This window comes from Aegilops tauschii, chromosome 1, assembly GCF_002575655.3.
Source record: "Aegilops tauschii subsp. strangulata cultivar AL8/78 chromosome 1, Aet v6.0, whole genome shotgun sequence".
Taxonomy (NCBI): domain Eukaryota; kingdom Viridiplantae; phylum Streptophyta; class Magnoliopsida; order Poales; family Poaceae; genus Aegilops; species Aegilops tauschii.
Window position 1 is genome coordinate 478,654,034 of NC_053035.3, and position 72,089 is coordinate 478,726,122.

The 72,089-nt window shown below is 44.2% G+C and overlaps 4 protein-coding genes, 1 long non-coding RNA gene and 1 other non-coding gene across 6 annotated transcripts; 5 read left to right on the plus strand and 1 right to left on the minus strand.

Moving 5' to 3' along the window:
• Window positions 1-18,087: 18,087 nt before the first annotated feature.
• TRNAS-CGA (transfer RNA serine (anticodon CGA)) lies at window positions 18,088-18,169 on the plus strand. Its single transcript has one exon. It is a non-coding gene; the product is annotated as a tRNA-Ser (tRNA).
• Window positions 18,170-18,627: 458 nt separating this feature from the next.
• LOC120965451 (uncharacterized) lies at window positions 18,628-43,848 on the minus strand. The gene is made up of 7 exons (XR_006664822.2): window positions 43,452-43,848; window positions 42,435-42,579; window positions 36,341-36,406; window positions 34,362-34,506; window positions 26,797-26,951; window positions 19,361-19,454; window positions 18,628-19,280 (listed from the first exon to the last, which is right to left on the minus strand). It is a non-coding gene; the product is annotated as an uncharacterized lncRNA (long non-coding RNA).
• On the plus strand, window positions 21,536-25,071 carry LOC123494247 (uncharacterized). Its single transcript, XM_045229431.2, has one exon. The coding sequence runs from the start codon at window positions 21,694-21,696 to the stop codon at window positions 24,784-24,786; it is 3,093 nt and encodes a 1,030-aa protein (XP_045085366.1). The 5' UTR covers window positions 21,536-21,693; the 3' UTR covers window positions 24,787-25,071.
• On the plus strand, window positions 30,509-33,357 carry LOC109763898 (uncharacterized). The gene has a single exon (XM_020322768.3). It carries the CDS (start codon window positions 30,582-30,584, stop codon window positions 33,180-33,182), a length of 2,601 nt encoding a protein of 866 aa, XP_020178357.1. The 5' UTR covers window positions 30,509-30,581; the 3' UTR covers window positions 33,183-33,357.
• Window positions 38,807-41,690, plus strand: LOC109763918 (uncharacterized). The gene has a single exon (XM_040391241.3). The coding sequence runs from the start codon at window positions 38,969-38,971 to the stop codon at window positions 41,381-41,383; it is 2,415 nt and encodes an 804-aa protein (XP_040247175.3). The 5' UTR covers window positions 38,807-38,968; the 3' UTR covers window positions 41,384-41,690.
• A 10,317-nt stretch (window positions 43,849-54,165) lies between the features above and the next one.
• Window positions 54,166-55,589, plus strand: LOC109763919 (mitogen-activated protein kinase kinase 9-like). Its single transcript, XM_020322800.4, has one exon. The coding sequence runs from the start codon at window positions 54,292-54,294 to the stop codon at window positions 55,342-55,344; it is 1,053 nt and encodes a 350-aa protein (XP_020178389.1). The 5' UTR covers window positions 54,166-54,291; the 3' UTR covers window positions 55,345-55,589.
• Window positions 55,590-72,089: the final 16,500 nt, after the last annotated feature.

A 72,089-nucleotide genomic window follows, 5' to 3' on the forward strand; every position in this document is an offset into this window, starting at 1 on the left:
GATTGACATCGTTCGTCATCTCGGAAACCACATCCCACTTGTAAGCCCAAGTGGGGCGCCGTAATTCGTCATCTTCATCCCAAGGATTAAACTTGACGCTCTTTGGGCGTCCAATAGGCACACGCTCCTAGCTCCATACAGAAAGTAGAAGCAGAATACCACCAATGTCTGCCCTATCCGTGATCCTGCAACACGCATCGTCCAGCTACATATGAAAGAAAACAATGTTAACTTGACAGCAAGGTTGCATTGCTAATGAAGAAATGAGTTGATAACAAAACAAACCAACTACCTATCGGTACAAGTATGAAAGAGTCGCCGAACCCCAGCTCCATCTGCTATCGAAGACGGCCAATGCCTTCAGTCACATCCATGGAGCGTTCTTGCCCGTGGAGTCAGGAAACAAAATCCTCGAGACAACGTACCACATGTAGACACGAGCATGTGCCTGTATCACATCATCAGTGGCATCCGCAGGGCAATGGGCAAAGTGTTGGGGAACGTAGCATGCAATTTCAAAAAAATTCCTACGATCACGCAAGATCTATCTAGGAGATGCATAGCAACGAGACAGGGAGAGTGTGTCCACGTACCCTCGTAGACCGAAAGTGGAAGTGTTAGATTAACGCGGTTGATGTAGTCGAACATCTTCACGATCCAACCGATCCAAGTACCGAACGTACGGCACCTTCGTGTTCAGCACACGTTCAGCTCGATGACGTCCCTCGAATTCTTAATCTAATAGAGGGTCGAGGGAGAGTTCCATTGGCACGACAGTGTGGCGACGGTGATGGTGATGTGATCCGCGCAGGGCTTCGCCTAAGCACTACGATACTATGACCGGGGGAGTAAACTGTGGAGGGGGGCACCGCACACGGCTAAGAGATTTCTTGGTGTGCCTTTGGGGTGCCACCCACCCACGTATATAAAGGAGGGGGAGAGAGGCCGGCGGCCAGGAGGGGCGCGCCATGGGGGGAGTCCTACTTGGACTCCTAGTCCAAGTAGGATTCGGCCCCCCTTTTCCTTTCTTCCACCGGATGGAATAGGAAGGAGAAGGAGAGGGAAAGGGAAGGGGGGAGCCGCCCCCTCCTCCTTGTCCTTTTTGGACTCCCTAGGAGGGGGGCGCGCAGCCAACCCCCGCGGACTTCCCTCTCTCTCCCTTAGGCCCATGTTGGCCCAACACTTCCCCGGGGGGTTCCGGTAACCCCTCGGTACTCCGGTAAAATACCCGAATTACTCGGAACCATTCTGATGACCGAATACTACCTTCCAATATATGAACCTTTACTTCTCGACCATTTTGAGACTCCTCGTCATGTCAGTGATCTCATCTAGGACTCCGAACAAACTTCGGTCACCAAAACACATAACTCATAATACAAATCGTCATCGAACGTTAAGCGTGCGGACCCTACGGGTTCGAGAACTATGTAGACATGACCGAGACACATCTCCGGTCAATAACCAATAGCGGAACCTGGATGCTCATATTGGTTCCTACATATTCTACGAAGATCTTTATCGGTCAAACCCCATAACAACATACATCATTCCCTTTGTCATCGGTATGTTACTTGCCCGAGATTCGATCCTCGGTATCCTCATACCTAGTTCAATCTTGTTACCGGCAAGTCTCTTTACTCGTTCAGTAATGCATCATCCCATAGCTAACTCATTAGTGATATTGCTTGCAAGGCTTATAGTGATATGCATTACCGAGAGGGCCCAGAGATACCTCTCCGATACACGGAATGACAAATCCTAATCTTGATCTATGCCAACTCAACAAACACCTTCGGACATGCCTGTAGAGCATCTTTATAATCACCCAGTTACGTTGTGAAGTTTGATAGCACACAAAGTGTTCCTCCGGTATTCGGGAGTTGCATAATCCCATAGTCAGAGGGATATGTATAAGTCATGAAGAAAGCAATAGCAATAAAACTAAACGATCATTATGCTAGGCTAACGGATGGGTCTTGTCCATCACATCATTATCTAATGATGTGATCCCGTTCATCAAATGACAACACATGTCTATGGTTTAGGAAACTTAACCATCTTTAATTAATGAGCTAGTCAAGTAGAGGCATACTACGGACACTCTATTTTGTCTATGTATTCACACATGTACTAAGGTTCCGGTTAATACAGTTCTAGCATGAATAATAAACATTTATCATGATATAAGGAAATATAAATAACAACTTCATTATTGCCTCTAGGGCATATTTCATTCAGTGTCCCACTTGCACTAGAGTCAATAATCTAGATTACATAGTAATGATTCTAACACCCATGGAGTCTTGGTGCTGATCATGTTTTTCTCGTGGAAGAGGCTTAGTCAACGGGTCTGCAACATTCAGATCCGTATGTATTTTTCAAATCTCTATGTCTCCCTCCTTGACTTGATCGCGGATGGAATTGAAGCGTCTTTTGATGTGTTTGGTTCTCTTGTGAAATCTGGATTCCTTCGCCAAGGCAATTGCTCCAGTATTGTCACAAAAGATTTTCATTGGACCCGATGCACTAGGTATAACACCTAGATCAGATATGAACTCCTTCATCCAGACTCCTTCATTTGCTGCTTCCGAAGCAACTATGTACTCCGCTTCACACGTAGATCCCGCCACGATGCTCTGCTTGGAGCTGCACCAACTTACAGCTCCACCATTCAATATAAATACGTATCCGGTTTGTGACTTAGAGTCATCCGGATCAGTGCCAAATCTTGCATCGACGTAACCATTTACGACAAGCTCTTTGTCACCTCCATAAACGAGAAACATATCCTTAGTCCTTTTTAGGTATTTCAGGATGTTCTTGACCGATGTCCAGTGATCCACTCCTGGATTACTTTGGTACCTCCCTGCTAAACTTATAGCAAGGCACACATCAGGTCTGGTACACAATATTGCATACATGATAGAACCTATGGCTGAGGCATAGGGAATGACTTTTATTTTCTCTCTATCTTCTGCAGTGGTCGGGCATTGAGTCTGACTCAACTTCACACCTTGTAACACAGGTAAGAACCCTTTCTTTGACTGATCCATTTTGAACTTCTTCAAAACTTTATCAAGGTATGTGCTTCGTGAAAGTCCAATTAAGCGTCTTGATCTATCTCTATAGATCTTGATGCCCAATATATAAGCAGCTTCACCGAGGTCTTTTATTGAAAAATTCTTATTCAAGTATCCTTTTATGCTATCCAGAAATTCTGTATTATTTCCAATCAACAATATGTCATCCACATATAATATTAGAAATGCTACAGAGCTCCTACTCACTTTCTTGTAAATACAGGCTTCTCCAAAAGTCTGTATAAAACCATATGCTTTGATCACAATATCAAAGCGTATATTCCAACTCCGAGAGGCTTGCACCAGTCCATAAATGGATCGCTGGAGCTTGCACACTCTGTTAGCACCTTTAGGATCGACAAAACCTTCTGGTTGCATCATATACAACTCTTCTTTGAGATATCCATTAAGGAATGCAATTTTGACATCCATTTGCCAAATTTCATAATCATAAAATGCAGCAATTGCTAACATGATTCAGACAGACTTAAGCATCGCTACGGGTGAGAAGGTCTCATCATAGTCAACTCATTGAACTTGTCGAAAACCTTTCGCAACAAGTCGAGCTTTGTAGACAATAACATTACCGTCAGCGTCAGTCTTCTTCTTGAAGATCCATTTATTCTCTATGGCTTGCCGATCATCGGGCAAGTCAACCAAAGTCCACACTTTGTTCTCATACATGGAACCCATCTCAGATTTCATGGCCTCAAGCCATTTCGCGGAATCTGGGCTCATCATCGCTTCCTCATAGTTCGTAGGTTCGTCATGGTCAAGTAACATGACCTCCAGAACAGGATTACCGTACCAATCTGGTGCGGACCGTACTCTGGTTGACCTACGAGGTTCAGTAGTAATTTGATCTGAAGTTTCACGATCATCATCATTAGCTTCCTCACTAATTGGTGTAGGAATCACTAGAACTGATTTCTGTGATGAACTACTTTCCAATTCGGGAGAAGGTACAATTACCTCATCAAGTTCTACTTTCCTCCCACTCACTTCTTTCGAGAGAAACTCCTTCTCTAGAAAGGATCCATTCTTAGCAACGAATATCTTGCCTTCGGATCTGTGATAGAAGGTGTACCCAACAGCTTCCTTTGGGTATCCTATGAAGACACATTTCTCCGATTTAGGTTCGAGCTTATCAGGTTGAAGTTTTTTCACATAAGCATCGCAGCCCCAAACTTTAAGAAACGACAGCTTAGGTTTCTTGCTAAAGCACAGTTCATATGGTGTCGTCTCAACGGATTTAGATGGTGCCCTATTTAACGTGAATACAGCCGTCTCTAAAGCGTAACCCCAAAACGATAGCAGTAAGAGACATCATAGATCGCACCATATCTAATAAAGTACGGTTACGATGTTAAGACACACCATTACGCTGTGGTGTTCCAGGTGGCGTGAGTTGCGAAACTATTCCACATTGTTTCAAATGAAGACCAAACTCATAACTCAAATATTCACCTCCATGATCAGATCGTAGAAACTTTATTTTCTTGTTACGATGATTTTCCACTTCACTCTGAATTTTTTTGAACTTTTCAAATGTTTCAGACTTATGTTTCATTAGGTAGATATATCCATATCTGCTCAAATCATCTGTGAAGGTCAGAAAATAACGATACCCGCCGCGAGCCTCAACACTCATCGGACCGCATACATCAATATGTATTATTTCCAATAAGTCAGTTGTTCGCTCCATTGTTCCGGAGAACGGAGTCTTAGTCATCTTGCCCATGAGGCATGGTTCGCAAGCATCAAGTGATTCATAATCAAGTGATTCCAAAAGCCCATCAACATGGAGTTTCTTCATGCGCTTTACACCAATATGACCTAAACGACAGTGCCACGAATAAGTTGCACTATCATTATTAACTTTGCATCTTTTGGCTTCAATATTATGAATATGTGTATCACTTCAATCGAGATTCAACAAAAATAGACCACTCATCAAGGGTGCATGGCCACAAAAGATATTACTCATATAAATAGATCAACCATTATTCTTTGATTTAAATGAATAAGCGTCTCACATCAAACAAGATCCAGATATAATGTTCATGCTCAACGCTGGCACCAAATAACAATTATTCAGGTCTAAAACTAATCCCGAAGGTAGATGCAGAGGTAGCGTGCCGACGGCGATCACATCGACTTTGGAACCATTTCCCACACGCATCGTCACCTCGTCCTTTGCCAATCTTCGTTTAATCCGTAGCCCCTGTTTCGAGTTGCAAATATGAGCAACAGAACCAGTATCAAATACCCAGGCGCTACTACGAGCATTAGTAAGGTACACATCAATAACATGTATATCAAATATACCTTTCACTTTGCCATCCTTATTATCCGCCAAATACTTGGGGCAGTTCTGCTTCCAGTGACCAGTCCCTTTGTAGTAGAAGCACTCAGTCTCAGGCCTAGGTCCAGACTTGGGCTTCTTCCCTTGAGCAGCAACTTGCTTGCTGTTCTTCTTGAAGTTCCCCTTCTTCCCTTTGCCCTTTTTCTTGAAACTAGTGGTCTTGTTAACCATCAACACTTGATGCTCCTTCTTGATTTCTACCTCCGCAGCCTTTAGCATCGCGAAGAGCTCGGGAATTGTGTTTTCCATCCCTTGCATATTATAGTTCATCACGAAGCCTTTATAGCTTGGTGGCAGTGATTCAAGAACTCTGCCGATGACACTATTATCAAGGAGATTAACTCCCAGCTGAGTCAAGTGGTTGTGGTTACCCAGACATTCTGAGTATGTGTTCACTGACAGAACTATTCTCCTCCATTTTACAGCTATAGAACTTGTTGGAGACTTCATATCTCTCAACTCGGCCATTTGCTTGAAATATTAACTTCAAATCCTGGAACATCTCATATGCTCCATGACGTTCAAAACATCTTTGAAGTCCCGATTCTAAGCCGTAAAGGATGGCACACTAAACTATCGAGTAGTCATCAGCTTTGCTCTGCCAGATGTTCCTAACGTCCGGAGTTGCTCCTGTAGCGGGTCTTGCACCTAGCGGTGCTTCCAGGACGTAATTCTTCTGTGCAGCAATGAGGATAATCCTCAAGTTACGGACCCAGTCCGTGTAGTTGCTACCATCATCTTTCAACTTAGCTTTCTCTAGGAATGCATTAAAATTCAAGGGAACGGTAGCATGGGCCATTGATCTACAATAACATAGATATGCAAAAAACTATCAGGTACTAAGTTCATGATAAATTAAAGTTCAATTAATCATATTACTTAAGAACTCCCACTTAGATAGACATCCCTCCAGTCATCTAAATGATCACGTGATCCATATCAACTAAACCATGTCCCATCATCACGTGAGATGGAGTAGTTTTCAATGGTGAACATCACTATATTGATCATATCTACTATATGATTCACGTTCGACCTTTCGGTCTCAGTGTTCCGAGGCCATATCTGCATATGCTAGGCTCGTCAAGTTTAACCCGAGTATTCTGCACGTGCAAAACTAGCTTGCACCCGTTGTATGTGAACGTAGAGCTTATCACACCCGATCATCACGTGGTGTCTCGGCACGACGAACTGTAGCAACGGTGCATACTCAGGGAGAACACTTGTACCTTGAAATTTAGTGAGGGATCATCTTATAATGCTACCGCCCTACTAAGCAAAATAAGATGCATAAAGGATAAACATCACATGCAATCAAAATTTGTGACATGATATGGCCATCATCATCTTGTGCCTTTGATCTCCACCTCCAAAGCACCGTCATGATCTCCATCGTCACCGTCTTGGCATCTTGATCTCCATCGTAGCGTCGTTGTTGTCTCGCCAACTATTGCTTCCACGACTATCGCTACCGCTTAGTGATAAAGTAAAGCAATTACATGGCGATTGCATTTCATACAATAAAGCGACAACCATAAGGCTCCTGCCAGTTGCCGATGACGTCCCTCGAACTCTTGATCCAGTAGAGGGTCGAGGGAGAGTTCCGTCAACACGACGGCGTGGCGACGGTAATGATGATGTGATCCGCGCAGGGCTTCGCCTAAGCACTACGACGCTATGACTGAAGGAGTAAACTGTGGAGGGGGGCACCGCACACGGCTAAGAGATTTCTTGGTGTGCCTTTGTGGTGCCCCACACCCACGTATATAAAGGAGGGGGGAGAGAGGCCGGCAGCCAGGAGGGGCGCACCATGGGGGGTCCTACTTGGACTCCTAGTACAAGTAGGATTCGGCCCCCCCTTTTCCTTTCTTCCACCGGAGGGAATAGGAAGGAGAGGGAGAGGGAAAGGGAAGGGTGGAGTCGCCCCCTCCTCCTTGTCCTATTAGGACTCCCTAGGAGGGGGGCGCGCGGCCAACCCCCGCGGGCTTCCCTCTCTCTCCCTTAGGCCCATGTTGGCCCAACACTTCCCCGGGGGGTTCCGGTAACCCCTCGGTACTCCGGTAAAATACCCGAATTACTCGGAACCATTCCGATGACCGAATACTACCTTCCAATAGATGAATCTTTACCTCTCGACCATTTTGAGACTCCTCGTCATGTCCGTTATCTCATCCGGGACTCCGAACAAACTTTGGTCACCAAAACACATAACTCATAATACAAATCGTCATCGAACGTTAAGCGTGTGGACCCTACGGGTTCGAGAACTATGTAGACATGATCGAGACACATCTCCGGTCAATAACCAATAGCGGAACCTGGATGCTCATATTGGTTCATACATATTCTATGAAGATCTTTATCGGTCAAACCGCATAACAACATATGTCATCCTTTGTCATCGGTATGTTACTTGCCCGAGATTCGATCGTCGGTATCCTCATACCTAGTTCAATCTTGTTACCGGCAAGTCTCGTTACTCGTTCTGTAATGCATCATCCCGTAACTAACTCATTAGTTATATTGCATGCAAGGCTTATAGTGATGTGCATTACCGAGAGGGCCCAGAGATACCTCTCCAATACACGGAGTGACAAATCCTAATCTTGATCTATGCCAACTCAACAAACACCTTCGGAGACACCTGTAGAGCATATTTATAATCACCCAGTTACGTTGTGACGTTTGATAGCACACAAAGTGTTCCTCCGGTATTCGGGAGTTGCATAATCTCATAGTCAGAGGAATATGTATAAGTCATGAAGAAAGCAATAGCAATAAAACTAAACGATCATTATGCTAAGCTAGCAGATGGGTCTTGTCCATCACATCATTCTCTAATGATGTGATCCCATTCATCAAATGACAACACATGTCTATGGTTTAGGAAACTTAACCATCTTTGATTAACGAGCTAGTCAAGTAGAGGCATACTAGGGACACTATGTTTTGTCTATGTATTCACACATGTACTAAGTTTCCGGTTAATACAATTCTAGCATGAATAATAAACATTTATCATGATATAAGGAAATATAAGTAACAACTTTATTATTGCCTCTAGGGCATATTTCCTTCACAAAGTTCCTTTGAATCCACGTGAAAGCAGCTCCGGCTGCTTTCCTTTCCTTCTTCTTCTTCTCCCCTCCCTCCTCTACATCAGCCTCAGCCTCGGTAGGAGCCATATCGATAAGAGCAGTCATCTGTTGGCACCACCCATCAAAATCGGTGCTCATACAGAGGGGCCTCCCGTTGATAGCAAGACCGGTGATTAAGGAGACATCCTCGAGCGTCACGGTCATCTCCCCAGTCCGAAGATGGAAACTGTGCATCTCTGGCCTCCACCGATCAGCAAGAGCGGACACCAGTGGAGCGTTGAGGTTCGGTGTGGACCGGCTGACCAACTGAATCCACGGGAGGAGTCCTGCCTGCTGGATGTACGGTGTGTACCGCTCATCGTATGTCATGGCAGGACCAGAGACCCCGTGATATCGAATCTTCAGAGGTTCAAGCTTCTGCAAAAAACAAGTAATGACAAATCTTAGGGCACGTCAATTTCAACTAAAGGCAAATTTGCTAAATATTTAGATTAATCATTATTACCAGCCCCTTCTCGCGCATCATGTAGGCCCGGTGTTGTGTGTCATATGCATCGTCGAGAAGCCAAACCATCCTTACAAAGTTTAAACAATAAACATATATGAGTTCATCTCAAATATCGGTATACACTAAACATCTCATATGTGTTCATCTAAACATGTCATATGTATTCATCGATAAGAATCTCAACATCTCCTTCTCACACAATGAATAAATGATTGTAAGTTCTCATATATATCTCGTATGTCATATGTGTTCAAATAAACTCAACATCTCATATTTCAAATAAAATCAACATCTAAGATATATATATATATATATATATATATATATATCTAAAAAAACTCAACATCTCATATATAGCTACAAAACTCAACATCTCATAATTATCTACAAGACTAGGCATCTCATATATATCTAAAAAAATAAACAATCTAGGTTTCACTAACAAGAATCATATAGTACCACTATGACTACACATCCTCCATCACAACACCCAATCTTGGACAAATAAAGATCCAAACCAAGCAAATCAAGGGTTCCACCCAATCTTGGACAAATCTCTAAAATGACAACAGATTTACGGAGGAAAAAAAGGAATGGAGGAGTTTACCTAGTAGGAGGGATTGGAGATCGAATCCATGGCTTAAATCTTTAGATCTGAGAGGGGTGGGGGGATCCGAAGGGGGCGCCGCCGCTGCTCTCTGTTCCAGAGAACAACTCCCTGGAGAGAGGGAAGAACTGCCTGGGAGGGCTAGCCGGATGCGGCTTAAGTCAGAGTGCAGCGCCCAAGCGATAGGCGCTGCACATTACACTGTGTGGCGCCCAGCGGTTAGGCGCTGCACTACTGGCTGTGGGGCCGCATCTGGCCCCGGGCTGCCACGCTGGCCGGGAGTGCGACGCCTAAGGCAAGGGCGCTGCACAGTAGGGTGCGGCGCCTGGCCGTCGGCCGTCACTCGAAAGGGTCAGCAGCGTGAATTTTTTTTTAAGCAGTTCAAATTTTGAATTGTTTTCGTCCACAGATCAAATATGTGTTTTTTTGCCAATGATCTGGTACCTGCTGAAGATTGCCTACTGAACTTCTCTCACGCATGATTATCAACTAGATCGGAAGCACGCCTTGGCGTGCGTTGCCCGTCCAAGCGTCGTGACCCGGTGTGTATAAATCTTGTTTGTACATCCAAAGAAAATTACAACACTCGTGTATAAATCTTGTACACCCAACGAAAATTACAACACTCTTTTAGGACTAATGAGATTAGTATAGATCACAAACAGTAGAGATATACTAAAAACATGGTAAGATGAGGATACTTGGTCAATAGGATAATTAATTTTGCAAGCACATGACAAAATTTGTTCCAAAAAGCCAGATTGGCAGTGCCAGATAAGACATCTGGTTTGCATCAAGTTCAGTACAAACCAAAAAGATTCAGGAACCATGCATCATCTATAACATAATATAATTAAAATAGGAATTCTTTTACCTATAGTCCATATCATTATTTGTAAGAGATACACAAAACAAATAGTCCCATATCAGAACACTAAGTTGCGCGACAAAATAAAAGAAGATTCATGTACATATCAGAGCTAAGATTCTCCAAATTACATCAGATTTGAAGCACCACAATGGGCTAATAATCACTGTCAATGTAAGGTACTGCATGCCTTTCTTTTGCTTCATGTGAAATGAATTTCTCTATTAAATACTCACGGTTCATATCAATGTCCAACTTTGAAAGTGAAAGGTTTCAGTTCCCATCGAAACCACTCCATTAGTAATTCGGTGCATATATTTTCTCTTCACTTTGTCATAGTAGAGAAATTTATTGCCCCGTTCTGATTTTAATACTCCGCTGCATAAGTTAATGACAATATAAGTGCCGAAGATAATGAAAATGTTTGCTTCCTATAAGCTTATAGGAGTGACAACTTAAACATGCGGTGCCCTATCTTGAGTGTATTATATCAGTAGGCTTGCAAAGATAGGATGACTTGCATGAGAAAATAGAAGTTAGCTCCATAAAAGGCTGGTGGATGTACATATAACTATGATTTTGTAGCTGTCACTCTGCATTTGACAACATAGAAGTTAGCTCCATAAACATTTTCTTGTCGTGCATATAGGGAACCTTGAAACCAGACAATTCTTCCCACCTAAAGGATGATAAAAAAACTGAATGCAGGCAATTATTCCTTCCTAAAGGATGATAAAATAAATAAATGATGGCATGCTGCATTGTACCACTTTGAAATATACATACGAAGAAAGGGACACACTTGTACCAAACTTTATCACGCGTCATTAATCATAATCAGTACTTATTATTTTCCCAAACCAAGACTAATTGGCCATAACTTGAAACACCACGTATCCATTTGTGTGGTGGCAGCCTGAGCTCCTCCTGCCGAGCGCCAAGGAGGAAGGGATCAAGCAGAATTGGTGAGTGAGTGACTCTCATAATGCAAAATCGGTGAAACTAAAAACACATGCTATAGTTTGAAGTAAAGAAGTAGCATATGCATTGGAGATGTCATTGTTTAATTTACTGAAGTGGCTTCAAATTAAAAAAAACATAGAAGTGGCACACTCCAAACCAATAAGACTGAAATAATCTAAGAATATTATCATTACAGAGGAACAGTTTCTAAACTTGCTGCCTTTAGCTGGTCGCACAGGGCAAAGATAATCCCAGTTCTTTACCACCACCACTTAACAAAAATAGCATAAAAGGGCAAAGTTATCAGGGTACCGAGACTTTCTATAATATGTATCTGAAGCTAACCATGCTGACCATTGAGGGCATCCTAAAGATTTTAGTAACACCACGAAGCACAGAACATGTCAATGATTGTCAGGTGAACGGCAATACCACAGGTAACATATATGATAGTAAAAATGTAGATGTACAAACCCTAGCTGACCATATAAAAAAAGCAGAGGAGATGTACGACAGACCTATTAGGTCCACCAATCCATCGATACCCAGCAAAGATACTTGGGCTCGTGACGACGACAGTCGTGGAGGAGAGAACGATGGCACCAACGAAAGGGCACGCTCCAACTTCAGAACACGGCTCCACCGTCGACCTTGATGAGCACCATGACATCACAAACAAAATCATACAAACAGAAAGGCAACCAAGGAAGCAAGCACACAAGCTTATAAATCAGGGCAACCAAAAATGCTACAACTACAGGTGCAAAAGCAGATCTCATGAGAGATTATTAGGCAACATCAAAGTTATATAGCATACTGTGATTACAATCAATAAAGTTATATAGCATATTCTCTTTCAACATCGAAATTGTATTTTTCATCCACCTAATAGAATATCATAACAGAAATAAGGGAACTTAAGTGGAAGGAGCATATAGTTCAAAGTTCAATAGCAAGGCGTTGTTTATTATCGCTTTCATTCATCAAATAATGAAAAGAGCATCAGTTAGATGATACTCCCTCCGTTCCATAATGTAGTGCCTATAGATTTTTGTAAAATTCAAACATTACCAATGTTTAATACAATACTTATTTTGCTATTTCTCGCAATGTAAGATGTAGCAAAGTTTGGTGAGGTTAGGCCTGAATATCAACAACAGAAAAGTAAGCAAGAACAAATACGTCTTAGCTCGAGCTCAAGCTATTTGGGTAAGATAATAAGAACCAGTTCATCGACATATTTTGGATAGCTATAAAACACATTAAACTTCACATTAAGATTGTGAGATATACCTCAGGTGAGTAGATCCATTGATCGGCCCCCTTGGAAACATCACCAAACTTTTGCAGAAGTGGAGGAGTTTCAAAATAATTGGATCTTTCTCACTACCTCCTCCATTGATAAAAGAGAAGAAGAAATTACATGGTAAAATTATACAGTCATCTGCCACAAAATGGAAAAATACAAACCATTAGCAAGTCTGGATTACACGATTGTGGAAATTCATGTGCCTGTGTGAGGAAAAGTTACTTCCTTCTTGGAAAAACTGTACTAAAAATAGGAAAAGTGTACAAAATAAGTAAGAGCTTGTGTTTGCCTCTGTTTTTCTACTACTGAGGTAAAAGAAGTGATGCATGTGCACCAAGTAATACATCAATACCAGCATCTAATTCCTCTTGTTTAACTGCGAGTCCTGAAAAAACAGTAGAAGCATCACATTGATTTAATTGTTGGTGGTTTTAGCTAGGAGGGCTAATTGAAAAATACGACTGTGTTCATTAATACAACTATCTAAAACTAATCATATAGATCTATAATGGAACACAACTTCATAGTCTTTGTGGCTTCATATAAAGTGGGTGTTCACATGGTCATATTACAGAATGAGTAAAAATTATAGGTTGGTATAATCATAACTTGTGACTGAGTGCCTTAAGAAGTTATTTTCATTACTGTAAAACAAGATAATGTTTAGGGATACTTTTAGATGTGGTCCCAAAATATCAGTAAAAGTAGCGAATATTTTGTATTGCCTTTTAACCATGGCCTACCGGGAAAAAGTGACAATAGTCACGCAGTCACATGGAGATAACTCTAAATTCCACAACATATAATTAGCATGCTGATAGTGTTATTATCATGTGAAAAAGATCATAAATTGACATATACATTTGCTGCTAACCATGGCATGTCTACTTCTATGTGAGTATTAATACATTCGAGTGTGGATTATTAGTAAGCAAGTTAAATACTTTCAGCGCATTAATCTGAATCACATACTTACACAAGGACTCTGTAGGTTCCTTTCCTAACATTTAGAATGTCGACAATTTGCCCTTTTAAACTATAATAAAAACTCAGAGAAGCAAGTTTCCTTCCCCTTCTATTATTAATTACTTCGAATTTGTTCCTTCAGATTAGTGTTAAAGTATGTCAAGATTTAACTGACGCGAAGTAAAATTGTCAATGAAGGTAAAAGTGGCTGAATGAATGAAAGTAGCTAGGTTTTGCAAGCATAAAGTTCCTTGCCAGGAAATTAAACCCACAATACTTGGGCATTTGTTGGCACTTATCGAATATTAACAGAAGTTCCTCACAGAGATACTACAGTAGTAATCCTAAAACAGTTTCTGCCAAATAAATTCTAAACCTCAGCTAGCAACATATTTGTGAAGTGCAACTGAAAGCTTGTTTAGAAAAATAAATCCCTAGAAGAATCAACTCGTAGGTGTGCAATTCAAATTTACTACACGTCCCCTTTATAATCCAACCACAGAAAAAATCAAAGCATGGTAATAAATGAAAGGAAGTACTATCTCACAGACTGCATTTTTACAAACCTATAATTTCATTTGTGTTTTACAAACTGAAACCCCGGTACAAAAATATTTTAAGGGAACATTATGTTAATTTCATTGCAGTGAGAAGGGACATAACATAAGCATATATCAAATCTATCTCTTTGTGTTTTAGCAGTCACACGCATATGTAACAAACACAACAGAAAATTAACACCAGAAGAAGAATCAATCTACCTTGAAGATACATCATCATTGGTTAATAAGAGCCGACTGGTGAGGAAGACGAAGCAGGTGAGCATCCTCTTGCTGGCCAAGATGGCGATCAACATAGTCCGAGCCCAACATAACAAATTCTTCTCCTGCAGTTCCAAGATGATGGATGGAGCAGCGGTCAGAGAGAGGAGAGAACCTGCAGTAGACCATGGAGGAGAAGGGGGGTGATGGGGGAGCACCTGCAGAGGACGTAGGAGGAGTGACGGGGGAGTGGGGCTGGACCTGGACGGTGGGGCAGCGGAGGCGTCGGCTGGCAAGGCGCGCCGCGGCGGCAGGCTGGCGGTGGTGTAGGCAGGCCGCGGCCCCGTCCAGATCGAGGGGGGCGAGGCCTCCCTCCCTTGCCCGCGGCCCCGTCCCGGTCGGCTGCGCGTCGTGGCCCCGGAAGACGGCACGGGCGTGCGGTGCAGCGGCGGCCGGCTGGGCGACGGAGATGATGGCGGCGTGTGGCTGGACCTGGACAGCGGCGGAGCAGGGAGGCGCGGGCGGCTCTAGGGTTTGGAGGGAGGGAGAGAGGCAAGGCGGGAGGAAGAGGAGACGGTGCGGCGCGAGTGGGGGAGGAGCGACGACCCCGCGGCGGCGCGGTCTGAGGGGCGTCGGCGGCGGGGTTTGGGGGGGAGAGAGGGAGCGGCTCGACTGAGGAAGAGGAAGGGGGCGGCGCGAGTGCGGCTGTGCGGGAGGAGAGACGGCGGCTAGGTTTCCTCGCCACATGAGCGGCCCCCTTTTATACCACATGACGCGAAATGACGAAAATGCCCTTGTGGGGGCGCTGGAATTACGCGCGGTGGCACGAAACGGGAGTAACTGTTCATTGTAGCAGTAGCTCCGGGTCGATCCGACGGCGCAGGTGATCCGGGAGCTCGATCTGACGGTTCAAAACGCATCAAGTAAACGATCCGACGGCCGAAAGTCGCTCAGCTCTGAGAGAGCCCATGTTCTCCCAAGTAACATATATCTGGATGTTATGTTGGCCTGCGTGCCACCAATGCTTAGGTTACACCTTTTGCTGCTCTAGCAGTGTTGCTGTAATGCGGAACCTTATAACTTTTGTTCTGTGTTTCATGTTCGAAGAAAAGTATTGGGGTTTATAAATATATTTTGAATCTGTTGGCTTCTGGCGAAATGCATGGAGTAGCACAATTTAACAGCTTTGTGTGAGATTTGCACCAGACTTTGACCTCAAGTTATTCCCCAAATAGAAGTGCACTCATTTTTTTAATACATGTTTAACATTTTTCAAATATATGTTTTGATGTCTATTTTTTTCATACACATTGTACATTTTTGGTATACATATAAAATATTTTTACACACATTTAATAATTTTCAAATACATGATTAACACCTTTTCAAGTACATGTTTCTAAGCATTTTTTCGTATATGTGTTAAACATTTTTCAAACACACATTGAAATATATTTTCAAACTATTCACACATTTCTTAATATTGTATAGACATTTTTTAAATGTCAAAAACATGGTTTAGAAAAACATGTTAAAATGTAACATACATTATTTTTGAGTTACAGGAACTTCTTTTTGCATTTTAAAATGTCAAGTATATTTTTCTGAAACGTGTGAACGTTTTTAAAATGTTATGAACATTTTTTGAATACATTTTTAACATTACACTAACAACATTTTTACACTGTTGTCAACATTTTTCTAATTTGTGGTGAATATTTTTTGAATACTTAAGTACATTAAGTTTTTTTGGAATATATGTATTTATAATATTTTTTGAAAATGATTTTTTTGAAAATTTGAACAATAATTGGTGTACCCGCGTGATTATGGGTTGGCCCATTCAGGGCATCCATGTAAAACCTCAATTGAACCTTTCCCGACACCCTCTAGGATTGATTCTTCGCCAGTGTGGACATTGTCATCAATGTCGTTGTCCGAACACCCATAGGCAAGCACTCGAACAACCGTGACACACTTCATCAGTGGGCTTGCACTTATCTCTTCCGATGCTCTCATCCTCAGTTTAAACCATTGAAGATGCTCCTCAACAACTTTTGCAATGGTGAGTAAGAGAATTCGGTACATCCAAAAAAATTGGTGAAAATACTTCTCATAATAGGTTGAATTGGGTGCAAAGTAATCCTTCGTAAGCTTGTCATGACCTACTGTTCTATACCGAATGATGCACAAACGGGCGAACTATGATCCTAGTCTTGGTCGCCAGAAGTCCTCGTGAACGATTATGTCGATGGCTATTTCAAAATCATAATCGTCTTCTCAAGATTCATCAAAGAATATTTTCCATAACCTATTCGTCTACACTATGGAATATTCGATATTAAAATTTGATTGCAAAAACAGTAAAATGAAATGAAAAGGCCAAGAAAATGCACCTAGGCCATTCATCGAACACTTTTGCAAGCGGAAAAGGTGACAGCCACCGCCGGTGGCGTTGAGGCGACAACGAGGTTGTGGGTGGATGATGGGGTGCTGGGGATGGCCTGCGGGCTCAGAGGAAGAGGACTCTCCTCCAAGCCATGCTCGCCCGTCGCCGACCAAGCTCGTCCCAACTGATCTCTGATTTTTTGGAATTTCCCAGCGTGGTTGCGATTCCGGCGCCGCCTAGCTCATCCACAGGTGTTGTACACCATATCATGGTCCGTCGGTTCCGATTTGGACGAAACAAAGCTTGGCGGTGGCCTTTTCATCCTCGAGAGCACGGCCGCAAAGATATGGACCGATTCTGGTAGCGGTGTCGTAGCGGAGCTAATCTAACTTGGCCCGAGAGGTCCGCGAGTGTGCACGATGGCTGCTAGGAGGAAGGAAATCGGCGTAGACAACACCGGGATGGAGGGCGTCAAGCGATATGGAGGCGCCGCACAAGAGGGTATTTTCCTGAGAAGTTGCTTTGACCGCTCAAATTTAAAGTACCGACGACAAATCACCTTTTTTTTAGGAGTTAAACCGGCCGAGGGTTGAGCTAGGTGCGGCTTAACTCATCAAAAGGGAATATTCTAAGGAGTTAAGCACTTTTGAGGGTTGGGCTGGAGATGCTCTAACACCGCATCACAAACTTATTCTCTACATGACAACTTACTGGCATCACATCTTTAGACCCATGGATTTAACCAAAAGTAACAGGTCAGGTAACCTGGAACCAGCCGACGGAAAACAACCATTTCCTTTACCAACTATACAATCGAACCCCACAATTGCTGCTCTAATATGTCATTGCCTCATGGTACGCGGATGACACAAATCAAGGTACGCATAGCCATGACAGTAATAGGACGAGGAACAATGTCTAGGAGTATGGCAACATCAAGTTGAGGTGATGGGTGCGATTAATTAAGAAAATTCTAGCCGAGCGTAATGTAGACTTGTGGCACAGTGTAGATTGAAGGGTGAAATTCATTTTATGCAATGAATAGTTCGAGCTTTTGTTTGCCTTGCTCACGGCAAAATTAGAGCTTTTCATTGAAGTGCCACTACACAATGCAATGACAGGGTACATAGTTTCTAACATTTACATACTTATAAAACTTTTGTCAGAGCAGTCGATATGTCCGAGTGGTTAAGGAGACAGACTCGAAATCTGTTGGGCTTTGCCTGCGCAGGTTCGAATCCTGCTGTCGACGAATTTTTCCTTTTTTTTCTTTGTGGGGACATTTGTTGTCAACTGCCCCATTCGTTTGAGATTTGAGGGAATATTTTTGTATGCTGCGATAATATTTTGTTGACGCAATCATTGCAAAATTGCAACAATGTTCATGAACAGGGCATCGGCTCCCTGAACTGACTGCCATTGCCCCTCAACTTTTTTTTTTGAAATTTTGCCCCTCAACTATTTGCTACTAAGTTGCAGTTTCCCAAGTTTCTTGGTTTCTGAAGCTGCCCGAAACGATTGACTTCTGGCGAAAGGCGATATGCATGGAGTATCACAGTTTAACAGTTTTGTGTGATTTGTAGCAGACTTTGAACTGAAAGTTGTCCCCCAAACAGAAGCTCAGTACATGCATGTGTGGCTGTGTTGGTGCTAGTGTTTGATACAGTTGATCGTTACTTTCTTCTTTTACACACTTCTTTTGGGGTATGAACAGGCAAATTTGAGGCATATATAACACTTCGTCGCAAACTTATTCTCTATATGACGACTCAAACCTGACATCACCGAAGATAACAGGTCGGGTAAACCGGAACTATACAATCATATTCATATCCCGTAATCGCCACCATAATATGTCGCCTCATGGTACATTAGTCAGACGCGCCACCGCCTCGAAAACCCTAATTCGGTAGCTTCTTGTGAAGGTCTGGTCAGCTTGTGCTATTCAGTGTTTCTGTTATGCACCGCTGCACAAAAATTCTTCTGCCTTGTCAACAAAAATTCCTCTACCATCCTTTTGGTTCCCATTTCTGTTCAAAATCTGATGGCCCCTGAACCGCCTTTTCCTGATACTGTCGGCTTTACAGCATTGAGATGTCGGACAGTGAGCTTCTGGTATCCGGTGAGACCTGTGTGCTGTCACTGGAATTATTGGCTCCAGAGCCATCCGCGGCAATGGAATCCAAAAGTAGCCAGTGCTGACCTCTGCAGGATCTAAGCAAAGAACGGAGCATATCTGAACTTATTTCTTCAAATACCACACTACTGTTCCGATCACTGCCATAACAAACGGCAATGGGAGCAGCAGCCAAGATGAGCATCAACTCAGGGTCGCTGAAGAAAGCAAAAGGCAGGTCGCGCACCTGTTTCTTAACTCGTCAGAATTGCCCAACAATGCCCAGCAATTTAAGAAAAGACATGGCTACACAAAACAAATGTTTACCATGTGAAGCATTGTGGGGCTCCTAACCCATTGAATAACTGCTTGATTCCCCGGTATGGAACAAAGAAAAGTAGCCGATAAGCAGTAATCTGACCTGAAAAAAGGAGCACACTCTTACAACATGAATTATATGAAAATGCTTGACTAAAATTTGACTAAAACTACGCCATTAGTACTGCTCCCTTTCACTGGGCAACCTGAAGAGAAAAGAAAAGGAGCCACTGCAGTAAACATCATAGCCGACCATCGAATAGAACACACACTATGCCAGCGCCAGAAATTTGCTTCATGCACATATCGGTTTTTGTAGAATGGGTTGATACAATGCAAAGTGTTCTGGTTAGAAATGACTTAAAAAGAGTGCACAAATATCAGTACCCACTTTATTTTTCTACTCACTAGGAATATCAGTCTGAACTTCGTTATTTATGCCTCCAATGATAAAAAAAAAACCACAGCCTAATCAGTGCAAGACTACAGGTAATATGAGCTCCAGATGTTAGTTGCTGCCAGCAGCCAAGGAAGAAGTGATTTACGCACGGGAAAATCTTGAAACCTGAAAGTAACTACCACAATACTTGAGTGAAACAATCTACTTCAACAAAAAATCACCACTTCAAAAGCACCATGGATAGGGCCCTTCAGGGACGGACATCCGAGAAAGAACCATACATATATCACGCTAACTACTGAGAATACATGGAAAATATGCTTGTAAATGCAATAGCCTACACACTACCTGATCGTTTGGTACTCTCCATTTATTCGTGCAATGACTTAGAATAAAACTGATCAAATGAAAGAATCCATGACCTAGCCTGAAAAGAGTTCATAACCAGTAAGAATACAAACTAGCATAGGTGGAAAAATGGATTGCTAAGATCCTCGATACTCCCATATTAGAATGTTATCAGAAGATTTTTATGGATGATTAATTGTCTACTGACACTAAATAGTTAAAGATCCTTTTTTGTGTCTTCCAAGGCTACAGTTTGCAGTTAATTAGGAAATTCATCTACTCAGAGTCAAACAATGCATGCAAAACAACAAATAAGAAGCCAATGACAACCATACCCAGCCTTGGACACATCTTCTTACATGTCCTACGGTCCTGCCCGCTTCTCCTATGGCTGTAAATAGTCAAAGATCCTTTTTTGTGTGTTCCTAGGCTACATTTTGCAGTTCGGAAATTCATCTACTCAAGAGTCAAACGATGCATGCAAAAAAAAAAAAACAATAAGGCAATAACAATAATACCCCTGCTCACTTCTCCTATGGACATGATTGACCCCCTACAAGAGTTGTGTTCCAGCATTGTTGTAACTTTAAGTTTGGCATGTTCGACTATTTTTTGCCGAAAGGCATCTTGAACATTACGCGGTTCCACTGTCCAATCAGCATTGGGGCAACAGTGTGACTTTGGAAGAAGGCCTAGCTTTTGCACCGACGAGAAGACGCAAGGATTGGCATTGGAATGAGAATCAAGGAGAGTTGTTTTGCCTGGGATGCTGACACGGCAACCGAGCTGATCTGGTGCAGGAGCAGTTCCCAATTGTTTAACTTGAGATACACCTGCGAATCTAGCTACCATAGCTGGAAACGTCAGATCAACTAGATCTTAATTCTACCTACAGATATGAGCAGCTGGAGGCTTCACACGGAGAGATGCTGCTTGATCGGCCGGCCTTCCTGGGTTTTTGAGCTGCCCATGAAAGCTCACAGCTAGATAGATCTTCCATCCATCTGATGTGTACTGCTACGGATCTGACACTGCTAGCTAACCATCTCTGAGGTCAACTTGATCGTGTGCAGCAGTGCTGTGCTGTGCTGTTAATCAACTCAACTAGGACACACCTGGCATTTTTGACAGCTCCATTGGAATCTGCCGACGCCACCCAAGGTCTGCTTCTCCTGGTCAACAGGTTACCACCCGTGTGGCATTAACTTTCAGTTACATGCATGGCCCTGTGATCTAGGCGAAGATGCTGTGCACGGAGAACAATGGAACCTGCAAAATGTCAATGAAATCAGCAGAGAAACGCAGTGGATTGTACTGCCTTTTTTTTCACTTATGTGATTACTTCTCCCTCTTTCGTCTGTCAGAACACAGCTGGTGAGGAGCTGACTTGAGAATTAACAAATGTCAGAACACAGTGGACGGTGCGTGACAGTGTCAGAAGCTTCTGCAACTCGGATCTAGCAAAACGTAGCCAGTACCAAGGTTACCACACACTATAAATGGCCAGCATTGCTTCCCATTCTGCACAAAACCCGCAAGCCAACACAAACAGCTCTCTCTGGTCGGTATTTAGGTCCAGCGTTCTCATCCTACGATGAGATCGCTGCTCGTTGTAGTTCTTCCCCTCCTGATTCTTGTGCTTGCTGCCCACGTATCCCAAGCTGATGACAAGGGCTCTGCGGGCGGAAATGGGAAGGGCTCCCATGGCGGTGGTGACCATAAATCAAATGGTGTAGGGCCAGTGAAAAATCCACATTGCCCCAAGCCAGGACGTGGTCCGAATCCCCACGACAAAGATGGTCCAAGCAATCAAGGTCGAGGACCACCAAACGAGGACTGCGACGATGCAGAGACAACACCGTCATCGCCTGATGGAGCTGGGCCTTCCCCAGACCAAGGTAATGGTACCCCATCGCCACCGGCATCCCCGTCTTATTCTCCACCCATGGCTCCAACCGACCAGAGTAATACTCAGCCACCTCCATCCCCATTAGATTCTAGTCCTACTACACCACCTCCCTACGAACCTAGCGCTCAATCACCTCCACCGTCATCATCATCTAGTCCTCCACCACAAGCTCCAGCCACCCCACAAACACCTCCTTCTAGCCCCGCTGTTACACCTCCAACCTACGAACCTAACGATCAGCCGCCACCACCTTCATTCAATCCTCCATCCAGTCCACCTGCAGCACCTTCGGCGGACCCGACTAATGAGCAGCCCCCACCATCACCCTCATCTAGCCCTTCACCAGTAGCTCCTGCTACACCACCTCCCTACCAGCCTAGCCCTCAATCCCCTCCACCGCTATTATCATCTAGCCCCCCACCACAAGCTCCGCAAACACCTCCATCTAGTCCCCCTGTTACACCTCCAACATACGGACCTAACGACCAACCGCCACCACCTCTGTTGAATCCTCCATCCATTAACCAACCACCTCCATCTAGCCCACCCACAACACCTCCGGTGGACCCGACTAATGAGCAGCCTCCACCGTCGCCGTCATCTAGCCCCCCACCAATAGATCCCAGTACACCTCCACCATACCAACCTAGTGACCAATCCCCTCCACCACCATCATCATCTAGCCCCTCACCGTTGCCTCCAGCCACCCCACAAACACCTCCATTTAGTCCTGCTATTGCACCCCCTAGCTACGAACCAAACGATCAACCGCCACCACCACAATTGAATCCTCCATCCATTCCCCCACCACCACCATCTAGCCCACCCGCAACACCTCCAATGGCCCCGACTGATGAGCAGCCTCCTCCACCGTCTCCACCATTTAGTCCCCCACCAATAGATCATACCACACCTCCACCCTACCAACCTAGCGATCAATCTCCTCCACCGCCATCATCATTTAGCCCCCCACCGCTACCTCCAGCCACCCCACAAACACCTCCATCCAGTCCTTCTATTGCACCTCCAAGCTACGAACCAACCGATCAACCGCCACCGCCGCCATTCAATCCTCCATCCATTCCCCCACCACCACCATCTAGCCCACCCGCAACACCTCCAATGGCCCCGATTGATGAGCAGCCTCCTCCACCATCACCATCATTTAGTTCCCCACCAATAGATCCTACTACACCTCCACATTACCAACCTAGCGATCAATCCCCTCCACCGCCATCATCATCTAGCCCTCCACCGCTAGCTCCAGCCACCCCACAAACACCTTCATCTAGCCCCCCTAACAATCAACCACCACCACCTCCATTGAATCCTCCATGTTCTCCCCCACCACCTCCAACTAGCCCACTTGCAGCACCTCCGGTAGACCCAACTAATGAGGTGCCTCCTCCACCCTTGTCGTCATCTAGCCCCCCACCGGTAGCTCCTACTACACCTCCATCCTACCAGCCTAGCGATCAATCCCCTCCACCGCCATCATCATCTAGCCCCCCACCACTAGCACCAGCCACCCCACAAGCACCTCCATCCAATCCCCCTGTTACACCTCCAACCTATGAACCTAATGATCAACCGCTACCGTCACCACCGAACCCTCCATCCATTCCCTCACCGCCTCCATCTAGCCCACCCACAACACCTCCAATGGCCCCAACTAATGAGCAGCCTCCACCATCACCGCCATTTAGCCCCCCACCAATAGCTCCAGCTACACCACAAACACCTCCATCTAGTCCCCCTCATGCACCTCCAACCAATGAACCTAACAATCAACCGCCGCCGCCACCATTGAATCCTCCATCCATTCCCCCACCGCCTGCATCTAACCCACCGGCGACACCTCCAAACGCCCCGACTAATGAGCAGCCTCCTCCACAATCACCGTTATTTAGCCCCCCACCAATAGCTCCAGCCACCCCACAATCACCTCCAACTAGTCCCCTTGTTCCACCTCCAACATACGAACCTAACCATCAGTCGCCACCGCCATCCTTGAACCCCCCATCCATTCCTCCACCACCTCCATCTAGCCCACCCGCAACACCTCCAATGGCCCCGACTAATGAGCAACCTCCTCCACCATCACCATCATTTAGCCCCTCACCAATAGCTCCTACCACTCCTCCATCCTACCAACCTAGCGATCAATCTCCTCCACCGCCGCCATCATCTAGCCCTCCACCACTAGCTCCATCCACCCCACAAACACCTCCATTTAGCCCCCCTATTACACCTCCAACATACGAACCTAACAATCAACCACCACCGCCTCCATTGAATCCTCCATCCATTTCCCCACCACCTCCATCTAGCCCACCTGCAACACCTCCAATGCCCCCTACTACTGAGCAACCTCCGCCACCATCGCCAGCATCACCATTAAGTCCACCTGCCACACCTCCAACGTACCAAGTTAACCAACCACCACCACCTAGTCCCTCGGCAACAATGTCACCACCTGGCCCCCCTACTGGTACTAATGGATGGGTGCAAGTTCACAACTTCCGTGACACCTTATATTGGCAAATCGCGCGCTTTGCGGTGTTAATTTACAAGTTGGCACACAAGACGGAGATGACCCTTGTCGATGTGTTGTATGTGAGCATGCAACCTTCTGGAAAAGGCAACAACTACTTTCTTGAGATAAAAGTTGCAGATAAAAATAACAAGGTTGGCAAGTATCAAGTCCTCGTATGGGGTGTACCTGGGTCAACAGCTCAACCATGGCAACTACTGTCGTTTAAATTAATAGGATACTAAGCACATGGTAAAAAGAACAATCTAGCTAGTGGCAATGTGTGGTGTTTCTAGGGAAGAGATATAGAGATTTTTGTGGTCAAGGTGTGCCTGCATCTCTGTAGATTAGTTAATCTTTGTAGCACTTAGGGGCTTGATATACCAATATATGATTCTGATTTCAATGATAAATTTTTGTTGTGTTCTTATTCAAAATTGCCTCAAATTTATGAAATATGGTTGGAGATATAATCACATAAGTAGAAGCGTAAGCACGCTTCGCTGCGCCGTTTGTTTGATGGTTGCCCTCTAGTTCCTGTTAAAGTTGTTTGTTTAGTTCACTATTCACCTGGACGTCTGGACGTCCAGATCCTTGCCCCTCCTCACCATTTTCAATACCAGAAGAAAATTGCACAAGCTCAACTATTAACAGATCGTAGCATAGAAGCAAATCGTTACAACCACTAAAAGGGAAGCTTCCCCTGCTTCTCCAGCTAGGGTGGTATGAGATGCAACAGAGGAAAAAGTTGGCACAATGCCAGCCAAGAGCGACCAAAAGCATAAGAGATGTTGAGTCAACTGCCAGAACATGAACCATGCATGTGCAAGTGTGCAAAGAGGTTGCATTGCCACGATCTGTTAACGAACCGTGAGTGCAATTGCACTAAGTAACAGGACATAGATTCAGTTACAACAAGAGAACACAAATAATTATCGACAGGTTGACTCAAGCAGGACCGGGTATATGCACAAAATTAGAGTGTTAAGAGGTTGCATTTCCATGACTTTTAGAAATGTAAGTGCAAGTACCTTACTAAGTATCATTGGAACTTGTACTCAGTTACATCAGCCTAGCCACTCGCAGACATAAGTTTAGAAAAAAAAAAGGAGAGCTGAATAAGTAATCAGCAGCAGGACATGGAAAATTATGGTTGTCACCCTACATAGTTAAGAAGCAACTATTTTCAGTTTAAATAAGAAACAGCCTGTTGGCTGTTGCAGCTAATCTTGATAGTAAGTAATGAAAACATCCCATAGGAAAATGAGATGTAAAAAGGAGTATTGAAAACTCAAAACAGAATTCAGCGATACACCTTCTCATCAATCAAAACAAAACTATGACAAATAACTCAGGGTGGTGTCAAAACAGGATCAGCAGATGCGGCGAGGATTGGTAAATCTTTCACATCATCTCTGTAAAAAAAGTACTGCCCCGCATTCTCATAGCTAGCATCGATCAGCCAGTCGCTAAAGAATGCATGCGCAGGCAACGCCTCTCCTTAAGGATGCCGCTTGGCAGAAAAGGAACACCCATGCATCAAATCGGCAAGATTGACAAGGAAGGTATTATTGTTCATGTTATGTTGGCAGGCCATTATGGACCATTAAATCATCTCATTGCTATATGAAAAGTTTGTCTTCCCTGACATACGTAACATTTAAAACTCAAGCACCAACAGTGGAGTCATTTGCATGCATCACTCTAATGCAAACTGGAGATTCTAAATTGAGAACTTAAACTGGGAGCTATCGCTAGGGAAGATATGTAAAGGCTCAAAGAATCAAGCGATCATGAAACAAAGGGATGTACATTGAAAACATTGGCCAATATCAACAGAAACTCACATTTCCAAGTAGCTCCACATTTCACTATGGTAGAAAGTGCAACCCGATGGATTGATGACTTCAAAGTTCACTTGGTAATATCTATTGAAAGTCCTCTGCCTTGTCGGAGCACTACAACCCAGCAGTCCAGTAAAAAATATCTATGATCCCATTTCTAGCATTTATTCCAAGTAGGTTGCAGAGAAATAATATAGTCGTGAGAAGCTCCTACCAAGGAAACAAACAGAAAAATATGCTCCCAGATGATATATTTAACATGCATAATTGTTTGAGTGAATCAGATATAAGACCTAGTCATCTTAAGTGTAATTGCTTAATATTTATTTACTGGAATGAGAAGACACCCATTACTGAAAAATTATCCACTCAGATGCACCAATGGAGATGGAGAAAAGTAACACAAATTACCTTCTGTGCAATCTGAGATTGGCATAGAGAACTTTGCCAGCTTTCTTGATCAATATTTTCACAAGCTTGCCCTTGCGATATGCTTCCAGCACCTTACCTGAATCCAGATTGGCACCTTCAAGAACCCATCACTCGGCTCCAGGATTACAGCATACCTGCGAAATAGCCATGGGCTTTGCTCTATCACATGTTCCCCGTGTCCAAGGTAAAAAAGAAAAACTGAATAACAAACACATTTGCTTAAACGACCCTGAATCGGACGTGTTGTGCAAGGTTCCATGGAGATCACATCTGAGAGAACAGGCTAGGGTGCCTGAATCTTTTCACTATCTTCACCCTCATCAGCGCCAGCCACCGGGTGCACTGTTGGAACTCAGGATCATCCTCATCTATCACCAAGACGTCGAATTCCTCCTCTTCAAGGTCCAACTTCTCAAACAGCACATCAAACCCGGTAATTCTGCTGGCCAATGCATTGTCGGGCGTCGTCTATCCCGCATCTCCTGCCACAACCTTCACTACGACAGAATCACACGCCACTGCTATCACCAGAACTAAACCGAAACCCTAATCCTAGCGACACCACGAAGGCCGGAAACCAAGGCTAGGCTTGCCCCTAGATCAACCCAAGTATATATATGCAGGTTAGGAGAGGAAAATGGATCGGAGACGGATTGAACTCCCTTTAGTTCGCAAGGAACCCTAGTAGTCCAGGGGAAGCAGTGACATATATGCAACTGTTTAAGTGTCTTCCAGTCTCAGATTTAACAGTGTGGTGCATAGATGCTCCAGTAGGAATCATGATACACCGAGTTAAACCGGAGATTAATGGAATCTGGAAACTAAAAAAATAAATGAGCAATAAACAGGTCAAAATTCACTACCATAGAGCCAAAACACTGGATGTATTTTGAACAAAATGCAATTTCCAAATCTCCAGTTTCAATTCCTTACTTTGCATCTTATCTGCAACAAATGCATGGGTAGTTGAGAAATTCGAAGAAAACTAATGATGCATCATTTGCTCTAGCCCTGGCTATTCTATACCGAACACATGATATTCCAAAATGAAATTAATTAAGCAGGAGAACTGCATCTCAAGTTAAGATCTTAAACATGAAGTTCATCTTTCTTGCCATGGTACCAGGTACAAGATCATCAAGTCAAGTAATAACATTTTAGTGTGCATATTATATGTGGGGCAAAGGTGATAACATATGTAGTATATCACAACAAAGGTTGGTGCTGTGCAGGATAATCATGGTAGAAGCTCAAAAGAACAGCAGTATTCAGGAGCTATTAAAAAGTGGGTTATTAGTGTCCACAACTTCTGAAGTCCTACATCAATGTACTACTTTAAATCAAAGATATGTTCGGTGCTCCGGAAAACAAGTAGTATTTAGTTTTCTTCATATTTCCAGTATTCTGCATTGTATGACGGCAACTACTACCTATTTGATGAGTGATTAGTTAAGCTCTTGCCGAAGGTTTTATTACATGGATGGAACTCTCAAGTTCAGTCTGACTTGTGATATATATACCGGTGAAATTTTACCACCCTGAGAGACAAAAGGCAGGTTCAGTTCACAGTACAGTTAGCAAGGTTAACTTGTATCACATGGCATTCATTCTCATATTTTCGAGGGGTAGTAGTTCATACATAAACTTAACGGACAAGGTTGAAAGTTTGAAACACTTGCTCATATATCATATCTCCCAGGAGGTCAAAGAACATCCAACATGCAGTAAAATTACTAATTAACTAGCCATGATATGTTGATATATGGAAATTATTTTCGTCCAGTATGTAATACAGAAACTAATTATTCTCTGTATATCAAATAAATATATTATAAATGCCCAATGACCAACAAGACTAGCTAGTAGAGTTTTAAACACACACCCTTTAAGGCCTTATTCTTTGAAGCAATACACCGGAGAAAAAAAAGAAGAACATGAAAATTTGAAGTCGAGAGAGTTCACCGTTTCCTCTTCTCTAACATCCTTATTGCTGGGCAGTGCAAAAGGTGATTTCAATGTATTTCTATCTTGTGACTTATATCTGGAGAACATTCCAAAAATATAGTTTTTTGCATCTTGTATATGAAACTAGAGATGAACAAGAGTACCAGCATCGTTGTTACTTTCAGTTTGCATGTTCGACTATTTTTTGCTGAAAGGCATCTTGCACGATTAAGTTTCCACTCTGTCAAATTAGCACCGCGGAAACAATGTGACTGTGGAAGTAGGTCTACCTTTTGCACCGATGAGAAGAAACGAGGATCAGCATCAAAATGAGAATCAAGGAGAGTTGTCTTGCTTGGAATGCTCACACGGCAACCGAGCTGATCTGGTGCAGGAGCAGTTTCCAATTTTTTTCATTAAGTTAATATATGTACCAACCTCACATAATTTTCAGGTCATGAATTCTTACCAAGATAGCTGTGGTGTCGATTCTACCACCGATATGCAACCTTGCGTGTGTGGTCACACATACCACCTGTGAATCTAATAATCTACGACGTCAGATCAACTGGATCCTAACTCTACCTAGAGATAAGAGCAGCTGGGAGCTTCACATGGAGAGATGCAACTTTTGATCGGTGGGCTTCCTGGGTTTCAGTGCAGCCCATGAAAGCTCACAGCAAGATAGATCTCCCGCCCATTTGATGTATGCTTCTACAGATCTGACACTGCTAGCTAACTACTCACAGGCATCATGGATTCAGTTAACTGAAAACTAAATTCAGTTAACTGAAAATTACATGAAATTCAGCACTAAAGTTCTCTTGCTTTGCTGCTTTGTTTCCTGCCTATTAACACTAGCTTACATAGCTCTACGACTGTCGAAATGTGTTGATCAATGAGAATCAATGAGAGTTGCTCGGCATGCTGACACAGCCACCGAGCTCATCTAATGCTGGAGCAGTTTCCAATTTTTAAGTAGAGATACTTGTTGCCTCCTGGTATAATATACTGTATGTACCTATCTCACATAATTTTCAGGTCACGAGTTCTTACTAAGCTGTGACGTTGATTCTACCACCCATATGCAACCTTGTGTGCGTGGTCACACGTACCACCTGTGAATCAAGTAATCGACAACGTCAGGTCAACTGGATCCTAAGTCTACCTATGAGCAGCTGGGAGCTTCACATGGAGAGATGCAACTTTTGACCGGCCGGGCTTCCTGGGTTTCAGTGTGCTGCTGCAGATCTGAAATTGCTAGCTAACTATCTCTGAGGTCAACTAGATCATGTGCAGCGGTGCTGTGCTATGCTGCTAACCAACTCAACTAGGGCACATGGCAGTTTTTGCCTGCTCCATTTGGAATCTGCCCACGCCTCCCAAGCTCTGCTACTCCTTGTCAACCCATTACTACCCAATGTGGCATTAATTAGTTTCATGCATGGCCCTGCAATCTAGGATAAGATGCTGTGCACGGAGAACCATGGAACCTGTAAAATGTCAACGAAATTAGCAGAGAAACCCAGTGGGTTATACTGCTGGTTTTCACTTCTGATGATTCTTTCTCCCTCTTTTATCTGACAGGAAACAAATGCAGGCCGGTGCGTGAGGAGCTGACCTAAGAATTAACAAATGCAGGCCGGTGCAGTGCGTGACAGTGTCAGAAGTTTCTGTGAGTCAGATCTAGCGAAACATAGCCATTACCAAGGTTAACACCACTATAAATGGCTAGCATTGCTGCCCATTCTGGACAAACCCATAAGCCACTCAAAAACAGCTCTCTGGTAGGTGTTTACGCTTAGCGTTTTCATCCTACAATGAGATCGCTGCCCATTGTAGTTTTATCCCTCCTGATTCTTGTCCTTGCTGCCCATGTATCCCAAGCCGATGACAAGGGCTCTCCAAGCGGAAATGGGAAGGGTTCCCATGAAGGTGACGGTGATGATCATAAATCAAATGGCGTAGGGCCGGTGAAAAAGCCAAAATGCCATAAGCCCGGACGTGGTCCGAAAAACCATGACAATGATGGTCGAGGACCACCGGAAAAGGATTGCGATGATGAAGAAACAACACCGTCATCACCGGGGCCTTCCCCAGACCAAGGTAACGGTTCGCCATCACCACCGCCATCCCCTTCTTATTCTCCACCCATGAATACCCAGTCACCTCCACCTCCATTAGAAACTAGTCCTACCACACCTCCACCCTACCAACCCAGCAATCAATCCCCTCCGCCACCATCATCATCAAGCCCACCACCAACACCTCCATCTAGCCCCCCTGTTACACCTCCAACCTACGAACCTAATGATCAATCGCCACCGCCTCCAATGAATCCTCCACCCATTACCCCACCACCTCCATCTAGTCCACCTGTGGCACCTCCAATGAGCCCGACTAATCAGCCTCCTCCACCGTCATCATCATCTAGCCCCCCACCACTAGCTCCAGCCACTCCACCAACATCTCCATCAAGTCCCCCTGTTATGCCTCCATCCTACGAACCTAACGATCAATCGCCACCGCCTCCATTGAATCCTCCGTCCATTCCCCCGCCACCAGCTAGCCCACCTGCCTCACCTCCAATGAACCCGACTAATGATCAACCTCCTCCACCATCTCCGTTATCTAGCCCCCCACCAGTAGCTCCAGCCACCCCACCAACACCTCCATCTAGTCCCCCTGTTACGCCTCCATCACCAACACCTCCATCTAGTCCCCCTGTTACGCCTCCATCACCAACACCTCCATCTAGTCCCCCTGTAACGCCTCCATCCTACGAACCGAACGATCAATCGCCACCGCCTCCATTGAGTCCTTCGACCATTCCCCCACCACCTCCAACTAGCCCTCCTGCAGTACCTCCAATGAACCCAACTAATGAACAACCTCCTCCACCATCGTCATCATCTAGCCGCCCACCAATAGCTCCAACTACTCAACCATCTCCCTCTAGCCCACCTGCTACACCTCCAACAGACTCAACTGATGAGGAAACTCCTACATCACCACCATCATCTAGTCCACCAGTAACTCTATTAAGTCCTCCACCACCATCATCGAGTACACCACCGGCTCCATACATTGCCACACCACCTTTGTCTAGTCCCCCTGCTACACCTCCAACATACCAAGCTAACGACCAGTCCCCTCCACCTCCACCATCATATAGTCCGCCGCCATCAGCTTTAGCTAGTCCTCAACCACCTCCACCACTGAGTCCACCAACAATAGTTCCAACCACTAGCCCACCTCCTCCAGCTACTTCGCAATCCCCTATGTCTAGTCCACCAGCAACACCTCCAACGGACTCAACTGATGAGGAAACTCCTACATCACCACCATCATCTAGTCCACCAGTAGCTCTATCAAGTCCTCCACCACCATCATCAAGCACACCACCGACTCCATCTATTGCCACACCACCTTTGTCTAGTCCCCCCGCTACACCTCCAACGTACCAAGCTGATGATCAATCCCCTCCACCTCCACAATCATACAGTCCGCCACCGACAACTTTAGCTAGTCCTCCACCATCACCATTGAGTCCACCAGCAATAGCACCAACCACTAGTGCACCTCCTCCATCTACTTCCCCATCGCCTATGTCTAGTCCACCAGCAACACCTCCAATAGACTCAACTGATGAGCAAACTCCACCACCACCATCATCTAGTCCACCAGTAGCTCTATCAAGTCCTCCACCACCATCATCAAGTACACCACCGGCTCCATCCATTGCCATGCCACCTTTGTCTAGCCCCCCTGCTACACCTCCAACGTACCAAGCTGATGACCAGTCCCCTCCACCTCCACCATCATACAATCCACCACCGACAGCTTTAGCTAGTCCTCCACCACCATCATTGAGTCCACCAGCAATAGCACCAACCACTAGCGCACCTCCTCCATCTACTTCCCCATCGCCTATGTCTAGTCCACCAGCAACACCTCCGACCAACCAAGGTAACCACCCACCGCCATCATCACCATTAAGTCCGCCTACCACACCTCCGACGTACCAAGTTAACCAACCACCGCCGCCACCACAATTTAGTGCTCCTGCCACACCTCCGACCTATCAAGGTAATGCCCAACCACCGGCATCGGCAACAACACCGCCACTTGGTGCCCCTTCTGGCAATGGATGGGTGCAAGTTCAAAACTTTCATGACGCCATGTACTGGCAAATCGGGCGCTTTGTGGTGTACAAGTTGGTAAACAAGAAGGACAACTCCCTTGTGGATGTGCTCTATGTGAGCATGCAACCTGCAGGAAAGGGCAACAACTACTTTCTTGTGATAAAAGTAGCAGATGAATATAAGAAGGTCGGCAAGTATCATGTGCTCCTATGGGGTGTGCCTGGGTCAGCAGATGAAGCATGGAAAGTATATTGGCTCAAATTTGTAGGAAACTAAGCACATGGTGCAAACAGGATCATCTAGCTATCGACCATGCATGGCATTTGTAGGGAGAAGATATATGTCAATGTCCGCCTGCATAGATTAGTTGATTTTTGTAGCTTTGAGGGGCTTGATATCCAACTATATGTTCTAATTTCAGTGATAAATTTATGTTGTGTTCTCATTAAAACTGCCTCAAATTTACAAAATATGGGTGGAGATATAATCATATAACTCGAAGCATATGCGCTTCACTGTACTTAGTTTGATGGTTGCCTTGTAATTCTTATTAAAGTTTTTTGCTTACCTGTAGTTCATTGTTCACCTTTCACCTGGACGTACAGATCCTTGCCCTTCGTCACCAATTTCAAAGCAAAAAAGAAAATTGAATTGAACAAGCTCAAATATTAACAACACGTAGCATACGACAGGCAAATCTTTACAAACACCAAAAAGGAAGCTTCCCCTGCAACAGAGGTAAAAGCTAGCACAATGCAAGCCAACAGAGACCAAAAGAAAAAGATAAGTTGAGTCAACTGCCGGATGTAGTTTAGAGAGCAACCATGCAGATGCAAGTGTGCAAAGAGGTTGCATTGACATGATCCATTGAAGAACCACAAGTGCAAGTGCACTAAATAACGGAACACGAATTCAGTTACACCAAGACACAAATAATTATTGATAGGTTACCAAATAGCACGAAGCAAGCAGGACCAGGTATATGCACAAAATTAAGAGTGACAAGAGGTTCTATTGGCGAGAGCATGCGTTTATAATATACCAGGGATTATCAGTACAGTTCTATAGAACAATTTCTATTTGGCCTTGTAGCCTTATATAGGGTGAGAGACCAGTATAAGATACTCCCTCCGTTCCCAAATATTTGTCTTTCTAGAGATTTCAACAAGTGACTACATACGAAGCAAAATGAGTGAATCTACACTCTAAAATATGTCTACATACATCCGTATGTTGTAGTCCATTTGAAATGTCTAGAAAGATAAATGTTTGGGAACGGAGGGAGTACTTCACATGGACATGAGAGACAATTCCAGGAAGATCAAGTGAGGTGCACAAGAAGTGAGCCAATCTGTGATAGCGACTATCTGACATCACATAATAAAGCAACCACTGGATCCATGATGATCTCAACAAAATGTACATGTCTTGCTTGCAGAAGATGTAACGCATTACCTCCGAAAGATGCATGGTTTCAGCCGTGAATGGTTGGCTCAGATTCTTGCTGAGTGAGATCCGACGAAGGTTTTGGCAGAGTGGATATTCTAGATGATCTCTTGTCAAGAAGTGCCTTTATCCTCAAAGACATATAAGTGGAGTGCTGCAACGACAATCAATAATATAGTAAGCCTTAACGAGTAACAATGCTGAATGAATCAATGGGAGTAACAGCCTGCGAGACTTATCAACATAAAGTTATAATGTGGGAAGACGCCTTAGATATTGGGAAGAAAGGAGTAATGTAGAGGACTCTAGCGTTTTGGTACTGTAGCAAAATGATACTGTACCACCCGATTTACTGCAGCGTCCATTTTCTTGCTCGGTTTTGTTTCGAACATTGTATGAGAATATGATTATATACACCAAAAAAAATTTGAATACAAATTGAACATTTTTGTAATATACATCGAACAATTGTTAAATACAGTGATTTTCTTTTGTAAAAACACTGAACAAATTTCAAAGAGACAATGAGCATTTTGTAGTATACTTGAAAATTTTCTTGACATACGGTGAACAAATTTCAAATACACAATGAACATTTTGTAGTATACATTGAATAATTTCTTAATATACGATGATCATTTTCGTAATACAGGATGAATATTTTTATAATGCATGATGAATTTTTCCATAATATACTGTGAACATTTTCTTAATATTCGATGAACTTCTTATATGATACACAAAAAAGAGAAATAAAAAGAAAAGGAAACAGAAACAGAAACAGAAATAAAGAAACATAAAAGAAAAAACAAAAGGAAAAATGAACCAAAACAGATTTTTTTTTAATGGAACAAAACCTTTGAAAACCGGACAAAATAATGAAAAAAAACACAGAAGAAAAATGAAAAAAAAACGCAGGAAACAGCAGTGAACAAAAACATCACGCGAATCCATACGCAGTCAGTCCAACTGGAGCTCGCTTCAGCAGCAGGGGCAAGGTTGGTAAATCTTTCACAGCATCTCTCTGACAAAAGTATCGACGCCGCATTCTCACAGCTAGCATCAATCAGCCAGTCACTAAAGAACACATACGCGGGCAACGCCTCTCCTGAAGGATGTCGCTTGGTAGAAAAGGAACACCCATGCATCAAATCGGCAAGATTGACATTGAAATTATTATTGTTCATGTTATGTTGGCAGGCCATTACGCACTGTTAAGTAATCTCACTGCTATATGAAAAGTTCGTCTTCTCTGCCATCTGTAACATTATAATATGTTGTATATTTAAAACTCAAGCAACAGCAGTGGAGTCATTTGCATGCATCACCCTAATGCAAACTGGAGGTTTTAAATTGAGAACTTGAACTGGAACCTACCACTAGGGAAGGTACGTAAAGGCTCAAAGAATCAAGCGATCGTGAAACAAAGGGGTGTACATAGAAAACATTGGCCAATATCAACAGAAACTCACATTTCCAAGTAGCTCCACGTTTCACTATGGTAGAAAGTGCAACCCAATGCATTGAAGGCTTCAAAGTTCACTCAGTAATTCCCCGCAAAAAAAAGTCGCTCAGTAATATCTATTCAAAGTCCTCTGCCTTGTCAGAGCACTACAGCCCAGCAGTCAAGTAAAAATATCTATGATCGATATACCAAGATGAATTACTTAGGCAGTTTCTAGTCCACACACATGATCCCATTTCTAGCATTTATTCCAAGTAGGTTGCAAAGAAAGTATAGTCGTGAGAAGCTCCTTCCTACTAAGGAACACAAAAAGGAAATATTCTCCCAGATGATATATTCAACATGAATAATGGTTTGAGTGAATTGGATATAAGGCCTCGTCATCTCAAATGCAATTGCTTAATATTTACTATTTACTGGAATGCGAAGACACCCCCATTACTTAAAAATGGTCCACTTAGATGCACTAATGTATAGGAAAGAGCATTAAGCAATGGAGATGGAGAAAAGTAACACAAATTACCTTCTGTGCAATCTGAGATGTGGCGCGGAAGTGGGTTCTACACAGGCAAGGAAATGCAAGACCACTCTGCAAATACGTAAGATATCAAACCATGGCACAGAACTGGTTTCCCAAATAATAAGCTTTGCATTGTTTGTTTGTATGGGCTGAAAAATATATATACGGTCCAGACCATAGTTCAGGCAAATGCTACAATATGATGCTAGTTCACTTTGGGTAGGCCGGGCTATCTTTGCTCTTCTCTTCACTCTAATATACAATACACACGGTCGTGCGTATTCTAGAAAAAACCTAGATGATAACAGAACCTACAGAACAAAAGTTTTCTTCTCTCTAATATATGATACGCACCACTCATGCTTATTCTAGTAAAAAACCTAGATGATAATAGAACCTTAAGAACAAAAATTGAAGCAATTAGCTAAACTCTCTCCGAATGTTTTGTTACATGGATGACACTCTCAAGTTCAGTTTGGCTTGTGATATATACAGTGCCATACTAGTGAAACTTTACCATCCCGAGAGACAAAAGGCAGGTTCAGTTAACGGTTCAGTTAGAAAGGTTAAGTTTATCACATGGCATCCATTCTCATATCTTCAAAGAGCAGTAGTCCATATATAAACTTAATGGACAATATTGGAACACTTTTTCATATAATATCTCCCAGAAGATTGGAAAAGCATCCAACATGTAGTAAAATTACCAATTAGCCATGACATGTTCATATATGGAAATTATTTTCTCCCAGCATGTAGTACATAAACTAAGTATTCTCTGATGAATATCAAATAAACAGTAGAAATGCCGAATGGCGACCACAAGACTAGTAGCTGTGTGGATGAAAAAAAAGGTGATTTTGGAGCATTTGAAGTCGTGAATTATTACTAGGGGAAAACCCTCGACTCTGCAGCAATTTTACACTGACCTCCTTTAAGGCCTTATTCTTTAAATCAATACACTGGGGGAAAACCCTCAACTCTGCAGCAATTTAAAGAAGAATATCTAACAGCATAACTTACAGATGTTGCACAAAGCAGAACATCTACATTTATGTTTCACAAACTATTCCAAAAGACATAAGCAGGAATGAGCAGAAACTAGCCACTCCGAATGAAAATTACGAAGGAGCATACCAGAACACGGGAGCTTCCTGACCCAACAGGATTTGCCAGGTGCATGAGCAAAACACAAATGTTAACTACCCATGGTGCTCCATAGTCACAAAAGGCATGAAGTTTCAGTATGTTACACATCAAAGCACGAAAATTGCAGCCCAAATTATTTTCTTAACAGTAATGTATCTTATCACTATGCTTTAAACATGAAAAATTCTTAAGTTGAGAGAGTTCACCGTTTCCACTTCTCTAACATCCTTATTACTGGGCAATGCAAAAGGTGATTTCAATGTCTTTCTATCCTGTGACTTATATCTGGAGAACATTTCAAGATTTTAGATTTTTGCATCTTGTATATGGAACTAGAGATGAACGAGAGTACCAGCATCGCTGTTACTTTCAGTTTGCATGTTCAACTATTTTTTGCTGAAAGTTCCACTCTGTCAAATTAGCACTGGGGCAACAATGTGACACTGGAAGTAGGTCTAGCTTTTGACCAATGAGAAGAAACTGGGATCAGCATCAAAATGAGAATCAAGGAGAGTTGTCTTGCTTGGAATGCTGAGAGCTGATCTGGTGCAGGAGCAGTTTCCAATTTTTTTTAATTAAGTTGAGATACTTGTTGCCTCCTGATATAATATAAGTACCAATCTCACATAATTTTCAGGTCATGAGTTCTTACCAAGATAGCTGTGGTGTCCATTCTACTACCCATATGCAGCCTCGTATGCGTGGTCACACGTACCACCTGTGAATCTAGTAATCGACAACGTCAGATCAACTGGATCTAAGTCTACCTAGAGATATGAGCGGCTGGAAGCTTCACATGGAGAGATGACTTTTGATCGGCCGGGCTTCCTCTGTGTTTCAGTGCTGCCCATGAAAGCTCACAGCTAGATAGCTCTCCCGTCCATTAGATGTGTACTGCACTGCTGCTACAGATCTGACACTGCTAGCTAACTATATCTGAAGTCAACTAGATCGTGTGCAGCGGTGCTGTCCTATGCTGCCAACCAACTCAACTAGGGCACCTGGCAGTTTTTGCCTGCTCCATTTGGAATCTACCCACGCCTCCCAAGCTCTGCTACTCCTGGTCAACCCGTTACTACCCAGTGTGGCATTAATTAGTTCCATGCAAGGCCCTGCGATCTAGGCTAAGATGCTGTGCACGGAGAACCATGGAACCTGTAAAATGTCAACGAAATTAGCAGAGAAACCCAGTGGGTTATACTTCTGGTTTTCACTTCTCATGATTCTTTCTCCCTCTTCTATCTGACAGGAAACAAATGCAGGACGGTACATGAGGAGCTGACCTAAGAATTAACAAATGCAGGCCGGTGCAGTGCGTGACAGTGTCAGAAGCTTCTGCGAATCAGATCTAGCAAAACATAGCCATTACCAAGGTTAACACCACTATAAATGGCTAGCATTGCTGCCCAGTCTGGACAAACCCATAAGCCACTCAAAAACAACTCTCTGGTAGGTGTTTACGCTTAGCGTTTTCATCCTACAATGAGATCGCTGCCCATTGTAGTTTTATCCCTCCTGATTCTTGTCCTTGCTGCCCATGTATCCCAAGCCGATGACAAGGGCTCTCCAGGCGGAAATGGGGAGGGTTCCCATGAAGGTGACGGTGATGATCATAAATCAAATGGCGTAGGGCCGGTGAAAAAGCCAAAATGCCATAAGCCCGGACGTGGTCCGAAAAACCATGACAATGATGGTCGAGGACCACCGGAAAAGGATTGCGATGATGAAGAGACGACACCGTCATCACCGGGGCCTTCCCCAAACCAAGGTAATGGTTCACCATCACCACCGCCATCCCCTTCTTATTCTCCACCCACGAATACCCAGTCACCTCCACCTCCATCAGAAACTAGTCCTACTACACCTCCACCCTACCAACCCAGCAATCAATCCCCTCCGCCACCATCATCATCAAGCCCACCACCAACACCTCCATCTAGCCCCCCTGTTAAACCTCCAACCTACGAACCTAATGATCAATCGCCACCGCCTCTAATGAATCCTCCACCCATTACCCAACCACCTCCATCTAGTCCACCTGCGGCACCTCCAATGAGCCCGACTAATCAGCCTCCTCCACCGTCATCATCATCTAGCCCCCCACCACTAGCTCCAGCCACTCCACCAACACCTCCATCTAGTCCCCCTGTTATGCCTCCATCCTACGAACCTAACGATCAATCGCCACCGCCTCCATTGAATCCTCCGTCCATTCCCCCGCCACCATCTAGCCCACCTGCCTCACCTCCAATGAACCCGACTAATGATCAACCTCCTCCACCATCTCCGTCATCTAGCCCCCCACCAGTAGCTCCAGCCACCCCACCAACACCTCCATCTAGTCCCCTTGTTACGCCTCCATCTTACGAACCTAACGATCAATCACCACCGCCTCCATTGAGTCCTTCGACCATTCCCCCACCACCTCCAACTAGCCCTCCTACGGTACCTCCAATGAACCCTACTAATGAACAACCTCCTCCACCATCGCCGGCATCTAACCCCCCACCACTAGCCCCAGCAACACCTCCATCTAGTCCCCCTGTTACACCTCCAACCTACGAACCTAACGATCAATCGCCACCACCTCCATCTAGCCCACTTGCTGCACCTCCAATGAACCCGACTAATGACCAGCCTCCTCCACCATTGCCATCATCTAGCCCCCCAACACTAGCTCCAATCACCCCACCAACATCTCCATCTAGTCCCCCTGGTACACCTCCAACCTATGAACCTAATGATCAATTGCCACCGCCTCCATTAAATCCTCCGTCCATTCCCCCACAACCATCTAGCCCACCTGCCTCACCTCCAATGAACCCCACTAATGATCAACCTCCTCCACCATCTCCGTCATCTAGCCCCCCACCAGTAGCTCCAGCCACCCCACCAACACCTCTATCTAGTCCCCCTGTTACGCCTCCATCCTACGAACCTAACGATCAATCACCACCGCCTCCATTGAATCCTCCACCCATTCCCTCACCAGTTCCATCAAGCCCACCCGTGGCACCTCCTATGAACCCGACTAATGATCAGTCTCCACCATCGTCATCATCTAGCCCCCCACAAATAGCTCCAATGACTCCACCACCTCCCACTCGCCCACCTGCCACGCCTCCAACAGACTCAACTAATGAGCAAAGTCCTCCACCAACACCATCATCTAGTCCACCAGGAGCTCTATCAAGTCCTCCACCACCGTCATCTAGTCCAGCAATGGCTCCATCCATTGCCACGCCACCTTTGTCTAGTCCCCCTGCTACACCTCCAACATACCAAGCTAATGACCAGCCCCCTCCACCACCACCATCATATAGTACACCGCCGACAACTTTAGCTAGTCCTCCACCACCACCATTGAGTCCACCAGCAATATCTCCAACCACTAGCCCACCTCCTACATCTACTTCCCCATCGCCTATGTCTAGTCCACCAGCAACACCGCCGACCAACCAAGGTAACCACCCACCGTCACCATTAAGTCCGCCTACCACACCTCCGATGTACCAAGTTAACCAACCACCGCCGCCACCACAATTAAGTGCCCCTGCCACACCTCCGACCTATCAAGGTAATGCCCAACCACCACCATCGCCACTTGGTGCCCCTACTGGCAATGGATGGGTGCAAGTTCAGAACTTTCATGACGCCATGTACTGGCAAATCGGGCGCTTTGCGGTGTACAAGTTGGTAAACAAGAAGAACAATTCCCTTGTTGATGTGCTCTATGTGAGCATGCAACCTGCAGGAAATGGCAACAACTACTTTCTTGTGATAAAAGTAGCAGATGAATATAAGAAGGTCGGCAAGTATCATGTGCTTCTATGGGGTGTGCCCGGGTCAGCAGATCAAGCATGGAAACCATATTGGCTCAAATTTGTAGGAAACTAAGCACATGGCGAAAACAAGATCATCTAGCTGGCGACCATGCATGGCATTTCTAGGGAGAAGATATATAGACATTTTGTGATCAATGTGCGCTTGCATGGATTAGTTGATCTTTGTAGATTTGAACGGCTTGATATCCAACTATATATTCTGATTTCAATAATAAATTTATGTTGTGTTCTCAATATAATTGCCTCAAATTTACAAAATATGGGTGGAGTTATAATCATATAACACAAAGCATAAGCGCTTCACTGTACTGTTTGTTTGATGGTTGCCCTGTAATTCCTATTAAAGTTGCTTATTTGTAGTTCACTGTTTGCCGTTCACCTGGGCATCCAGATCCTTGACCTTCGTCACCAATTTCAAAGCAAGAAGATAATTGAACAAGCTCAAATATAAACAATGCGTGGCATACAAAGAGCAAATCCTTACAACCACCAAAAGAGAAGCTTCCCCTGCATCTCCAGCAAAATGGTGTGAGATGCAACGGAGGAAAAAGCTAGCATAATGCCAGCCAACAGAGACCAAAAGCAAAAAAGAAGTTAAGTCAACTGCCGATGTAGTTTAACCAGCAACCATGCATATGCAAGTGTGCAAAGAGGTTGCATTGACATGAACTGTTGAAGAACCACAAGTGCAAGTGCACTAAATGACAGAACCCAAACTCAATTACAGCAAGAAAATAAAAATAATTATTGACAGGTTATGACCGAATATGATGAAGCAAGCAGGACCAGGTATATGCACAAAATTAAGAGTGACAAGAGGTTCTATTGGCGAGAACATATGTTTATAATATACCAGGGATTAGTAGTACAGTTGTATAGAGCAATTTCTATTTGACCTTGTAGCCATATATAGGGTGAGGGACCAGTATGAGATACTTCACAGGGACATGAGAGACAATTCTAGGAAGATCAAGTGGGGTGTACAGGAAGTGAGCCGACCTGTGATAGTAACTATCCGACATCACATAACAAAGCAACCACTAGATCAATGATGATCTCAACAAAATGCATGTGTCTTGCTTGCAGAAGATGTAACGCATTACCTCCGAAAGATGCATGGTTTCAGCCATAAATGGTTGGCTCAGATTCTTGCTGAGTGAGATCCGATGAAGGTTTTAGTAGAGTGGATATTTTACATGATCTCTTGCCAATAAGTGCCTTTATTCCCAAAGACACATAGGTGGAGTGCTGCAACCACAATCAATAATATAGTAAGCCTTAAGAAGTAATATGCTGAATGAATCAGTGGGAGTAACTGTTGAATTGTACATGTACACGTGTGTGTAATATGTCGTACAGGAGCTGGTCTACCCTCTCCTAGAATATAGTATCGGTAGTGGGTGCGTGAGTGGTGTTGTGGGAGTCTGTTACTCCCCTAAATGTAATCATCTTGTTGTAACAACCTGAGCGGAATATACTCCACCATCACATAGTCCACCAGTAGCTCTATCAGGTCCGATGAAGGTTTTAGTAGAGTTGATATTTTACATGATCTCTTGCCAATAAGTGCCTTTATTCCCAAAGACATATAGGTGGAGTGCTGCAACCACAATCAATAATATAGCAAGTCTTAAGAAGTAACAATGCTGAATGAATTGGTTTCAAAAAAAAATGCTGAATGAACCAATGGGAGTAACTGTTGAATTGTACATGTACGTGTGTGTAATATATGTTGCACAGGAGCGTGAGCGGTGTTGTGGGAGTCTGTTACTCCCCTATATGTAATCATCTTGTTGTAACAACCTGAGTGGAAATGTGGAATATACAGCACAATTCTCTAACTGTAACAGCCTAGGAGACTTATCAACAGAAAGCTATAATCTGAGAAAGAAAGAAAAAATAATTAAATTACTCTATTGTAGTGTTGTGCAGAGAATGCATTTAACAAGGCATGGTGGAGAATTGGCCAAGTAAATATAGGAGCAATAGCCTAGATTGATATAAAACGGATGTCCAGAATAAAATGCTCTAGAACTTCATAATTACTCACTTGAAGCCATAAAACGAGGTCTTGGCAACCGAGAATAATCTGTTGCCTGTACAGGGTCACGAGTAATGACCTGAGACTTGGCCATGGCGGCCTAGGCAGCCGAGAAGAATCCCCTGCCGGTGCCGCAGGAACGTGCGCCAGCATCCTCATCCATTTGGCTCGGCGGTCATGCCGCGGCAATTCGTCGAACAGGTGGTGCGCGTCCTCCTTAGTGAGCGTCCCGGAGCTCGCGCGCGCGCGCCCTGGCGGCTGCGCAGGCGGCGTAGCGCTCCCAGCTGCGTGAGGGCGGTCAGGTGGGGGATGGGCAGGTGGAGGAATGGCTAGGGCGGAGGCGGAGGCGGAGGGAGGAGCGGCGAGACATTGACGGGTGCGCGAAGTCACTCCCGTCCTATGTCGTTTGTAGCAGTATATCATTTACGGTTTACTTCCTCTCTCACTACTACAACGAATTAAATCGAATTTCTTTTAAATCAAATTTATCTTCAACTATAAGAACGTTTTAGAAGAATGCAACATTTATCGGAAAACCACTGAAATATAGTGGTAGTACGAGTACTTTATGAACCATAACTTCTTAAAGTTTGAGGAGTTATATAGTGGTCGCACCTAATCGAACCCCTATATTTTTAACTCTTAAGAAAATTGTCTAATTTTTTTTATCCTTTGTCGCCTACATTTAAAATAGTTGCATGATTTCCATCAATCATTTGAATGATACAAATTGATAATATGCACCAATTCAACATAAAAACACGCATATAGTTCATTCAGTCTCGCGCCCGGCAGCAGGACCGAGCAAGTCTCGCGCCCGACAGCAGGATCATGCTCGTCTCGCGCCCAGCAGCAGGACCGAGCTCGTCTCGCACCCGGTGCCGTAGGACGGGGCGATGGAGGCTAGTTTTGGCCGGCCTATTGGGTCTCGGCACTGGGGGCAGCCCAGGGGTGCGAAAGGAGGGTCCTTTCCGCTCGTGTCTTTGGTTGGGGTAGCGGCGGATCTCGGGTGAGATGGTGTCAAGGTCTTGGATGTCGGGGCGGCGGCCTTGGTGGTGGGTTCGCGAGGCTCATGGGCAGAGCCCGTGGCTTGGTGCTGCCCGGTTGCAACGGCCGTGTGGGCGGCGTGGTAGCCAGGGTGTGGCGTTCGGTGGTGGTGATTGGTGACCGGGGTGAAAACCCGCTCTATCTTCGGACGGACCGGCGGCGGCGAAGCTCGTTCCCTTCTTGAAGGCGTCGTCGCGGCTCTCATTGCCCGTCGTGTTGCTCCAGGGGAAACTCTGATCCTCGGATCGGGCGGTGGCGGCGCTCCGGTGTCGTCCCTTTCCTGAAGGCGCCGCCTTGGAGCCCACGGTTCGTCATATGCGGCTTCACCTATTCGCGTAGTGCTAGGGATGGTGTTGCTGCGCTCAGCGCCTATGTATCATGCCTTGGGTGGGTGTGTGCGTCTGTTGTGGGGGTGTGCGTTTGTACCGGATGCTGTTGATCATTTCTTTATATATAAAGCGGAGCGAAAGCCTTTTTCGATATAGTTCATTCAGTCAAACAATCCAAAATTAAAACATGCATATACTTCATCCAAAAGCCACCAAATGGATCGAGTTTGATCAAAAAACCACAGCATAGCATGTCTTCATGTCTTCATGCCATGGGCAGAGCCTCTCAAATTCATACTACACAAACTCAAGCACTTTCGTGCTCACCACTACCATGGCCACCACCACCACCATGGCCGCCATCCACCACAACCATGGCCACCACTATCACCACCATGGCCAACAAAGCCGACCTCCGATTGGGCCAAGATCTCCCCGCAGTGAGTTCCTGACACTTTCTTGTCGTGGCATCCATCGTGCTCGGGTACATGAACATGATAGCACAATCTTCTGCCTTCTTCCCTTTTGCAAGCCTCTCCTCCTCGAGTGTAATCTTACGCTCCTCTGTTTTCATCTTCCTCGTTTGGGCCGCCAACTTTGCTCTCCACTTCTCATCCTCCGTGTACTTGAGAGCTTGTTCCACCTGGCCTTCTCTTACTTGCGTTCACCTCCCAAATCTTTCTTGGTCTCAATCGTAGCACAAAGCTCATATTTGTAGGTATCGACGCCTCGATGCTTCTTCCTCTATTCTACACTCTTTTGCCCAACCTTTTGTAAGGATGGAAAATTCCATCCTCTTTGTCATTAGCTTCAAAAGATATGCTAATTTGTGACCTCTTCGGTGTGGTTTCGAAGTTTCCTCGGATCCACTTCTCATTGCCAACTAGTTCCTTATAGCAATGGTGTCATGTGAATGCCCTGCCGCCGCCTTTCTTGTTGTGTTGCTTGTATAGGTCTTGGATGAGAGGTCCACAATCTGTGATTTGCACCCCACTCAGTAATGCATGATTTACTTGATCAACACAAACCAGACCATCAGTTGCATTGCTCTTGGATCACACCCCACCGGTGGGAAAGAGAGCCTTGAGTGCAGCAGGAGTGGATGGCCGCATTGTTGCATTAGTAGTCTTCAATCCTACTAAAAAAATCTCCTTCATTTGATTTGTACCAACCGAGGCATCAGGCGAGAAATCCATCCAAGCAAAGCACAATGCAATGTCTCATCTTGGCTATAGTTCATTGTCCTTGCCCTCTTTGTGCTTGCTCGTGTCTCCACGGGATCACTGTCCTCCTCCACTCCGGAATCATCATCAAGTCTGCTCTCTTCTTCTTGATCATTCCTCGCATAGTCATAATCTAGACCGTCGAGGCCGAGTATGTGTAATTCATCCAATTGAGACAAGAAAAGTTGTAGCATTATGCTCCTCCACACTAGAATCAACAACAACAAGCACGTCACAAAATCGTCGCTGCAAACCATCATCAGTCATCAATATCCATAGCAAAAGCTACAATCAACAACTTTTTTTACCTCTAGAGCATATCTTCGAACACTTGGTGGCGGCCATGGACCTCAACCTCGACTGTATTGCCGAACGTGCCGGAGAAGGAGTTGATGGGTGGCTGGAGAAGGCGCGCGAGGCACAGGATAGGGAGAAGGCATTGCATGGACGCTTTCTTCCTTTTCTTGGACGATGCTCGGCAAAAAAGATTTTCTAAAATATGGAAAATGATGAAATCAGAAAATATTTTTGAATTTGAAAAGAAGTTCACAATTTTCATTTTTTAATAAATTTGAAAATTCAGAATTTTAAAAATGCCCACTAAATTTTAAAAAGTTCATGAATTTTTTAAAAAACTGTGAATTCGAAAAAACAAAGATTCCCAAAAAACTCACAAATTTGAAATATATTCATGATTTTCTAAAAATTATTAATGAATTTGAAACAAAAAGGTAAATAAAAAATATTAAAAGAGAAAAATGTACAAAAAGTAGAGTAAAGACCCGATCAAAAACAAAAAAACAAAAAATAAATAAAAGTGAGAAGACCCACCTAAAGGCTTTACAAAACCGGAATGAGTGGTGCAGCTCGGCGGCAAAATGCACACAAATGACCTTGAGACAAAACTAATTCACAAAATGAGCGGTGGATGAAACTTATTCACCCAGCTGACCCTTTTGTGTAGTGCCCGACACGTCGGCGCTACACTAAACTGTGTACGTAGCGCCGAACTCACAGGCGCTACACTTCTGTCCAGCATGACACCTCAGGACCCACACTTGATTGTGCAACGCCTAACAAATAGGCGTCACACTTGATTGTGCAACGCCTAACAAATAGGCGTCATACTGCAATGTGCAACGCCTAACCCAAAGACGCTACACATGAACTTAGTAAAAGCAGTGGACAAAAAGTTTTCATAGTGCAGCGCCTAGCACCAAGGCGCTGCACCTGAAGACTAGGCGTTGCACTATGAAAGCCTCCCCACCAAGCCTAGCTGCGCGAGGCCACACGTATACAACTAGCTGGCGAGGCTACACATAAACAACTCTGAATGTTCATACTTGGTGGTTGCGTTGGGCGCCGGGCCTAGGTACGAGTACTAGAACTTAATTCGTAGCAAATGATGAAGTGCTAATTGTGCGACTCTTCCGGTACGTACATGATGGGACTGGGTTAATAGTTTTCTTCCGGTACCGCACGCAGTGTTTGGATCAGTGCCTCACATTTATTGCACATATTTTCCTTGAGTTTTCTCCCGATACAAAGATGGATATCAAAACATACATGTCCCGATAATATTCCTTGTGCATTAGCAAAACACACAAAATATTTTTAATTGCACAATTAGCGTTGGATCAAGAATTTTGTAACCAATATTTCCACGCCAAAAATCAACATGTTATCGGATGATAACCCGCGGCCAGTACCACCAGCGGGCGGAGCGTTAGGACAAGGGTGCCGCGGAGGAAGAAGACGGTGGCGCTGGCTCGTCGGAGGAGGCGTCCTCCATTTGCACGTCTTGCTGGCCTGCCAATCGGCGGCAATGGCAGCCATGGCCTTCTTCTGCTCCAATGTCAGCCCGTACCAGAGAGCTTTGGCGGCGACGGGATGCATGTCGGGGAGTGGTGCGGTGAGGGATGACTGTTGCACCGGTGGGTGGTAGAGGACGGACGGGTGGCGCCGGAGGAGACGCCTCGGCAACCGCGTGCTATCAATGAGGGCGGCAGACGGATGGACGGGTGGCCATCGTGTCGTTTGAACACGCGGCAGTCACCAACACCGGGAAGCGGCGCGGGCGGCGCTCTCTCGACCGACGCGCCGCTTCAATGCCGGCGCCAGTAAGCGGTCGCGTCCACTCTGGCCGGCATGAATGCGGGCGTTGACGCTCTGGAGCAGTGCTGACCGAAAACGCGCGGGAGAAGGGAGGAATTTTTGGTGGGTCAGGATGATCAGAACCGGGCTTGGGATCGATCTGGACTCCGACAAACCTCTTCCACTTTTATCTCTGTTTTACGAGAGAAATCGCGTCCGGTTACTCTGTGGACCGATACAAATTAGAGTTGGATGAATTCCGTGGTCCGGACTATACAGTCTAAACAGTTACGGGAGATTTGTGAATTGCCGTTGGAGTTGACTTGTGGGCGTATGGTACATGCAGGCGCACGCTTGTGGATCCATGCAACAGTAGCACTGTCTACTCTCTCCGGCCTTCCTAAACTAATGGTGGATAATGGAAAAGGTGACTGTGATGAGCCGCAATTCTTTACTGCAATTCTTTACTGGTGTCGGGTGGTTGCATGCACGCATTCATGCAATAATGCTTGCAGGCTTTCACGCTGACGCACACGAATCACATCAATCTATCTATCGCTCCATCGCAGAGGTACGTACGGCCGAGACGTCTACGGATTAAGTTTTTGTCCATGTGTAACGCCTTTGCATTAGGCGTCACACATTGCAGCATAACGCCTATCTATTAGGCCGTTGCACGATTAAAGATGGGTCCCAGGCAGATACCGGGGTGCCAGGCGTTGCACAATGTAGTGTAACGCCGACGCGTCAGGCGCTATAAAAAAGGGCCAGTTGAATGAATAAGTTTTGCTCATGGTTCATTTCGTGAATTAGTTTCATCTCGAGGTCATTTATGTGCATTTTGCCCAGGCCCACTAAATTCGACCGCTCGGCAGCAGTGGGCGCCTCGTACCGGGCACGACAATGTCTCGCCTAGATTAGCCTCACGTCAATAAAAAAACTACGACTATGGGCGGGCCCAGCGCGAACTACAGTTCTTCAGTGCTTTTTTTTCTCCCGTTTGCTTTTCATACTTTTGCATTAGTTTTTGCTACATATTCTAAATTTTCTAATATTTAAAAATATTCAAAAAATATATATAGAAAAACGCACAAAAATGAAAAATGTTAGATGTATTTTTTTAATAAAGTTAAATGTGTATAGAAAAAAAGCTACTCTATAAGAAAATTGTAAAATATTAATCATGTATTTGAAAAAAATTGTTAAACATGTACATAAAATTGTTCCTGTTGTATAAAATAATGTTTAAAAATTTTGGGACAACATCAAAGAATATTAAAAAAAGGCAGCCCGGAGCATGTAGCTCCTGCTTGCGCATGGTCCGGAGAAGGGTCCGATCACTTCAGATCGATTGTATGGAGCCTTTTCCTACATTTTTGTAAGAAGCGGTTTCCAGGAGTTGAACCAGTGACCTCATGGCGCCAAGGCTACATCAAAGAATATATATGGAAAAAATATTAATCATGTATTTGAAAAATGTTAAACATATATATTTTTGGTGTATACAAAAAATGTACAATGTGTATGTAAAAATAGACATAAAAATATTAGTTTCCAAAAATGTTAATCATATACTCCCTCCGTCCCAAAATTCTTGTCTTAGATTTGTCTAAATACGGATGTATCTAAAACATCCGTATTTAGACCAATCTAAAACAAGAATTTTGGGACGGAGGGAGTATTTGAAAATGTTAAATATGAATAAAATTGTTCCTTATGTATAAACAAATGTACAATGTATTTGAAAAAATGTAGATATAAAATAATATAGTTTAAAAAAATGCCAATCATCTATTAGATAATGTTAAACGTGTACATAAAAAAATTCCAAACGTATATTAAAAATTACAAATGTGTATGAAAAAGTAAAACTTCCAAAAAGATAAACATGTATTTAAATTTTTTTATTACCATAAAAAGTTCATCATGTATTTTAATAAATATTGTACTTTATTCAAAAAAATATTAAAAACATGTATTAAAAGAAAATGTACGTTTTATATTTGAAAAATGTTCAATGTGCTTCAAAAAATCGTGCCACGTGTACACTGAAAATTTATATGGTGTACTGAAAAAAGGAGACACTTGTTTAACAAAAAAGAAACCGATCTAAATCAACAAAGGAACAGAGAAAAAACATAGAAACTCAATAAAACTGAAAAATGCAAAAAAAGAAAAGAAAATGGAAAGCAACGAAAATGAATGCAAAAAATGGAAACGATGTAACCCAAGAAGGAAACAAAGGAAAGAAAGAAACCTGGAAAAGAAACAAAGAGAAGCGAAGAAAAACAAAGTAAGAAAAGCAAAAAACAGTGAAAATCAAGAAAAAACAAAGAAAACACAAGAAAAAGAAAACCTGGTAAAAAATCATGAAGAGATGAAGAAAGCATGTGAAAAAACATAGAAAGACAAAAAATACCATGAAGAAACAAGGAAAACTTAAAAATAGGAAACAAAAGAAAAATAAATAAACTGAAAAAACCCGAACCGAACGAACGAAGAGTAGCGATCGAAGGAGAAAGCCAGTGAACTTACAAAAAGAAGACCAAATCGAACCGTTCAAGTAAATGATGCGAGATTAAAATAGTTGAAGCGAGATATAGTTCTCGCGCCTCATACAAATTGCATTGTATACGGATTTCATGCTTTAAGTGCCAAATATTATGTTTCTCCATATGGATATATTAGTAGCACATAGGTATGAGAGCCCGCGTTTGACACCCCATGCATCAAAATGGTAGGCAAACGCATAGAGCTTCCATGACTAGGCCGGCCTATGTTAGCGGTATGTACTATAGATTATGTTACCAAGTTGGTAAAAGCAATTCCGACGTATCATGCTGACGGTGCTACTTTCGTAAAGATGATTAAAGATATCATCCTCCTCAGGTTTAGAGTGCCTAAAGTTCTTATTACTGATGGTGGATCTCATTTTATACAAGGGGTTTTTAGGAGTATCCTACGTAAGGATGGAGTTACACCTCGCGTAGCATCTTCCTACCATCCACAAATGAGTGGGTAGGTGGAGTTGTCAACCCGAGAGTTAAAACAATGCGTTAGAAGACGGTGCAAAAAGTCAAGGACGAATTGGGCACGAAAGCTCAACGACGCGCTTTGGGCACATCGCAATGACTACAAAAATTCTATGAGTATGATGCCACATAAAATGATCTATGGTAAGGCATGTCATTTACCTTTAGAACTAGAGCATAATTTTTTGGGCGATTGTTAGATGTACATGCTCCAGATGAATTTAGAAATGAAGCTTATGAAATTGCTCGTCTGTTATAAGAAAAGGTTAGGATGCGGCATGATAGAAGGATCTTGAAACAAAAGTTTCACGCTGGAGACAAAGTTCTCCTATTAACTCCCATTTTAAGTTATTTCTAGGAAAGTTTAGGTCCAAGTGAGAAGAACTCTATAAGACCGAAGAAGTTTATAATTTAGGAGCTGTATGGTTGAAGGGGGATAGGAATACTCTGCGGATCGTAAACGGACAACGCTTGAAGCTCTACCTCGCAGATGAACAATAAGAGAGATAGGAAATAAACTTCATAACGACTGAAGAGGCTATGCCACTCGAGAAGGCGAGAGGCAATTCGGTAAACTATAATCATTAATAAAACTCTAGTCTTCACTTATAGACTAGGAGTGAATTCAATAGGAGTTACTGAAGACCTACCATTTGAAGTGGTTCTAATTTGGAAGGTAGACCTATGAAATATTTGTCTTTTGGGTGCTTTGGATCTAACCCCACAAGAAGAAGAGAAAAGGACCTCAAGATTTTTTTTAAAGAAAGGCAATTCTGGACAAAGGATGGCGCAAGGTACGCGTACCTCTGCTCATACCATGTGAACGAGCAAAGTCCAAAGAAACCGGGGCAATTGACGACATTCGGTACAAGAGCTCACACTCTTACTAGATCTCGTACCGCTCGGAGGAGACAAACAGAAAGTCTCATTTTCGAAGACGGCGCAAGGTACGAGCTACTGTGCTTGTACCATTGCTCATACCGCCGGGCAATGCCAAGTTACAGAAGGTCTGATTTTCAAGACAGCCTAGGGTACAATAGGCTGAGCTCGTAACAATGGTCGTACCCATCCTCGACTTTATCGACAGGTTTGAAAATAATATTCAGGTTTTATAAATTATTCATTTTTTAAAAAAAATTCTGGTTTTCAAAACATATTCATAAATTCAAACATAATAGTAGCAGTATTGAAAATTGCTTGGAAATTTTCAAGAAATGTTTGTGCATTTCAATAAAAATTCAGAATTTCATAAACATGTCTCATTTTCAAATTTTCCATATAAATTGAAAAAATGTTCACATTTTCAAAGAACTTTCATGGTTTTAAAAAATTGCTCAGATATAAAAAATTGTACTTTTTTTTTAATTTGTAACATTCAAAAAATGTTAATATTTTTTAAAACTGGTCATGAATTTCAAAAATTGTTCATGCTTTTTTAAAATGAAATAAAATAGAAAACCTAAAAAAAGGGTCACTTTATTGTACGGTTTGCTACAATAGCTGATCCACATAAGTACGGGAGCATCCTATTTGACACTTTGTGCATGAAAGTGCTCAAATGTTGGGCAAATGCACAGACCGTCCACAACTAGTCCGGCCGTTATGTACTGTAGAGATGAGTCCAAACGATTTTGTTTTGTATTTTAAACATTCTTCTCAAAATTTTAAAATGTTCTCTAATTTATTCAGAATTACAAAATGTTAGTATATTTTAAAAGGTCCCAATTTTTTAAAATATTCTTGAACTTCAAAAATAGTTCTCAAAGTTAAGATTTTTTTTCTCAAAAAATATCGTATTTACTATTTTTGTAGAAAAAATAAGGAAAAATTAAATGAAAATGGAAAACAAAAAGTTTAAAAACTGCAAGAAAATCGGTGGGAAGGAAATAATGTCGAAAATGAAAGAATCAGAAAAACTAGCAGACCCAGCTACTTCACACCCTATGCGAATGGGCAACAATTTCACGCAACTAGGATACCACGTGTGTTGCTGCGGGAATTACTTGATGAAAATTGGGTTTAACATGAGAATGAAAATTAAAAACACATATAACTATATATATATATATATATATATATATATATATATATATATATATATATATGTGATTATGCATAGTAGTAACAATATTTATGTAATATAAGTAGAATAATTGAATGAAAAATATTTTCTCACGCACGGTTGAATGTTGTGGTGGGTGTTTTTCCATGCATGATTGCATGTTAAGATGGGCCTTATCACGTTCATAATTGTATGAAATGCCCATGAGCAATAGATCAAAAACTAGATGTCAGTTGGCTTACCCTAAAAAAAAAAGATGTCAGCTGGCTTGGTTAAAGGTGAAGAGGAATTTCAAATGAGGGGTATCCAGAAATTGGAGTTCACTTTTTCTTTCGGGGATACATGCCTTTGAGATTTTGCGAGTGGTAGTAATGCAGAATAAGATTGCTGGATCTAAAACCGCCGAACAGACTCGCCTTTGAAGCTCGGCAATGATGAAGTTGAACCGACATAGTTTCGGACAACACGACGAGCCAGATAGAGCACGATACGGTGCGACGCCACATGGATGTCGACCGAAGGTTGGTCATCCCCAGAGGAGAGGCTGCCATTGGCGGCAGCAGTTGTCCATGTCGATGGCTATGCCGATGCAAACCGATCTTTCGATGGAAGTACATATATGTCTTTTTTTGCTTGTCTACAGATATTTATGTTTTTTAATATATTTGTAAAAGCTTAGGCACGCCATTTTTGGACAGAAATAAAAGTGGACCAAAAGTAGAAGGGGGCATTTTCCACGTGACACGGCATGCAGCTCATGTGCTGTGCACAGGTCGGCCCTGCGCCGTTCACGCGCAGACGCACAGCCTGTGATTGTGAAAGAGTAAGTAATAAAACTGAAAAAGTGAAACGCGACAATCGTGAGCTGTGGACTGCGCCAGGCGACCACGGTTTGGTTTGGTTTGAACGACGACGACGGACGACGGCCCTTTCCTTCCTTCCTTGGTCTCTACTCCAAGTCGCTTTCCAACTCCGATCCCTTCTCTCTCCGACAGTCGGTCCACCGCTGGCAGTCGCTGACGGGTGGTCCCCGTGGACTCGTGTCCTTGCCTGCAGGCCGCTAAAGCCGAAGCACGGGGCGCGTCCGGCCAAGCTATAGCTGCTTCTGGAAAAACTGCTGCCTCGCGTCCGCATGGCGCCCGGCGGCACGATGCCCCCGTGCGCGCCCCACCTCATGTTCCGCCGCCCGGACCTCGCCGCGCCTGCGCCTCACGCCGCCGTCATGCCGCCGCCTGCTGCCACTGTCACGGACAAGGAGGAGGAGGAGGATGGTGTGGAGCGCCGACTGAGGCTGTCCGACCTTGAGTGGCTGGCCGACCTAGGCGAGGGCGCGAGCGGCCTCGTGACCAAGGTGCGCCTCTGCGGCAGCACCGCCGGCCCCGCGTTCGCGCTCAAGGTCGCGCACTACCCCGACGACACCGACGCGGGGAGGGAGCAGGACGAGGTGCTCCGCCGCGCGTGCGGGGCCGGGCCGCCGTCGCCGTACGTCGTGCGCTGCCACGCCGTCCTCCGGGGCGCCGGGGGCGAGCCCGCGTGCCTCCTCGAGCTCATGGACGCCGGGTCGCTCCACGACGTCCTCCGCCGCCGGGGCGGCCGCGGCGGCCTCCCGGAGCCCGCGCTCGCCGAGGTGGCCGCGCGCTGCGCCCTCGGGCTCGCGCACCTGCACGCGCGCGGCGTCGTGCACCTCGACATCAAGCCCGACAACCTGCTCGCCAGCGCCCGCGGGGACGTCAAGATCGCCGACTTCGGCGTCTCGCGGATCTTCTCCCCCGACGGTCACCGCTCTCCCCGGGTCTCCGTCGCCGTCGGGACCACCGCATACATGAGCCCCGAGCGGTTCGCGCCCAACGCCCAGGCCGGCCCGCGTGGGGCCTGCGCCGCCGACGTCTGGAGCCTGGGCGTCACCGTCCTGGAGCTCTTTTTGGGCCACCGCCCTGTCCTGCCTGCCGAACGGACGCCGTCCTGGAAGATGCTCAAGGAGGCCATCTGCTACGGCGATCCTCCGTCGGTGCCGGAGAGCGCGGCGGCGTCGGTGGAGCTGCGCGGGTTCGTGGAGGCGTGCGTGGTCAAGGATCCTCGGAGGCGCGCCACGGTGCAGCAGCTGCTCGCGCACCCGTTCGTGGCCGGCCGGGACGTCGAGGCGTCGCGCCGCGTGCTACGAGAGATCATCGTGGAGACCATGTAAGATATCGGGACAGAGACAAAATCAACTGTATTCTTGAGATGAACTCTACTACTGTAGTTCTTTTTGAGTTATTTGTAGCTATAGATTATGGTGAGGATTTCTTTCATCAACCTGAACTTTTAGACAAGTTAGGTACTCTTTTTAACTATTCTTATTAGTATCATGGTTTTTTGTTTGTCTCTCTTTTTGGATTTGACAATCCCAAAAGTAGTTTTGGTCTAATTCAAATTTCCTGATTTATCAAATGGTGGAACATTTTTTGAAATGCATGGTCATTTTTTGATCAATGAACATTTTATGGATGAATAAATTATTTTGTTGATTTGACAATACACTAACAGTTTTTGAATTTTCAGGACATTTTTTCATTCATGAACATTTATTGAATTGGCGAAGTTTTGTTCAATTTTATTAACATTTTTATAATACACGAACTTTTTTAAAAATCATGAGCATTTTTTGATTTCCTGAATAATTGTTTTCAAAATTCGATTTTTTCCAATAAGCAAGCATTTTTTTACAAAATTGTGAACATTTATTGTATCCGCAAACATTTTATGATTTATTAAATATTTTATTTCAATATTCCCATTTTATTTCATTTTTGGAAATTTATTGAAGTCCCGAACTATTTAAAGTAGGAACAAAGAAAAAGGAAAAAATAGAAACGAAATTTGAAAAACAGGCCGCCTAGACATGGGTCGACCCAAACGGCACGTTGCGTCTTCTCCCAGCGAGTAGAGCGCAGTATAGGAGGTCCCTACTGCATTGGCCGGCCCAGGCCGGGGATTCCCCTGTGTAAAACATTTTTTTATCACTTATAGGTGGCATTGATGGGTTATATTTTGCAACTTTCGGGCAAATTCTATGGTGCACTGACGGAAGCAATAGCCCTTTATTATTAGGTATAGGGGTATAGACTTAAATTTTGGATTTAAGAATTATAGACAAAGGAAAAATCAATTATATGTTGGGGGTAGATAGTGTCGGAAATGGATATGAAGCGAATATGGAGTGGTACGGAGACATAAGCAATTATTTGTCTGTAATCCCTTAAAATATGCGAAAAAATAAAATAAAACAAAAAACTAGTCATGAGTGGTTAGCACATGTCAAAGTTATATAAAAATGAATGTAGATAGTAGCACATGTCAAAGTTATATAATGCAATATCGAATGTTTCCTTTTTTTAGAATCAACCGGGGCTCGTGGCATATATCAAAGTTATATAATGCATGTCAAAGTTATTATTTTAAAACAAATAAAGGCTCGAGACTCCATATTAGATTATATATTGATACATAGTCCAATGTTTCGAGCGAGTAAGGTAAGAGGTGCATGTCTATTGAAATTTGATAGAACCAAGAAGAGAGATGAAACCAAGAAAACCACATATGTGTTTTAATGTAATTTGAATTGAATGATGTAACTTGGGACCAAGCAGCTGATTGTATTTCTCCATTAAAGAACTTAAAAAAGAACAATGCAAAAATTTGAGGACAAATGCCTCAGAGATTATTGTATATTCTAGAACTTTGTATTTTGAACGTTGATATTTATCCAGTTTATTTACTTATACCTAAAATAGACAACAATGTGTCTAAGAAAAGACACAAACATGCACATATATTTGTAATTCATCAAAATGTCACAAAATAACTTGTTAAGACATGCAATTTTGTTCATTTTTACTTTTGTCCAGTCTACCGTCTTAGAACTAAAACAACTAGGTTGCACTATTTGCAATTTATGATTTAAACTCGAATCAAGTAGTATCCATGGGCCAAATAAAATTATATTAGTTAAAAAATGAGAATTATATAATAAAATATTATACTTGAATATCAATGGTTAGTGGTTAAAATTAAATTTTGAAAGAATGAGTTATATATATATATATATATTTAAATAAGTAAAACTATTTAGTATAAGTACATAATAATAGTCTGTTATTAACTATAGACTGAGCGAGAGAGAGTGATTTCTTTTGGATATGACTGCAAATAGAGCAAATAGTGGAAGAATAAAAAGCTTGATCTCGACAATGGACAACTACAACGAGACCCAGAGGAGGCAAAATCAAATCTGTTTTTTACAAAAATATTTTTAACAACTCTTCGATAGACTTAAACACACAACTTCATGGCGTGGAGATGGCTGACATTACAATAAAGGCGGTGCTTGTGCTAGAGTTGATACACTAAAAAAATCTCAGGCAAAGGTGATGGTGAAAAAGAGTCCAAAAAAAACTGTCTTAACAGGATAAATTCTGAGGTTTTCATGATATTATTATTTTTGCTAACTTTTATAATGACCGACAATTTAATAAAGTTACTAGTTTAACAAATACATTAGATCACTAGATTTTCTTCTTGTACTGGTGTTGATGATCTGTTACTATTATTATTGCTAGATGTTAGGTTTCAGAAGATACACACGGCAGTATCTAGTGGAGTCGTCAATTAATGTCATCAAATATTTCTTTTCACCTTTTGTCAAAACACCATTCATTTCACATAGATCTGAATGTATGAGCTCGAGTGGTGCAAGATTTCTCGTTTCCACAGTCGTGTGAGACTTACGAGGTTGCTTAGCTTGCACACACACTTAACACTTAGATCCCTTGACAGTGGTGAAACTAGGGATTAAGTTCAACTTCGCTAGTCGCGACATGCAACCAAAGTTAACATGACAAAGACGCGAATGCCACACATTTGATTCACTATTGTTGCAAATATGATTAACAACTTTAGTGCAAACGTCTGATAAATATAAACGAAACAGGCCTCCTGACTCATAGCCTTTACCAACGAAGGTTCCATACTTGGATATTACAAATTTATTCGACTCAAAGACAAGCTTGTAGCCATCTCTACGCAGAAGAGATCCGCTAACAAGATTTTTATTGATGGAGGGGACATAATGCATGTTCTTCAGCCGCACGATCTTCCCCGAAGTAAACTTCAGATCGACCGTGCCAACACCACGAACAGAAGCACTTGAACCGTTGCCCATCAGCATGGTTGAAGTCCTTGCGGTCTGATAAGACGAAAACATGGAAATATCACCGCATACATGCACATTAGCACCCGTGTCAATCAACCAATCAGGAGAATGACATACTGAAAGAATAGTGGGAAATATACCATACCCAGCATCCTTTATGTCAGTGTCTCCAATGACAACATTAGCGGTCTTGCTGCCTTTCCCAGGATGACGCTTGTCATAGCGATTAGGGCAACTAGGAGCCCAATGATCAGGATCCCCACACACATGACAAGCACCTTTCTTCTTGTCATTCTTCTTCTTGAAGTTCGTGTGTTGCACAGCCTTGTTCTTCCCATCAAACTTTGCTTTACCATCAAACTTGCCCTTGTTCTTGAACTTGTGGGGCTGGAAGTTTTTCTTCTGTACCAGATTGGCACTAGATCCTCCCTCCATACCTCGAGCACGTGTGTCCTTTGCTCTCGCCTTTTCTTCCACATCAAGAGTGCCAGTGAGATCCGGAACGGAAAACTCCTGCCTCTTATGCTTCAGTAAGGTAGCAAAGTTCCTCCATGAAGGAGGAAGCTTATTGATGATACCTCCGGCAACAAACTTGTCCGGTAGCATACAACTGAAGTGCTCAAGTTCTCTAGCAAATGACTGTATCTCATGAGCTTGCTCAACCACGGAGCGCTCTTCAGTCATCCTGTAATCATAGAATTGCTCCATGATGTACAGCTCAGTGCCAGCATCCGAGACCCCAAAGTTGGCCTCGAGTGCATCCCACATATCTTTTCCATTATCAATTGACGCATAAGCATCAACTATGTTCTCACCAAGAACACTCAAGAGAGCAGCCTTAAAGAGAGTATCCATTTTCTGAAAAGTTTGTGCCTGTTGAGCATCAAGCTCTCCTTCAGGTTTGCCAAGAGTGGCGTCATAGCAACTCATGGTTTGAAACCATAAGACTGCTCTCACGCGCCACCTCTTATAGTGGATACCCTCAAACATAGGAGCTCTCATGGAAGCAGCAAAACCACTTGGTGTAAATTGCCTATAATAAGGTTTTTGGATTGTTGGAAATATGAGCAATTTACCAAATAATTTTGCTAACGGAAATACTAGATAAAGCATGAGTAATATAGCAAATATAAAGTAAGTCATGCAATCTGACAGAGAGAAGGTAAACATCGTCTGCATATATGAACTTGAGCTAGACACATCTTGAACAGACACTAGATGAAGTTGCTTATACGACATAGAACCTAACATATGTAGGGCAGAAACTAGAGCCAAGAACTATAACAGGACTCCTAACAGAAAGAACAAGAACACGTACGGGACAGCAGCAGCAGAAGTACTGGACTTGGGGTCGACATCCTCTCGAGCCATGTCGTCGATGAGGTTGTCGACGTCGGGGAAGAAGTCGTCGTCGGGGAAGTAGTCGTCGGAGTCCGTGATGAAGAAGTCAGTAGTCGCGCGGAGCGCTCCTCAAAAACCTTATCACCCTTCTCCTGTACAGGAATCAAAGTGGTGTGGTTTCGGAGGCCTACTGTCCCGACTCGCGGTGCACGCCGCAAGCCGGGATGAGGAAGACTGCAGCAGCTCAGAGAAAGGAACCGGTGGCGAGAGGAAGAAGAAGTTCTGGTGCGTCTCTCTGAGAGGAGCGACCTCCCTTTTATAGGCGCAAGAGAAGGAGGCGAGAGGCTGTGTCGGGAGCTGAAGGGAACGAGGGAGATGAAACGAACGGACAGCAGCCGAAGGGTGCAGCGTTCGTATTCAATATCCACTAACTTTCCAGCTCCCGAGTGACCTTTCGTATACCCGTAGTGCGTGGCAAAAATTTAGACATCGGCTCGGCTCATTCCCGCAACCCGCGGCGCGTCGTGACGAGGCGTGGCGTGGCGTGGCGTGGCGTGGCGAGGCGGGCAGCGGAGGAGGAGCGCGCGTGGATGTCCCTCTTGTTCTCATGCTCATACATGTGGGAAAAGAACCTCCCTTATAAAGAGGTCCAACTCCCTCTAAACTAGCAATGTGGGCCTCTAGGATTTATTAGGAATTTCTGAAATTGTTATTGGACTAGGCCCATAAATAGATAAAATTCCAGCAATCCCCCACCAGATCCTAGAGGCACATAGAATTTGCCTTTAGTTCCAAAACACTGTTTTATATACCGGTACTGCAGTGGAGACTGTTAAGTTGAACTTCCACCTAGAACTCTATGCTACACTAGTAAGCAACTTGAACAGTGGACTGGGCCTTGAACTGCAAGTTTTCTGCGAATCTAGCTTCACATAAAGCCTTGACCGATACGTGGCTACCGCGGGTCTTCCCCGCGGGTGGAGCTTATGCGTCATACTCCGTGACCTTTCATGAGTTTACTAGAGAGAACCCTACTCTCATAGATTGCGACGTTTGACAATCAGACTCATATAGGTGTGTTCTTCAAAAGATGTTCTGCAGGACAACATCTCTGCCTAAATGAGCCACTTAGAACACATTAAGATATACATCAACCTGCCATACAGTTTTAGGAGAGTATTGCATCTTCATGGAGTGGTATTGTTAATAGTAAGGATACTCTCCTCTCAGTTGATCAACAGCTTGTCTTCCACATCTAATTCATGGGATCTCCGGTCACAAAGAATAGGTTACCACTGTGAACAACTCATATTGTGGGTCTCATACCCATCTCCTCGATGCATTATCTATCACATTACGCGATAGACCCTTAGTAAAAGGATCTGCCAGATTTTTAGACGTTTGGATATAATCCAATGCAATAACTCCGGAGTTTCTCATTTTCCTGACAGACTTTAACCTTCTATGAACGTGTCTTGATGACTTCATGTTATCCTTTGAGCTGCTCACTTTCGTGATCACAGTTTGATTGTCGCAGTTCATAAGGATACCCGGTACAGGTTTCTCAACAACCGGCAAGTCATTCAAGAGCCGACGAAGCCAATCTGCTTTGACCGTAGCTGTATCTAGTGCTGTGAGTTCTGCTTCCATTGTTGACCTCGTTAAGATGGTCTGCTTGCAAGACTTCCAAGAAACAGCGCCACCTCCATGAGTGAATACATAACCGCTCGTGGCCTTTATCTCATCAGCATCTGAGATCCAGTTTGAGTCACTATACCCTTCAAGCACCTTTGGGTGCCCAGTGTAGTGAATTCCATAATTCGCAGTGCCTTTCAAATAACGCAAAACTCTCTCTAGAGCTTTCCAATGCACATCTCCTGGTTTTGAGACAAACCGACTCAGTTTGCTAACAGCAAAAGAGATGTCAGGTCTTGTAGCACTGGCTAAGTACATAAGCAAGCCAATAATCTGAGAATATTTCAATTGATCTCTAGCAATTCTTCGATTCTTTCGACGTAACACACTCGCATCATATGGTGTTGGAGAGGACTTGCAGTCACTATAGCCAAAGCGACTCAAGATCTTTTCCACATAGTGAGATTGAAGCAATGTAATCCCACCATCATCGTCTCTCAACAACTTGATGTTCAAAATGACATCAACCACTCCTAAATCCTTCATCTCAAAACAACGAGATAGGAAATCCTTGACCTCCTTAATAACATTCAGATTTGTTTCGAAAATCAGTATGTCATCAACATACAAGCAAAGAATAACTCCGTCGCCCCCACCATGGCGATAGTACACACATTTATCAGCTTCGTTTACAACGAAGCCTGCAGTGGTTAAAGTTCTTCCAAACTTCTCATGCCACTGTTTGGGTGATTGCTTGAGTCCATACAAAGACTTCAGCAACTTGCACACTTTTCCTTCCTGACCATCTAGTACAAACCCATCTGGTTGTTCCATATAAATTTCCTCGTCCAACTCTCCATTTAGGAAAGCAGTCTTAACATCCATTTGATGAAAAAGAAGACCATGTGAGGCAGCTAGTGAAAGTAGAACTCGAATAGTGGTCAGTCGAGCCGCAGGTGAGTAAGTATCAAAGAAGTCTTCACCTTCCTTTTGGGTATAACCCTTAGCCACGAGCCGAGCCTTGTACTTTTCAATAGTACCATCAGGCCTAAGCTTCTTCTTGAATACCCATTTGCATCCTATAGGTTTGCACCCATAAGGACGATCAGTTATCTCCCAAGTTTCATTCGCCAAGATGGAATCCATCTCGCTATGAACCGCTTCCTTCCAGTAGTCAGCATCTTCAGATGCATATGCCTCTGAAATAGAACTGGGAGTGTCATCTATGAGATACACAAGAAAATCATCACCAAAGGACTTTGCAATCCTCTGTCTCTTGCTCCTAGTAGGAACTTCATTGTTCTCCTCCACAGAATTTTCAAAGTGTTCCATCGAAATGGCAGGTTCGGTAATTGTAACTAGTTCTTGATTCGATGAACTAGGCATCTCCTGATTAGACGAGGTAGCCATATCCTTCACGGAAAGATATCTTCAAAGAAAGTCGCATCATTCGACTCCATGATCGTACCGACATGCATGTTAGGTACCTCAGATTTTACAACCAAGAATCTATAGCCAATGCTATGAAAAGCATATCCCAGGAAAACACAATCCACAGTCTTTGGTCCAAGCTTCCGCTTCTCTGAAATTGGAACATTGACTTTCGCCAAACAACCCCATGTTCGCAGATAAGAGAGTTTTAACCTTTTCTTCTCCCATTCCTCGAATGGAGTTATCTCTTTGTTCTTTGTGGGGACTCGGTTCAGGACATGACATACCTTCAATATCGCCTCCCCCACCATGCCTTGGAGAGACCCGATGTGTCTAACATGGCGTTAACCAAATCAGTTAGAGTACGGTTCTTTCTTTCGGCCACCCCATTTGACTGAGGTGAGTAGGGAGGCGTCCTCTCATGGATTATACCATGTTCCGCACAAAAAGCATCAAATTCATTGGAAAAATACTCTCCACCACGGTCGGACCTAAGCCTCTTGATTTTTCGATCAAGTTGGTTTTCCACTTCAGCTTTATAGATCTTGAAAACGTTCAAAGCCTCATCCTTAGATTTCAGAAGATACACACGGCAGTATCTAGTGGAGTCGTCAATTAATGTCATGAAATATTTCTTTTCACCTTTTGTGAAAACACCATTCATCTCACGTAGATCTGAATGTATGAGCTCGAGTGGTGCAAGATTTCTCATTTCCACAGTCGTGTGAGAGTTACGAGGTTGCTTAGCTTGCACACACACTTGACACTTAGATCCCTTGACAGTGGTGAAACTAGGGATTAAGTTCAACTTCGCTAGTCGCGACATGCAACCAAAGTTAACATGACAAAGACGTGAATGCCACACATTTGATTCACTATTGTTGCAAATATGATTAACAACTTTAGTGCAAACGTCTGATAAATATAAACGAAACAGGCCTCCTGACTCATAGCCTTTACCAACGAAGGTTCCATACTTGGATATTACAAATTTATTCGACTCAAAGACAAGCTTGTAGCCATCTCTACACAGAAGAGATCCGCTAACAAGATTTTTATTGACGGAGGGGACATAATGCACGTTCTTCAGCCGCACGATCTTCCCCGAAGTAAACTTCAGATCGACCGTGCCAACACCACGAACAGAAGCACTTGAACCGTTGCCCATCAGCACGGTTGAAGTCCCTGCGGTCTGATAAGACGAAAACATGGAAATATCACCGCATACATGCATATTAGCACCCGTGTCAATCAACCAATCAGGAGAATGACATACTGAAAGAATAGTGGGAAATATACCATACCCAGCATCCTTTATGTCAGTGTCTCCAATGACAACATTAGCGGTCTTGCCGCCTTTCCCAGGATGACGCTTGTCATAGCGATTAGGGCAACTAGGAGCCCAATGATCAGGATCCCCACACACATGACAAGCACCTTTCTTCTTGTCATTCTTCTTCTTGAAGTTCGTGTGTTGCACAGCCTTGTTCTTCCCATCAAACTTTGCTTTACCATCAAACTTTCCCTTGTTCTTGAACTTGTGGGGCTGGAAGTTCTTCTTCTGTACCAGATTGGCACTAGATCCTCCCTCAATACCTCGAGCACGTGTGTCCTTTGCTCTCGCCTTTTCTTCCACATCAAGAGTGCCAGTGAGATCCGGAACGGAAAACTCCTGCCTCTTATGCTTCAGTAAGGTAGCAAAGTTCCTCCATGAAGGAGGAAGCTTATTGATGATACCTCCGGCAACAAACTTGTCCGGTAGCATACAACTGAAGTGCTCAAGTTCTCTAGCAAATGACTGTATCTCATGAGCTTGCTCAACCACGGAGCGCTCTTCAGTCATCCTGTAATCATAGAATTGCTCCATGATGTACAGCTCAGTGCCAGCATCCGAGACCCCAAAGTTGGCCTCGAGTGCATCCCACATATCTTTTCCATTATCAATTGACGCATAAGCATCAACTATGTTCTCACCAAGAACACTCAAGAGAGCAGCCTTAAAGAGAGTATCCATTTTCTGAAAAGCTTGTGCCTGTTGAGCATCAAGCTCTCCTTCAGGTTTGCCAAGAGTGGCGTCATAGAAACTCATGGTTTGAAACCATAAGACTGCTCTCACGCGCCACCTCTTATAGTGGATACCCTCAAACATAGGAGCTCTCATGGAAGCAGCAAAACCACTTGGTGTAAATTGCCTATAATAAGGTTTTTGGATTGTTGGAAATATGAGCAATTTACCAAATAATTTTGCTAACGGAAATACTAGATAAAGCATGAGTAATATAGCAAATATAAAGTAAGTCATGCAATCTGACAGAGAGAAGGTAAACAGCGTCTGCATATATGAACTTGAGCTAGACACATCTTGAACAGACACTAGATGAAGTTGCTTATATGACATAGAACCTAACATATGTAGGGCAGAAACTAGAGCCAAGAACTGTAACAGGACTCCTAACAGAAAGAACAAGAACACGTACGGGACAGCAGCAGCAGAAGTACTGGACTTGGGGTCGACATCCTCTCGAGCCATGTCGTCGATGAGGTTGTCGACGTCGGGGAAGAAGTCGTCGTCGGGGAAGTAGTCGTCGGAGTCCGTGATGAAGAAGTCAGTAGTCGCGCGGAGCGCTCCCCAAAAACCTTATCACCCTTCTCCCGTACAGGACTCAAAGTGGTGCGGTTTCGGAGGCCTACTGTCACGACTCGCGGTGCACGCCGCAAGCCGGGATGAGGAAGACTGCAGCAGCTCAGATAAAGGAACCGGTGGCGAGAGGAAGAAGTTCTGGTGCGTCTCTCTGAGAGGAGCGACCTCCCTTTTATAGGCGCAAGAGAAGGAGGCGAGAGGCTGCGTCGGGAGCTGAAGGGAACGAGGGAGATGAAACGAACGGACAGCAGCCGAAGGGTGCAGCGTTCGTATTCAATATCCACTACAGCAAAAACTTTCCAGCTCCCGAGTGACCTTTCGTATACCCGTAGTGCGTGGCAAAAATTTAGACATCGGCTCGGCTCATTCCCGCAACTCGCGGCGCGTCGCGTCGCGTCGCGTCGTGCCGAGGCGTGGCGGGCAGCGGAGGAGGAGCGCGCGTGGATGTCCCTCTTGTTCTCATGCTCATACATGTGGGGAAAGAACCTCCCTTATAAAGAGGTCCAACTCCCTCTAAACTAGCAATGTGGGACTAAACTTTAGTAGTGTCCCTTGCCTTGCACGAATGGGCTAAGTGGGCCTCTAGGATTTATTAGGAATTTCTGAAATTGTTATTGGACTAGGCCCATAAATAGATAAAATTCCAGCACTTATGATTTGTTCTAATGTGCTTATAGTACTATTAACTTGTGATGCTATATTTCTATGTTGTAATACTTCTGTCCTGGTTTATTGGCCCCCTTCACATTTTGTTCTAAATTTTGACCTTAGATTTAACTAACAAAATGTTAATGCATGTAATCAAAAATAATATTATTGAAAACTATGTTCAAATACGAATCCAACGATATAATTTTTGATGACATGCATTATTATTTTCTCAGTTAAATCTATGGTCAAAGTTTGGCACAAAATATTAAGGGGACCAATAAACCAGGACGGAGGTAGTAGTTTGTAGGCATTAATATTGATATTACTATATTTATCCGTAACAATATCTAGAGAAATGCTTCATAATTTGACCTTGTATGATGCTAAGTAATCTTGCTTTCGCTTCTAACTTTTTGTGTGGACTAACCATTGTTTTCTGTGAAGTGAGTTTTAAGACATTCACCATTCTTGTGGCGCTGGACGTTGGCATCAATTAGCCCAAGAGAACGATGTGTGCTGGGACTTTGGTGCCACACTCATTTCGAGTCTCTCTTACGTCACATGGAAAGATGTGAAGCTGATTTTGACCGAACAACATGAAAAGGATTAAGCATGCGATGGTCTGAAGTCACGATAGTTTAACTGATGTGCACATGAAAGAAAATACCATTGTTATAGTGACATTATGCACATAGTTTCTTTTAAGTTAGTTATGGAAGATATGATCGAAATTTTTGATCCTATCAAGAATAGAGTTTGTTGCAAGGGGGTGTGCTTCCTCATTTACTCATAAAATGATTCTGGTTATATTTGTAGATATAGCTTTTCATGGTTAAATATTGCATTTGTGAGAAACAACAGTGGCATTCAACCATATTGCCCATCAAATACAAGGATAAGTCCAGTATCACCTTTCGGATGACCGTTGTTCTCGTATCTTTAGGACAGCGATATCCAGGCGACTCTGAGCTCGCCATGCATGTCAAGGTCAATCTCACCATATCTTTTGAGAGCTTGACTAGTCGTCTCACCGCTATCCATTCACACAACGCTCACAATGGTGGCCGACGGCACGTGGGGCGACACGTCTAGGGAGCTCCTAGGGTTCATCAGGTCAACGTCTCTCGATGAGCTGCACCGCGCGGCGGTGACTGAGACTGTCGGAAGGCTCAACGTCTTGCCACAGAATTCATCGAGGTGGGCCAGCTAGGCACTGTGGACGTTGATGCACAGTCCTATACATGGATGGTAGTAGTGCGCTTCCAGGCGCGCCATGACCACATTGGATTTTGTGGCAGATCGACCCTTCTTATTTGCAGCTGTCAAGGAGAGGACATATATAGTGTTGTTCCTTGGTCATCTGGTTAATCCGCTCGATAACTAAATTAACAACCGATCACTCCATAAAGTTTGGAATCATTTGAGTGCGGCGTTCGTTAGGACGGGTGGAGCCCGTTTTTGAAATAAATATAAAATATAAATATAAAAGTTACAAAAAATAAAAAAAATCTACAAATACATATACATGTTCTTTAAAGTATCCGTGAAGTTTCGATTATACAAATACATATACATCTTCTTTTAGGCTACACAGAACAAATCTGGCCCAAATACAACAAATAAAAGGCCCACTTTAATCTATGTATTTATATTTTTTTGTACACCGCATATGAGCATATATATTGTTGCAATTTTTTACATGTATACTACAAATATATGTTTATGTGTTTATTTTTTTCTAAATTTTTTGAGCTGTGGAAATAGTGTTTCTTTTTGAAAAGAAAGCGGGCTCAGCACGTCTCTCATATGCACTTTTGGAGAATCCTTGGGTTGTTAAATAGTCAACTGAACAAATGTTTTTTTTTGCATGGTGACAACTGAACATTTTATTAATTACTACGTTTTCATCACATACAAGTGCATACAGTACAAAACACTTCACATTTCTATCTAGAAATGTCTACCAGAATGTGCCTTGCACATCCTTTTGAGGCGGCAGTGCATCTTGTCTGCATCTCTATTGTGGTGGACACTATAATTAGATACTCTGAAGTAATCTAAAAAATATAAAATCAAGAAGCATTTAGTACAACACACGATCATGTTAGTACCGCACATGATTCATGTCGATTTAAAATGCATTATAAACACAACAAAGTTTACAATTACGTTCAACTAACAGAAGATCCCCAAATAGCATGGGTTTTCAAACAAACACCATATGCCGGTCTAAGCAGAAGCATATTCAGACTATTAGATGAGCTAGTCCAGTCTAAATAGAAACATATTCAGAATCTATCCGAAGGTAAATTTGTATCGATACATAATGAGCTCCCAATTTAAAGATGTAAAAAAAATCCCAATTTAAAGAAACTCCCAGAAAGGAAAAAAATTCTATGAGACTGGGTCTCACAGGTCTCACAGGCAAGGACGTAAGGCCCATCCCGATTGACGCCACGTGGCGATGCCAATCTTAAAGCATGTAGACCCACTTTGCCTTTTTTTTAACACAATACAGACGCAAGCGTTCATATACACGCGCATACACTTATCCTATGAACGCACACACGCACACCCTACCCCTATGAGCACCTCCGAAAGACGAATAAATGCGAGCACCAGGATTTGAATCCTGATGGGCTGAGAATACCACAGTCCCTCCAACCATCCAATCACAGGTTGGTTCGCGACCCACTTTGCCATTCCCGATTCCTGCTTCCAATTCCAAACACGTACGTATCCAGTGCTGCTGCTGTACATACGTACGTAACTCCCGCCGCATAAGCAGGGTTCGCTGTTTCTTTTGCTGCCGTGTCGTCCATGGCGGCGCCGAATAACCTCACCGCCGGCGGCCGTATGATACCACGCGACCAAGACCTGTCGTCTATGGCGGCGCCGACCGCGCCGACCGATCTCGTCCCGCCGTTGAGTCAGCGTGGGGCTCGTCGATGGCCGCCGGCGGTCGCGCCTGTGGCGATTTCTCGTCCATGACCGGCCGCTCCAGAGGACCTCGACGGACTGCTTGTCCACGGTGGCCACATTGGACGTTGCTGGCCTACATCGGGTTCATGCTGCCGGCCACGCACGAAGATGGTGCATGGCCGGACCAACTCCTCATCGACCGCGGCGCCGAGAGATGCATCAAGCTGCTCCTGTCGCTTACGCTCTACCTGGACGTCATGAGCATGTTCGTGTCATCCCTGCTGTGCTGCAACTACTGCGGGCTGCTGAGCGCACCTAAGCCTTCTTGGCTTGATTGCAGGCATATAGCCTGCACATCCTTAGTTCATGGTGCCCATGGATCCCTGTAGGCATGTACAATCATTATCAGTTCATGTACAATCTGGATGAACATATACTGCTCCATGCACATTTGGTTGTTCTCCTCTAATTAATCTGAACCTATGCTTTGAATTTTGATGTAAGTATGCATTAATGACAAGCCGGCCGTTGTCTGAAGCATATGTTTACTGCAATTAACCCCTGAGCTGTGCAAAATGCGTACAATGGTTTGAGAAGCATGCATGAGAAGATACATATATTTTTCGTCGATGGGTATTGCTAGCATGACGGTCCATCTAACATCCACCAAAAAATTAGTATTTCTGTCTACATGTCTATAAGGAGAAATCCACACAATATGAAAGAAACACACACATGAGCTCATTGCTGCAAGTAAATTGCACAGATTGATTCAGAAGCATGAGAAGACACACATACGTTCATGTCAATGTGTTTTGTTCCCCTGATGGTCCATGGAGGTGACGGGCTAAGAATGTATACATACCCACACATCCAAACAACTTGCAAGAACAAGATATCTCCAAAGTTGTTGGGTTAAAATCCACCATGGCTTCACCATCCTCTCGGTAAAAGGATTTAACTATTTTTTGAATTGTCAACGGGGGGAAGAAATCCTCCCCACCTGAATTGTATTCATTTGTTGTCTATAGGCTCTGCAGCCTAATACAAGATAGGGTTCAAGAGAACCAGAGGGAGAAATAAGAGAAAACAACACACAGACAACACATGGCGAGGGGGGACGCTACACAACAAGGGGCACCACGGGCGCTCGAACTGCAGCAGCGAGCCAAGACTAAACCATGACACTGCACCGTCGACGCAATCGAAAAGCACCGGGCAACCAAGACTGCACAACGCCGAGACACCACCTGTGTCATGGGGTACATTCGAACGGTCACGCCGGGCCGAGACGACGCCACGGAACCTGTGTGCCACCGGCGTAGTCGAAGGGCATCACCAAGCATAGAACTCCACAGAGCACACCCCAAACATCACAAAGATCGAGGGATGAAGACAACGCCATCAAGATGGAAACGACGGGAAGCGTCGCCGCTGTCTCGGCCAGCAGCAGGCCGACCAAGGATTTCTCCCCATCCCCGGTCACATCCACCACGCGATAAGTCACAGAGCAGCCGCCAATAGCGCCGGGTAGTGCTGAAATGGACGGCCCCAGATCCAGATGAATCCAACCGGCGGAGCGACGCCGACAGGCACCCTTGACGCCGAGGGCACCAGTGAGGACCACCGGTGCGGTGCCCCCAGCGGGTAAAGCCACGAACAACGGCAACCCACCGGGGGAACTGGGAGGTGGAGGGCTCTAGAGTCGCAGGAGCCACGACACCACCTTCGTTGGCGAGCACCGCGTAGAAGCACGACGACGACGGAGCAGGGGGCGCTGGAGGAGGGAGACGTTGCGGCAGAACCGCAGTCGGCGACGGCGAGTGATTGAGGGCGGGAGGCGGCGGAGCCCGACCCAAGGACGCGGAGCAGGGGGCGAGGCGCAGCGCCAGGAGCAGCAGGACTCCGCCGATGCAGCCACGAATCGGCCACCATGGGGGAGGAGCTTCGCCAGATTGGATCTAGGCGGGCTGAGCCGAGCGCGCGGGGAAGACATCAGGGCGCCGCCGCCGCCCCGAAACCGGCCAGGGAGGGGACAAGCGCCGTCGGAGTGGACGAGGGAGGAGGCGCTGGAGAGGGGGGCGCGGTGGTGGAGCGGCTCCGGCCAGATCGAGGGTTGGGGGAGGGATTCTGGCACGGAGATGGGAACGAGACCGCCCCGCCGCCACCTTCCTTGGGCGCGACTCGGCTTCGCGCGGCCGGCCCTCCGGCGACGGCGCTGCGGGGAGCGGCGGTGTAGGCGGAGCTTGGGCGGCGGCGCTGGTTCCCCCGTGTCGCCAGACGCGGGCGACGCGAGGGGCTTTGCCTGTAAAATGATTTAACTATGTAAGTGTTGATTGTGCTTTCATTAGACAACAGAGTGCATGACCAAGTAAACTGCCTCTGAAATTCCTTTTCAAAATAAGTATAGAGTGACCTCGTGTACGATGCAGCTGCCGGCATTGTTCATCCCTTCACTCCTCTGAGTTGATGGCATGTCTGCACTAAATGAATCTCGCCTATATACGGTTGCCCACTTCTCACGAAATTTGAACATATTGTTAATCCAGAAATTATCCTCGAGGCTATATTTAACCAATAAATCATGCCATCTTAATTCAAAATGTGCAACTGACCTTTCTTCATATACACACTCCTCGAGTTCCGAAAGAAATTCTGGATCGTTGACGATAACATGACTTAGATGTTTAACAGCATTTTGGTATAGATGCCATAGACAAAGGCGATGGATTGTGCTTGGGAATAACTCTCCAATTGCATTGATACTCGCAACACACTGATCAGTGAAAAATTGTTACATTTTTTATATTAAAAGATACTCCCTCCGTTCCTAAATCCTAATTCTAGTGTGGGTTTCGCTGAGCTGCAATGCCAACGCATGCATGCGCTGGCGCATGTCCTTTGGACCATTATAGCCCTCCAGCAACTCTGACCAGCCCATGTGCAAAGCGTCTCAGCCACACACTCTCCTGCATGTAAAGGTTTCTGTCCCACGTCCATGTCCAGCCAAGGGGCTACTTTGGTCTAAACCACCAAATGCGCACTATAATTCGGAATATGGGCAAAAAACTTACACGCACTATAAAGTGGAATGAAGGGAGTATGTTTATATTGTATT

Excerpts from the sequence above, each read along its gene's own strand:
- LOC123494247 (XM_045229431.2), top strand. The coding sequence starts at position 21,694 with ATGAGATCGCTGCTCGTTGTAGTTCTTCCCCTCCTGATTCTTGTGCTT.
- LOC109763898 (XM_020322768.3), top strand. The coding sequence starts at position 30,582 with ATGAGATCGCTGCCCATTGTAGTTTTATCCCTCCTGATTCTTGTCCTT.
- LOC109763918 (XM_040391241.3), top strand. The coding sequence starts at position 38,969 with ATGAGATCGCTGCCCATTGTAGTTTTATCCCTCCTGATTCTTGTCCTT.
- LOC109763919 (XM_020322800.4), top strand. The coding sequence starts at position 54,292 with ATGGCGCCCGGCGGCACGATGCCCCCGTGCGCGCCCCACCTCATGTTC.